General features: G+C 40.7%; 1 long non-coding RNA gene across 1 annotated transcript; it reads right to left on the reverse strand.

Moving 5' to 3' along the window:
- Positions 1–21377: 21377 nt before the first annotated feature.
- On the reverse strand, positions 21378–36577 carry LOC102780508 (uncharacterized). Its single transcript, XR_436922.3, has 4 exons — positions 36404–36577; positions 31368–31644; positions 26303–26554; positions 21378–23135 (listed from the first exon to the last, which is right to left on the reverse strand). It is a non-coding gene; the product is annotated as an uncharacterized LOC102780508 (long non-coding RNA).
- Between the last annotated feature and the right edge of the window lie 20315 nt (positions 36578–56892).

The raw sequence follows: 56892 nt of genomic DNA on the forward strand, positions 1-56892 counted from the left end.
CTAAAGAAAATGTAATTGCTACAAAATTACATTTTCTATCACTGTAATTGGGAAACATTATTAACCTATAAGGCAAATTAAAGCACACGCTGAATGTATCAGTGAAAACACATTTTTCAGCCAAAGTATCCACGTTAAATTACACCATTATGTAACCTTTTTATGGTTATGCAAATGCACTGGAAACACTTAGTTTATTTTAGTGAGAGGTTGTGGTTGCGTCTAATAGAGGAAAAAACTCCACTTTTATTTACATTTAATCAAAATCTTTTTAATATCTCAACTAAATTACATGTTGCCTAAACCAAACAAGAAAGTAAAGTGAATCCTGTCTTTGAGAGCTGAATAAACGTTACACTGAAAACTAGTTAAGAACTTTAGCCCTGAGCTTTTTTAGGTGTCTCCTGGTTGAGCTGTTTGAGTCCAGTACGACTAGAATACAGAGAGTAGTAACTGTCCCGAAAATGAACACCAAGTGAGTGGCTGTGCTCGGGGTCATGTCTTCTAACTCGGCATTTTCTGAAACAAAATGTCTCCAGATGTGGACAATAGTTTTACTTTATCATAATGATGTGTCCACTGAAAACAGTTATACAATAGTTTTTAAGAGGTTGCATTTTTTCAGCTTTTGAAATATTAGTCTAGTCAATTTTTTTTTAATGAACAAAAATTAAGCTAGTAGTACTACTTCAGATGTTTGTATGTCCACAGCAATATTCAATTCAATTCAATTTTATTTATATAGCGCTAAATCACAACAACAGTCGCTTCAAGGTGCTTTATATTGTAAGGTAGAGACCCTACAATAATACAGTCTAAATGTCTTTGAGGCGATAAAGCTTGGAAGAACAGAGCTGAGCCAAAAGCCTGTAGCTGAAATGTAGGCAAAGTCCCTACAAAAGTTTCAGGAAAAGTTTCCAGTTGTCCAAACTGATGGAGTATTAGATCAAGTTGTGATTTTTAGTCTTTAAAACTGTGATAGGGTCCACATAACTTCAATAAAGACACATCTGTCCTCTTTACTATGCAGTCTATCTGGAGGTCACAGTATTGCTGCTTGGTTTGAGAGAATAATGGTAACAGCATGTGAGTAAATCTACAGCTACCACTAAAGCTTTTCTTTTTCCGAGTCATTCTGTATTTGAAAGACCACTGTACTGCTGCTTATTACCTATTCCTCTTATGATATAATTATTCTCACCTAAATAAATTCAATAAACAAAGTTTAAATGAATAACTTGGCTTTGACGACCGAGTGAAGTTAGTGTGTTTTTCCCACCTCCACTATAAACTGCGGCTGGTATTTTCGCCGATTTTAAATACGTAGCTGTGATTCACGCTCGTTTGTCACTTGCTTAACTTGGTGTAGAGCTGTCTGTTACTTCACATAGATTCCTCAAAGGTGTCGTTTATAATCAGGCCAGCATAATATTCGAGAGTCCCCCACGTTCTGTGCACTGCTGTTCTTCTCCAACAGCCTTGGAATGATGCAGAGTTGTTTGTGAGTGCATTATCATGAGAAAGCACCTCCGTCTCACTGCACTTATTTGACCTCTGACCTCCCCTTTGTGCCTCCCAGACAGCAAATTGCTGCGGTGGTAGTGGCGGGTCCCTCAGTGCTCGACAGCCCCTCTGGTCCTCGCGCCGGGGAAGAAGAGTGGGTGGGTGTCTTTCAATCAAGTTGTTTAATGCCAAAGTCAATTCCCATACACCCCCTTCTCTCCAAAAACACACACCGTCACACACGCTCCCACACTCTTAACCAGACAGGCTGGAGGACTCCGTCTCAGCAGCCTTTCTTTGCCACCCTGCTCCTGTCTGCACCCCCTTTTCTTGTCTGAGTTTTAATGAAGACAGGGGGACCCATGGAAGGAACATGATTAGGGAAACCCTGAGTTGCAAGGCTGTTGCATGTGTATATCTTTGTGTATGTGTGTGTGCATGCGTCCATGTGTCTAGCTTTGTAGGCCTAATCCCACAGAGTTGCAACGGGATGAGAAACATATGCAGCATATTATGAGTGCGTCACAATCACGGCAGCATCAATGGTGTCCTCTGTTTTAACATCAAAGCCCAGGAATGTCTTTGTATGCGCTGCTGTTTCCATATGGTAATCGCCACGGCTGCTTTTAACACTAAAGCAGTTTTGATTGCAATGATGTTGTTTTCAAATTTTTGTAGCACCATTGAAATGTGTTTTTTTGTGTGTGTTTTTTTTTTTCAAAAATGCATACCTAATTATCATCCAGACAAGGTGGTGAGGATGTTTTAGAGCAGCAAAGATTAATATTTGATCAACTGTGGATTTTTTTTACCTCAGTTGCAGAGGTTGCTTTTTTTGAAGTCAGTTTTTTTTTGTTACGCTACATCAATTAGGATTGTACATTACTTATTTAATTTATCCTAAATCCACATTCAGACATCCTTCATTGAACTGGTATTTTATGGCAGCCTTTATTCCGCATTTTAACTGTTCATTTACAACAATCTTTTGACATTATTTCTTCATTTAAATGCAGTAATTTATTCTAGACATCCAGGTCCCAGCTATTGAATACATGTGAGTGTCATAGGGTCATGTAGCTTTAAAGAGCTGCTAACCATGAAAGAACTTCATTAGTCTGATGTTCAATGGAAAATGTTAATATTCCCTTCTGGTCTCAATGTTGTTTCAGAGTCTTTCACACTGCTGAGAATAAATTTTAAAAAAGAGGCTGATTATCTAAAAATGTATAAAAAATGTAAAAAAAAAAAAAATATCACATAGATAAATCCGCTACTAGAGCCCCAAAATATCACCTTCAACAAATCAAAGGGTTTATCCCAATCAAATATATGAGGTTAGTGATCTCACACAAGGGCTGACCTTTAGAAATGGAGCCAAGCATGTGTCAAAGAATTAAACATGAGAAAGATTAAACAGCTAAATATTTTCAAGTTAAGTTTAAGGATGGAGAGCTCATCCTTAACTTGTTGATCTTGTTTGTTTGCGCTTCCCTTTGGTTGTTACCAAGGAAAAGAAGAAGCCCGGTGCCAGTAGGAAGGATTTACAAGTAGATATATGATCAAAGCTGTGAAACAAATCAAAAAAATGTGATCTGTTTCTAAACTTCACCAAGCAGATTTGATAGCGAGACGTGAAAAGTCAGTGTAGTCCAACAGAAATCCATAATCATCAGTTTTAGATTCCACATTAATGAATGTGTTTGTGGATCCTGTGGCTTATGCCAGTGTGGGCCCACTTATCTGCTAACCTGGAGTTTTGTTGGTTCTTATACATCGCCATTTTGCCATGTAGTGGGGCCCTTCACCTTGAAAAGTGATGCTGTAAGGATATCCGGTCGTATACCATGAGAGAACTAAGTATCACTATATATGACAAGTATGTGATTTAGACTTTGTTTTGTCTCTCACGTTTACCACCCATCCATATATGGTTACACTCGACCCGAAAGAATGTATTTCATTTTCTTTCTTTCTTTTTGTTTTTTTCTTTCCATTATGAATTAAATTATTACGGCTACCATTTCACAAGAATAATACATACATAGTTTAGATAGACTGCTGTATTCCATCTGGTTGAATCTAGTGGATCTGTTGGTCCTTCGTCACCTATTGGTTATGCTTTTAAGTAAGGTGATATTTATTAAATCAATATTTAAAACTGAGCATCCTCCTAACAAAATAAATTAGGAGTGAGAAAGAAAGAGCAAATGTCTACACACTTTATAGAGTGCAAGTTTATGTAATTGCTGTCAAAATCCCTTACTTCATACATCATAATGCAAGCACAAGTTTTTGTCGTATCCACTTGTAAGAGAACTTAAAAGTTATTTTCTGAAAAAGGTCTGAAACTAGCAAGTGGAAGTGGGAAACAAGAAGAAAAGGCTTTGTTTTCCGTTTTAGAAAGAACAGGAAGACATGGTTCTTTAAGGGCTGCTGGAGTCTGTTGTTTGGGGATTCAGTAGATTCAGTGGAGGCCAGGTGTGCTCTGTGTCTCACTAATCATCAACACTTAGTCCTGATTGCTCATTGTCCACAGCAAGACTAGAGCTGGCTGTAGGAGGCCATCAAAAGGCTATGTCCTCTGCCGCCTTCTTTTCCCAGGGGGACAGTCAGACACACATGTAGAGGTCAACTCAGGAGCTTCAACTTTCCTCCTTTCCTCTTCCTGCCCCCACATCTCTAACCTGGGAGGGTTGATTCACAGCAGCCAAATTCCTTGCAAACATTAGCCCTCTGAGGTCAGTAAGTATTTCTAACAGCCTTGACCTGTCCCAGTAATTTAAGGATGTTTCATAGAGGAACAACAGACAGAGCACACCCTCAGGTGCCTTTTTCTTTTCTGTGCCTCATCCCTGATATGTTCAGGTGGTAATGGTGGGGTTGAGAGTAAAATGGTTGCCATGACTCCCAGAGCAAAATGTCACTTAAGACCTTTATATGTGTGCCGATTTGAAGGAGAGAAGCAGAGTAATGACTTAAAATAGCTCAAGCAACCTTGTAGATTTGACCTTGGGTTTTGGTGATGGTCCTATGTTTTGGGCTTTTAGTGCATTCCTTTATGCAGAGCAGCTCACAATGCTTGAGACAACACTGCATAACTCCAAGGTTATGTTTCTTTGTCTACATCCAACATTTCTCACTGTTTTCAAGACACAATCATACATACATGTGTACATTTGGAATTCCGACTAGTGGAAGGTGATTCCACTAGTCGGAAAGTTGGTGGTTTAATCAAGCAGATTTTCAGTGTCTTTTCTCTCTCTATCCCTCTTCTCATCTATTCTTCTTCTTCTTCCCAACCTCTCTTTCTTTCTCTTTCCTGTCCCCCAGTCCTGGTGGTTTGATCTTTGGCTTCTCCGGTTATTTGTGCCTTCGGGCAGGACACTAAAACCTCCAAAAATGCCAGCATGCTCCTGAGCTAGGTAAGGTGATGAAGACCAGAGGGAACACAGCATTTCCAGGAGCTGGACCACAGTGTGACTGCACTTGGCTTTATAGCTTTACAGGTGGATTGGGTCCATTTTTGTCAAGTAAATTCTAATCTGTATTGTAGTTTCAGTTTTGATTTAGGTAAAATTAAATACATCGACTGACTGTAAATACGTGGATAACCTGTCTCACAGCTTTCCTAGCTAACTACTGTAGCTTTATTCATTTGTTTGATTTTACTTGCTGATCTCTTTATTCAGTTATACTTAGATTAGCAATAGATTTTGATAAATTGAGCTCTTTATATTTTTAAAAACGTTTTCGTGATGTTAAATTTCTTTTCCTGAGCTAGTTTGGCTATTCATATCGTAGCTGCTGTAACTCAGTAATTTCCTTAACCTTTAAAATACATTTTAACTTATTTTATCTTATGAGTCATTTTCCATTTTCTGTTCCGTTGCTGATTTTTTACATTTTTATTTTTAAACTTGCTTTTTACGTTTACTCACTGTTTAGATTTAATAATAGTAATTACTGAAATGTTTCTGTAACGTGAGGGTAGGTTTTCTGATAAGCAGCTTGTCCAAATCATCTTGCATGGCAACAAGAGTGCTGACAATTTAGGTACTCTATTATATAAAAAAAAAGGATGGATCACAAGAGTGTGTTATCTAAGAGTAGGAGCAAACTTAAACTGACTGCCTGAACTGGCTTGCAAGCTTGACATCTTTTTGAACATGAAAATGAACGAAGATGCCAACAAACCTTCTCTGGCTGTCCTGGTTTGTGAGCTGGGGAGACCCACCTTAACTGTAGAGGTAGCATGTATCATACTCATATTTACATGATGGGTATCATAATGATGTACCAGAAAAATTTAATCTCACACACAGTCCAACTAAAAAAAAACAAAAAAACAAACAAACAAACATGGGTTTGTATCCCATCTAGAAGTGCTGGTTTTGATTTTTATCTATTTTTCATTTTCCTTTTCAGTCACTGTTTGGTAATGTTTAGGAAACCGTGTCATGGTTTTGGGTTGGAATAGCTCATTTCACAGTTTTAAAGTAATAAACTTTTTCATCAGTTACAATTTTCACAGTAATTAAAAAGTTGTTAATGCAAATATCCAGTAAGCCAATCACATAAGAACAAACCAGTGCATTTAGACACATCAGCATCAGGAAGAAAGATGATTTAAGTGACTTTGAAGGTGGTTGTAGGAACCAGATGGGGTCGTCTGAGTATTTCAAAAGCTGCTGATATGCTGAGATTTTCTCACATAAACATTTCAAGGGCTGTCTAGTCTGATGAGACTTGATTTCTGCTGTGGTATTCAGCAGAACTTAAGTCTCCATCCTGCCTTGTACCAGTGGCCGACATTGTTGGGGATGTTTTCTTGGCATTTTAAAAGCCTGCCTTAGTATTGTCTATGACCACATCCATCCCTATATGTCCACAATGTACCCATCTTCTGATACCCAGCTGTGTGATGTGCCACATCACAATACTCCAATCATCTTGAACTGGTTTTTAAACAGGACAATGAGTTCACTATACTCAAATGGCCACAAATGTGACCAGAACTCAATCCAAAAAGTGTTTCTGGGATGTAGTGGAACAGGAGATTTGCATCATGGACATGACTCCAACAAATCTGCAACAACTGTGTGGTGCTGTCATGTCAATATGGACCAGAATTTCCGAGTAGTGTTCCCAGCACCTTGTTGAATCAATGCTGGGAAGAATTCAGGCAGTTGTGAAGACAAAAGGGGGTCCAACCCGATACTAGCAAGGTTTACCTAAGTCCTATTTGGATTCAGATTGGCCAAATACATGACACCACAATTAATATATTGCTGTTGATGCATGGGCATCTATCCGAAACCACAATATTTCCCATTTAATATGGCCTTACAGGGGTATGGCATAATATAAAGACACTTTGTAGTAAGTCAGAGGTCAGAGCCGTGTATTTTTTTTTTTTTAACACATCAAACTCACATGACATCAGGAGGCAACAGTTTTGTATAAACAGCCAAAACTTCTACCATTTCATTAAAATGAAAATCACAGACTGTAGAGCACTTTGTACTTTATGCTTTGTATAGAACAATGCGTTTGACATCCTATTCACTTATGTTTTGATAGAGGAAAGCTGCACTATGGGCTCACAGTCATTCTTTTTCTTCAGTTTTATCTTATCACTAGGCAACCGCATGCAACGATTTCAGCTGAATGGGCTGTGTGAGTGCTTACTTTGTGGACACTTCCAAACTGCATAAACAGCATGACTCTGAGAACAAAACTGCTAAGTCTGTCAGCAATGAGCTGCATTTAAAGAAGTGGATGAGTTTAAATTGCATAAAACATGCCTCTTTTCAGCCATTATTTTCCTATCCTAATGTTCTGATATAGTCTGTGAACACTTTCGGGACACAGTGTCTGTTGGCTCATTTTGGTCTTTCTGACATTTCCCTTTCCTAATATAAGTTTTTAAGGATCTTGTAAAGTTGAACCACAAACCAAAGCCTTTTGTTTAAAACTAATATAGCATAGCAGAAAATCTGGATACTGTGCACAAGAGTGCAGCATCACGATGGACCCGTTTGATATTTAGTAATACTTTTTAGAAAATGTTTCACTGTCATATTCAAAAAGGATTTTAAAATGCCATTATTCAAATTTCAGCTTGCCTTCTGTGCGTTTCAATCTAAAGTCCACTCTCATAGTTTACACTGCTAAGAAGAGGCAATGGTTAGCTAGTAAAATAATGCATAACCCTCTGCGCTGGTATAAAAGCTAATGCAGAAAAAATGGTTTAGTAGTAGGATTGCAGTTAATATTATAGTTGTATTTTTTGCCCTGCAATTTGGAAGATCAACAATCCTTTGCCTCTCTTCATCGTGGTGTTATTTTGTGCAATTTCTGTGGTTTACACTCGAGGTTTTAAGGGTATTCTTCATGTTGCCAAAGTAAAAAAACAAACAAAAACAAATAATAGCTGTAGCTTAATTTCAAGCTCCATGGAAACAATATACAGTTTTTGGTGTATATGGAAATACATTGGCATTTATGAAGCATTTATTCTATTCTGGTCTTGTTGTACCCTCAGATTGTTTCACAATTTTAACAGCCTTAGAGTTTATTCCATAAGCTTTATCCATTTTGTGCCCATGTCCACTTGTGAATGGCCATTTAACCTAACACGGATGTCTATGGACTGTGGAAGGAACCGACATGACGACAATGACGACACGCAAACGCAACACAGACTGTTTATTTATTTATTTGGTTATTTGTTTGTTTGTTTATTCCTTATGTGCACAACTCTATTGTGGGACATTGGCATCTGTCAACAACCAAATTGAAAATTACACATTCTTAAACTGCTTGCTGATTTTATTTCCCCTACACTCATACTACATACTCAAAAGCTGTTTATAATAAGTATGTATGGAAATAGGACAGCTTTTGTCTGTGTACTCAAAAGAATCTTAATTAGAATACAATTTTTTGTAGACACAAAGCATAATGGCACACAGACACACACATGCACATGCACACATCTACACATAGGCACGCAAGCACATAGTAGATGCTGGAGTGCAGCATGTTCAAGCATTTTTTTTGTAATCAATACGAAATGCCTCTTTAATGTAAAGCACAGCAATATGTGTTTAAAGTAAAATTAATATATATAGTATGCTTGTGGATTTTTCAGACATCTGTATGTAACAATTTTGTAAATACCTGGAGATCTAGTTGAAATTTGGATTTAAACTTTGGAAGCATAATTTACACTGAAAAGAAAAAAAAAATCACAGTGAAATGAAACTAGATTGGAATGAAAGATTTCAAGGTTTTGCTTAAAACTTGATCCAGATCCAAATATTCTGTTTTAAGCTTATAAACATGACAAGTGGAGACAAGATGTGATGGAAATAGAGGGCATTTGTGAAAGGAACTGAATACAGCTCACCAGCATTATTTTCCCTCTTTTCTTCCCATATGCTCTTCTTTCCACTCTCTCTGTTCCCTATTTTCTCTCTCACACACAGACACACACACACGTATGGGCTGAGCTGTGGTCTAATCCAATCAGAGCTCCTCAATGAAAGAGGGAGGAGGCATGCATGTGGATTAAGGTGTACAACAACAATCTTTATGGGATCAAATAAAGTGACACTGTCACTCTCAGACTCAGGAACTTAATCTACTCCCAATGTAGCTTCAGACTAATTCATATATATATATATATATATATATATATTAGGGGTGCAACAATACTCGTATCGATATTGAACCGTTTGATACAGTGCTTTCGGTTCGGTACGCATATGTATGAACAATACAAAATTTTTAATTTATTTTATCAACTTTTCTTCTGACAATGCTGTCTGTGTTGAGCGCTCAGTGGATCTGCGCTCGAAAGTGCAGCCTAGGCAGAGTAGTCGAACGCAGATTCACTGAGCGCAGGGCAAGCTAGCCAGACAGAAGTTAAGCTCTCCTTGCAACATGGCAAAATGAACCTCTCCCACCCTCATTCAGATCTGGCGTTTGGAACTATTTTGGTTTTCATGTGACGTATGACCCTGAAGGTAAGCGTGTCATGGACAAAAGTAAAACAGTATGTTGGATGTGCCAAGCAATGCTCAATTACATGGGTGGGAACTAGTGTGTTAGCGCAGTTAGCTCGTTAACGTGTTGACGCTGTCCAGCCCCACCCACTGGGCGATCTGTGGTAGCTCGTTAACGGGGATTTGCCGTGTTGTGGCGTTAACGTCATTTCAACAAGATTAACGCTACCAGCACTAGTGGGAACACAACGAATATGACTGCACATTTATGCAGACATCATCCTAGTGCAAAGACAAGTGGAAGCACACAAAAACAACAAGCACGCATGCTACAAACTTTATTTAAGTCATTTAAACAGCCGTTAGCACACGATTCTCCTTATGGGGACTTGATATGTTTAATATGCTGCTGAGAATATAGCCCAGAAGAAGCGTATAGTATAGCTTTTATTTTGGAAAGAGCCATTTCTCTGTAATAAACTCTCTTTTCCAAAGATGAGTGATTTCTCGATCAGATAGATTTATTTTTTAATTACTTTGTTGTTTCAGCAAAATTAAATTTAAAAACTGTACTTTTGAGTTAAAATATATATTTATAATTTTAATAAATGACAAATTAAAAAGGCATGAACATTTTTTTTGTATCGAAAAAATATCGAACTGTGACACCAAAGTATCGAACCGAACTGTGGATTTTGTGTATCGTTGCACCCCTAATATATATATATATATATATATATATATATATATATATATATATATAGCGAGAGAGTCTGTGACATAAACATTACCTCTATATTATCCTTTTTTAATGGGTTAAATTGTGCAGACCATGCTCATTTACATTATGTTTAGGAGGAAAGGGGGAAAAAAAGTAAAATTTATTTTTAATTCATAATTTTCTACATAAAGCAAAGTAAAACTGCTTTAAATAATATCTCCACATAAAAGCTTAATATGATCTGTTACCACAAATGAACATTTTAATGATGTATTCTTCTTAGTTGGAAACTTTTCAGTTTTTATAGATAGATAGATAGATAGATAGATTAAATGGAGAAGGCAAGCTGATTTGTTGCATCCCAGTGGGACTAAATGTGAAAACGGCCTCTACGCATAGGTCAGCAGTCCTCTGTCGTAGTCGGAATGCTGCGGAGTCCTGTGGCTTTTCATTCCAACCCTCTAATTAGGGGCTGGTTCACACCAGGGCCAGCAGGTGAATGCAATTAACTGCAATTAGCTGGTGAAACCGAAAACAACGGTACTGTGGCTGCAGAGTACTGGTGTCTGAAGACTGAATGACACTGATAGTAATAACACTGAAGACAATAAGGGACACTTGTATAGACTTCACATTCCAGTGTTAACACAGCTCGAGTGATGCAAGCTGCAGCTTCATTGCATTGTGGTTCATTTCTGGTGTTTGGTTGTACGTATAAAAATGACTCAGTGTCTCTTGTGCAGTACGTTCCACCATCTTTGACTAAACCTCAGAATTAAAGGATGGCTCTTGAAACAACTTCTGTTTGATTGTGAGGGAGTGACGTCACGTTCTTGACATTTACAGCTGACAGATTAGTGAAACCTCAGCTGTACGCACACGGCGCATTTTGCTTCTACAGTAATCACAGCAAGAGAACAATCAGAATGGAAATGCCTTCTGTTTTAAAAATATATGACAACCTGTTCTGTGTATAAAAATGGATGCAAAAGTGTAATAACGGTCCTCAGAAAACTACTTCCATAAAGTCAGTTGATGTAATTATCTGCTTCATTTGTTTCTTTTTTGACTTGTTACCATAAAAATGACCGTTGTCTGCTTGTGAAACCAAGTCTCAGTGGCCATGACTCTTACTAGCAGAGCAACTGATGAGAAGTGTTAGTGGCCCAGTGATGTCATAAAAAGTAACATAAAAGAAGCAAAATTATTCATCCCACCCGTGACCCTCAGAAACCAGGACATTTGAAGCCGTTACAGAAACACATTAATGGTAATGGATTTAAAACAAATTGCTAAGCAGTCATATGGGTGTTTCATCTGGACACCCACTTAACTTAACGTGTAGGTGTGATGTCACCTTGTTTGTAGTAAATCCTTTTAATAACCTTAATTCAGAAAAATAAAGGGAAGGTAAATGGATGCATGAATGCAAAATAGATCAACCCAAGCAGTACGCACTCTAGTTTTAAAATATGCATGAAATGTGCAATATAAATGACGGCAGATTAGCAGTTTTGTCACCTTTTGTGGTTACGGACTTTAAGTCATCCACACGTTTAGAGCCACACACCTGCAGTATAGATAGAATGCATTCAGCGCATGTAATGTTTGCATATGTATAATGTGCATAACAATGCCCACATATAACAAAACAGAATCGCTCTCCATAAATTACAGAAAGCGCTTAATAGAAAGCAACAATCAATTACACTCTATTACCACCTTTAAATCACCACTGATTGTGCGTTTCCTGTCATTCAGTTATTTCCCATGTGTTTGCGGTTTTTTTTTTTTTATTTGATTTTTTTCTTGAATGCATTCTTGTATTTTGAGAAAGACGGCGAGACAGAGAGAGAAGGATCCAACATGTCTTGGCTTGACGATGTGGTTTTGTGGTCTGCTTTGCCATCAGGCCACTAAAGTGGATGTGTAGTAACACCAGGCATAATGCTAATCCTGCACTTCTCACATCTCCATAAATTAATTTGTGTGTGTGTGTGTGTGTGTCAGTGTATGTGTGTGTGTGCGTGCAGGCGTGTGCATGTGTTTCCCTCAAACATTTTGTGTGTTTTTGCATGTGTAGCTGCATTTGCTGCTCTCCACGCTCTCCTTCTCTCTTCACGTTCTCAACACAGTGCCAACATTCACACACACACACATACACACACAGCCAGTTGCCATGGCAACCAGGCGCTAGCATGAAAGCTGTGAGGAGAGGTGGAGCATGGCACCAGCCTGACAAGCAACTGCCACTGTTTGTGTGTGTGTGTGTTTGTGTGTGTGCGTGTACGTGTGTGCATGTGAAGGTGATGCAGTAATGTGTGTTTTTGTGCATATTCCTGTGTTGACCCATAATGAGACAGGGGAGGAGGGGGATGGCGACATTAACAGCCTGAAAGAGTAAATAACAAAAGATGCTGTGTCCATTAACCATCGTCTGCTTTCCAGTTACACTTCGCTGTTTAAATTCAATAATTAGATGTCACTTTATGGCTGGCTTTTATTGGGCGTTTACTTCCATTGGGATATTTAGTTTCTTGCATTGAGTCACACTGAATTTAAAACAGCTGCATGTTCCTGAGAATGAATTGTGACAGCAGTGATGTCAAAGGTCAAAGGGTTTTTGGCTCGAGAGTGAGGATATGATATATTTTTTATAAAATATTCATTGTGCTTTTGAATCATACTTTTAAACCCAAATGGCCTGTTTTTGCCCATGTTCCTTTCAACATTGTCCATACAGTAGGTACAGCAGCTACATGATATCCTCAATGTTATGATCAGTATGTTAGATTACTGACTTGGCTGTGCAGACCTCTCAAAAGAGTGACATCAGAAAGTCTCAGAAGATGAACCAGGTTTTCCATCCCTCTTCAGTTTGTTGTTCTTAGCTTCATGAACTTGAACCTATATGTCAACAGTGTCCTTGAGCAACACACTGAATCTGCAACTGCTTCAGAGCGCCTTTAATGGCACCTCTCTTTTATCGGTGCGTATATGTGTTTGAGGTTAATGAAAGGCATTTCAAAGCACTTGGGTATAGACGTGCTTGCTACATAAAAATACTGAAATGCCAAAAAATCCAAATGACAATATTTCATGCAGAATTTGTTATTCCCAAAACACTGAATTGCATTTAGCTGTGAAATGCCAGGGTTTCTGCTCCCTTTTTTTAATGTCTGCTTCTGGAGATAGTGAAAAATTGAGATATTGATTTAACTCTTTACTCAAGTAAAAATGAAAAAGTACAGGATTGGAAATCGACTGAAAGTACACGTGTAAGAAAACTGTTTTTTATCTATGAGTGCATTTCTCTTATAAAATAAATAACTTCAAAAAATGCTTCTCACTACTATCCCTGTCTGACACTGGTAATTCAGAAAGGCTAAATCTGCATTTTAGATATTAATCTCTTCACTGCACGGAGCTTGGGGAGTTTGACCATCACACTGATTGGTCAGAGGTCGGCTTGTGGACATGTTGTGGTTTGTCTAGTCCATTTCAGGGTAACAAAAGCAGGCAATGACACCAATTTCCACCCCATTGACCTTCCATTGTGGGGAGGTTTGAGAGGTGACAAGGAGGTCAGTGGTGATGCTATGTTTTATGGGTTGATGGTGGTCTGCCTGACCTCAGCCTGATCATAGAAAAGAAAACAAACATATGCTCTTTTTAAATTGACTCTAAATCACAAGGGACAACTTGTGAGGTTCCAGTTCATTAAATGGATTTGGACTTCCACTGTGGTTAAGATTATTTAGAGATGATGTAATGTCACAGCCTTCCCAGACCATAATGTTGAGATAGAAAAACCCACATTTCTCCAAATCAGAACAGGACATTTTATTTGTTCCTATCCCCAAATGTGATTCTAACAGATTGGTTAGATAGCTTGGTTAAAGCTATTTAAAATAAAACATAAAACAACACTCTTATCAAAGACAGAATTTGACAATAGAAAGCTCATCTCTCTGTCATTGACAGACAATGATCAACTAATGCACATATTCCTCAGTATAAACCTTTTCCTCTCTGCACGTTCCCAGGCAATAATGATAAAAAAATAAACTAGTAAATTAAAAAAATCTTTTTTATAATCCTGTTTAAGATTGTCTGCACTTGAAACAGTGTGCCAGTATTTTTGCAGGACCTGTTGGCTAATTTAAACCTGCTAAAAAGTAGTTTACAAAGAGAAAGTCAAACATTTGCACAACATCCTTCTTTTCTACCCGGGACACCTTGAAAGTTTTGTATTTTTCAGTCATCAAATCACTACCAAAAGGATGTCAACCACCTGTTGAATGTACAACATGGTGTGCACAGAGCTGCTGGGCACTTATTCAGCACTTGAATAAGGGAATCATTGAATCTTTTCTTTTTCTAACATATAACCAACTTTCCTTTTGCTCTGAGAAACTATGTTCCTGTTTCTTTTTCACCTGTGTCACCAGCCAGACCAGTGCTTTCCTAGGTACCTTAACTCAAAAAGTATGTGGCGACAAATAACATATTTCAAGGTTGTAGCAGATTACATCTCCTTCTTCCATGCTGAATTGTTTTGGCATCCTAATGTAGCCTTTGACATGTGAGAGAAGCAGAAATAATCGATATAATTGACTTTAAAAATCTCATTATGCCATTGTTCTGCATATTTGGCAGAATCTTATTTTAAGTGTTCGCATATTCTGGATGTAAAACCCCAAAAGAAACAGATAGATATAACTCACGTTTTCTCCAAAATACTTAATGTAACCAAGTAATGATGTTTAATTCAGTAAAAGTCTCATAGAATGGAAGTTATTTTGAAAATGGTGAAAAAATGTCTGTTTGGTAATGCAGTAATTCTGAACCTGCTGAACAGTCACAGTGTCAGTGATGTAAATGGTGTTTTACCCCCAGTGTCTTCAAATATCCCCCCCAGAGTTTGACTTTTAAAAAGTATCATAGGAAATTCCGTCTTTTACAACTAGGAGCTCATTAAGGCGAGATGAGAAACTTCACACATTCAGAGGAACAAAGAAATCTTTAATGTGTAAAAGCATCTTTAAAACAAACAGGAAAAAAAAACATTAAAAAAATATTGATTAAAAGCGCTCTCATTTCTGTTTAAACTGCTGATGAAGGCCACAGTAAAACAACCTTGGAATTTAGTTTTGTTGTTGTTAAATAATGTACAAAAATCACAAAAGGGCAGTTGGAAAAAAAAAAGCTAAATAACATTTCAGGATATTCATCTTCCTTTTCTTAGCAGGGAAATAACCAGTCAATACTCATTACTTTATGTGTGTTATATTTTTAAATGATCCTTGCGGTGTCCCCTAAAATTGATAACGTTTTAGTCAGTCAGCTCATATATGACGAAATTTACAGCAAGTTTCAAGATTGTTCACGGGTTATTCAGCCCACATTATTCCACATTTGTGTGCAGATTTTAATTTATTTCAAAGCTGTCAGACTAAACTCAGGAGAAAATATGTAAATATAGAATATTTCATTTCTTTGAATAATTCACCATAGTTTCGAGAAAAGCCTGGCGCAGCATTATACACCGTATATTATATACTGTGAAAATAAGGGAATTAAGTTAATTTTAACTAACTTAGTTGCTCAGTGAGAAATAAACTGCATGTCTGAGGGTTCAAATATACTTTATAGTTAATTTACCAATACAAGTTTCCAACATTCATCACTCGTGGGTCTTTTCTCAGCCTGAGCCGTTTCAAGATTAGATCACTGAAAAGACGCAGTTCCTCCAACGTCCAGACAGATTCATCTCTAAACAATCTGAATAAAACACATTTCATGCAAGTCACTGAACATTTCCTGTCCTTCATCCACAATGCCACCCACAGCCCACAAACACGGAGGCCCTCACAAGTTTAAAATCTCACGCATTACCATGGGAGCCAGCCAGATAAACCTCCACCCTCACTGCTTTTACCTTATTGCCTCTATGTGGCCCTGATATGGCAACAGAGGGACAATGGCCAGCTTGTGTGCAGCTTCAGATTTAATGCTGGGGAGTAAATGGTGATGTGGGGGTGCAGTTGTTGTTCCAAACAGAAGTGTAAGTATACTCAGAGGGTGTGGTGCAACTGTTAAAAAGCAGACACTGACAGTCGCCTTGAACTTGAACCCCATCCCCCCGAGGTCCCCTTGACCTTAGCTCTTTTCCCGTGCTCCTCTCTGCCCTCAGCGGTGGTGGTGGCCTTTGTTGAGCTGTCGGCATTAACTCTTCGCGCCTCTCTCTCACAACCTACTCCTCCCCACCCAACGCTCCGTCCTCCATCTTCCCCGGGGGCCAAGCCTCTTCTTCCTCTTCGTCTTCTTCTGTAACCACTTCCCCCTGTATTTCTGATTTTGTGTGTACCCATCTGCTCTGTGCAAACTCCCCACACTCCAGTGGGGAATTTTGTTTTCCCAGAATGCTAATCTGACCCCCAGGGTGGGGGGGGGGGGGGGGTTCATTCCCACATTCTGGATCTGGGATTTATTCTTTTGTTTTTCAGGAGAGAAGCACTGCAGGATTTGTCCTATCACAGGGCAAAGGATAACTACTGTAGGTATAAAAGCTGAAGTCTGTTACAGCATTATGAGCAAGATTTGTGATTAAAGCCATCAAAGAACTGATGATTTTCAGGAATTCTCCAATCTTTAATCTTCTGAACCCTGACCAGCATTTTAACTTTCACCCAACTGCTTCAATAAATGTGTACCGGATCCCCAAATGTGTCATTTAATTTTTACAAGACTATAAAACCACATTTAGCTTCCGTCTCCCTAGTTGCCCCTGTTTATAGGATTTTGCCTCCAAGCTACTCACGTTCCCAGGAGCTCTGCTCTGATTGTGTCTTGCACCATTATCATTGTTTTCATTTTTTTTGTCATTTTTAAGAGATTTGTCTCCAAAATTAGGACCTGTCACTGATCAAAAATGAAGCAGCTTTCAAAGGAGTTTCACTGCATTTTTGATTTTGTCAAAACACCTCCATGGTATGAACAACAACTCGGATGCTAGCGGGGGCAAGAAGACGGAAGGAGAGGAGGAGAGGAGCAGAGTGATTTAATCTGCTAATTTTTCTCAGGTCTTTTGGCTTTTGACAGGCAAGTGTAATGGTCCTTCAAGTAATGGAATCAGCCACTCAAGCAATACACACACACACTTGCTCACAGACGCATGCACACACATTCACTAGCTAAAAGCATGCCTGTTTTGCATATGAATGACATCACCGTAAAGTTTTCTGGGGAGGTTTTTGGCGGTTGGGGAGGACAGAGGGGGACGTGGTGGAGAGCAGCCCTATGAAAGGAAAAACATTAGTCAAATCACTTCCCGCTTCAGTCACCCGCCCCGGCCAAACTACTTGACATTCCACAACAGGGCTCGCTCGCCTTCAAGAAGAAGCATCCTCAGTGATCCGGACGTCTAACTCATCAGGCCTAAGCTGCAAGTTTTACTAGCCTCTCCTGCTTGAGTATTTCTCCTTCATTTTATACATAAATAAGCTCCAAGTGATGGCTTTGGGGTGTGAGAGGATTTTAAGCTTAATGTTTTAACTGCTACCTGTGCAGATGACAAAACTTCAATTTGAAATGTCATCCTGCAAAGGTAAAAACCTTGTCACTCTCACTTTTTTTTACCTTTTAAGTTAGGCTGAAACACTGAAGGTCCTCGTTTACTGCACACAATTCTATTATCTTTCCAAACTCCATTAGCCAAACTGAAAAATGCAGGGATGTCAAGCTGCAAGCTAGATTATGGTACTGAGTTGCCATCCTGAGAAATACAAAAACACGTCTATACTGGTGTCGTTTTACCTCCCTTCTCTTATGTAGTCAAACATGATGTCACAATTTTTCATGTCAGTGAAACGTGAAGACTAATGGCGGATGTCTAAGTTTAAACAGAAGTGAATTTGGGTTAAATGTGAACGTTTTATACGAGTGTGTGCTATGTAATCTCGGCTTCAAAAAATGAAGGTTATTTTGTGAAGCGCAACAACATAGCTAACATCCAGTCATTTAAATATGATTTCAACGTAACTAGTGAAAGTCCAGTATTCACTGTTTTGCTTAGGTTCGCTAAATAGTACTACCCTAACTTATTTAACTTAAGTAAACTTTACTTAGTGTTTTTGAGGCAACGGGTTTGTGTAATTTTTTTCATGTTCTGGGAACTAATCGGATTTTACAGTGTATTAGCAAATGATACTAAAAAAAATTAAAGTAGAAACATTCAGAATGGAGCATAATCGATAAATTATACAGCATTTAATGGAGCAGTACTTATTCGTTAATTATGCTCATTCATAGCACCTTATGGTGGTTTAACTATTTTTGTATGCTGTTACTAATCATCAAATGTTTGCATGTTTTTTTTTTTATGTTGCATCATAATATTCAAAGTAAGCAGTATCAAGATTTTCGGCTCGAAAGTAATACATCATTTCCCTTTTGAAATGTATAGGAGCAGAAGCATGAAAGATGCTTTTCCAGAAAAGGAAAAATCATTAAGTCAGTGTTACTGGAGTTCCCATGAGTCTCCTTATTTGGCAGCTCGAACCCCCTAGTTGTCAGATTTCCAGATTTCTTCACTACTAGGAACAAAAGCATTGCCAAGCACACAAGAGGAACATCGTGATACATGGTTTTCCAATCATATGTTCTCTATTTAGAAAAGCAGTTATTCAGACTATTTTTCAAATGAAGAAATACTCGTTCCAGTCTGACTTACAGACCCGCTGTCCATTCCGTCTGCCCTTCATGATGGTAATGTATTTATAGCAAAAATAAATCATCTGATAATCAAAGTGGAACAATCATGTTTAATAACATTTAAAAATTTATCTGAATGGCATAAGCCACTTTTTACCCATGCGAACACTGTGTGTGTGTGTGTGTGTGTGTGTGTGTGTGTGTGTGTGTGTGTGTGTGCAAGGCGCTAAAATTTGATCCTCTAGCTGCCACTCGTCAGATTGCTTATCAAGAAATCCTTCAATAATCTCCACACCGAAGAGACCAACTCTCTGCTCACACACACACACGTCCGCATCTTTATTCTTTATTTATTATAAATAAAACATCACACTCGACAACATATCCTTCAGAGCTTCTGATGTCATTTTGTCTTTGCCCCATGAACAGAATGACCAGCTGCCACACTGCGAAGCAGCTCACAAAGGTGGACAGATCTGGACGGACGCCCACTTTTCTTTGGCTCCAGCTACGACAGCATCCAAAGACACACACATCCTCTGTCCTTGCAACCAGTTGCAAACATGTTTTCCCCCCAAAATCACACAGAATAGCCTCCTAGGGTTGCATTCCTGCATACCAATGCGATTCTGAGCAACTTGTGAAAGTTCATCACAAAGCATCACACCAGTTCCAAGACCTTGGACGTGCACCAAAACCCGCCATTTCCCACTTTTGGACCCCCTCTTGCCACCAGGCTCCTTGTGTTCTCGTCAGTCAAATTGTTCTGCGGACCCCTTTGCAGTTTTTCTTTAAATCTGCTCCAAGTCATGTTAATGTCATTGAGACGCCATCTTGGAATCAATTTCTTCAGTCTCATGATTGGCCGTTGCGAGCAGCCATTTTGTGCTATATGTCAAAAGGAAGCCACACCCCATCGCTATAAACACAGCTCCCTAAACACAAGACTTACTGTCATTTAGGATGCCAACTGCACAAAGCAAAATGCGGGGTCAACTTTTTCGTTTTTTACTCAGCGGCCTGACAAACCTTTAATTCTGAGCAGCTAGAACTTTGACTGTGATCCAACATGGCTGCAAACGACAGCCCGGGTTGTACGCCGTCACTCCAGCTTGCTCTAGTATGCTTAACATTGACACTCAGTTCATTAAAGCCTATAGTGCTTGGCTAATGCAGCTTGCCTCTTGGCAGAATGACAAAAACTGTGAATCAGATTATGAGGGCCATAACACAGCCAAGAAACACAGAGGGCGAGTGGAGTTGTCACAGAGGACCATGCTAGCTCTTTGGATGTTAACGCCTGGGACATAATGTAATTGCCGCCTGCCCTGGTTAATAAGGGCATTGTAATATTTGCATGGAGCTGCTGTTTATGTGTACTATGGCTCATTTGAACGTGCAGCGCAGCTGTAAACAAGAGGAGAGTAGCTCGTAAAGCCTCGGCTGCTACAAAGCGAGAATGCAGACACCCATGGGGGTGCATCGGAGCTGCGTTAAAAACCTCTTTCATTGAATTACACGAGACTTCATAAAAGAGAGGGAATGAATGAAAAGAGCTGCCAAATCAACCTGTACTGTAAAGGGTTACATTTCATTTGTTTTACAGTGGGATTACCCTTTTTTACATGACAATGCTAATGAATTGTGAGGGGCCCATATGTCGGTGTGGGCGCGTTCGCCATATGTGGTGTCAGACAGCAAATCACGCAGGGGAAGTGTTTTGTGCAGCACACAGCAGCTCGCAAAGCGACAGCGCTGCACACAGATTATCACAATCCAGGGTGAGGGTGCTATGGGTTCTTTGTTTTCCCCAAACTTGGAATAACAGCAGGTTAAATGACATGTGGCTGGCTTATTATTCATCATCATTCATTCACAACAAACATCGAGGTTAAGATTTTTATTGGTTACTAGAGAGAGCGCCTTTGTCCTGATTAATTTTACACCAAAAGAGGACAGAACTGTTCTGTTTCTCTCCAGTGTAGGTTGCGTATGAACACCCACATCCCTGATGGTGTTTAGAAAATTGTTTGATCTCGGGGGAATTGTTATAATCTTTTCATTTGGCAGTGACAATGTGCTGAAACTGAACTGCGGTAGATTTCTCTGTAGATGTGACTAAAGCAGCAAAATCATTAAGGAAAAGCACATTTAGGTTTTGTTTGTTTTTATAGGTTTTCCATTTTTAATTTTAGAAAACTGTAACCTCTTCTGTCTCTCATTTTAAGGACAGTTATTTACATTTATATTTCTTTCTTTCAGTGAATTACATCACTGCTGACCAGGCTCAGCCACGGCTCAAGGACACTTCAGCACTATATGCGGCTGATTAATGTACTTTTCCATTTATCACTAGACGATCCTGCCAGCCAGCGATATGCAACCAAAACCGATCAAAAGCATGCACAAGACATGTTTCATTGTTTTCAGTGTAAACCTTTATTACTATTTCAACAGTTTTCCATACAAAGGCACATGTGGTGAACACTCATTCACAAAGATGAGATTACATAATACAAACATTGTTGCTTATATAAACAGTATGCTATTCAAAGCTAAATAGATATATTTGATCTACAAGGAAAAGGGAGATTTAGTGCAACTGATTTAATTATTTTAGACCACAATTCATGGTTTTCAAGCCTCTGGACTGATTTCAGAAGAGTGACTTTTTTTGCTAGAGATTAAAAACATAATTTCAAGCTTATCCAGGCAGATAAGTAATTGTCTTGAGCACTGGGATGTGCATGATTATCAAAAGAATACATTTTCTAAATTAGGCCAAGATAGTCTCCCTTGAATCAATTGCAAAAGCGCTGCATAGACATAGATTGTCTAAAGTAATATTTAAAAGATTTGCATAGATTATCAATCGTAATAAAAAATTTGCCACTTCCCGAAAATTAATATAGAATGAATTAGGCCCTGATAGTACTTGCCTTATTGCATTTGGGTGCATGTGTGTGTGCGGGCGTGTGTGTCGCTGTGTGTTAATGTCAAGAACAGGAAATTAAGGCAGTGTTTGAAGCCAATGTATTTGTCATGTCTCACCCAAAGATGTATCATTACACTAAAGCAGGTAACTATTATGTGCCAAACTGCTGTGCCTCAGTGACTGCTATAGGGAGCAGCTTTTAATAGTGTGGCATGTTCTGTATACACGCAGAGCTACTTCCTGCTGATCAAACACACTCCAACCATCAGGAATATTAAATGCTTGAGTCCACATTTACTCAGACTCTGGCTCATGGCTGCACAGTCGAAAGCTGCAAATATGAGATTCAATCCATCCACTGATGAAACTGCTGCTGTATCCTGTCATCTGTCACACACTCACACACACATCCTGACTGTAATTTCTGTTTCACTATATTAATAACTGGAACGTCAGCACCTCATAAACCATTTCTCTTGATGATGTCTGAAGGAATTTCTGTAAACTGATGGCTCAAAAAATAATCCAAAATAAATATGAAAAGGTTTTTTTCCCCCTAAACAATAAAGAAAGGAAAAAAAAGAGAACAGTTGCATAGAGTATAAAGACGACAGCTCACTCCTTCGCCATTGTGTCAGCTGACACACGGAGCTGTCCAATCGCAGTGCAGTATTATTCACTGCTGCCGTGGGTCTCACATTCACATGTCTTTTGAGTCCTAGCAACTATAACAAAAGAGAAAATGAGCAAAATATGGGCTACAAATCATCAAATACAACCTACATTAAGTGGAGCCTATGATAGCTGAAGACAGATTATATTCCTTCATGTCTAAACAATATTTTTTTTTACAATCAAATATAGGATAATAATTACAAAATTCAGTGCCACATCTACAAATAAAAGAATTAAGAGTCACAATTATCAAGCAGTTCCTCCAGCCTTCGGGCTGCTTATTTTCCACCGAGTCCCACAGGTTTCCATGATTGGAGTCCACGATGATGCTCAGTTAAAACACCAAAAGTCATTCACAAGCAGTCCAGGCTGAGTGTTGGTTCGAGCGATGCATCAAGAAGACATACACAGCGTTCCAGAGTTATGGCAGGAATCACTGCTGGCTCGCATGCAGACAGCATCGCCGTCCTCCTTGTTTACTCCAGCTAAAAGGCAGCGAATGAAGGAGGAGTCCCACCGTCCTCCTTTTGTGTGCTCTGTCCATTCTGGATCCCCCTGCACCAATCACATTTATCTAAAATAAAAAAATAAAAAAGAATGAGTCAAAACACACCTTGAGGCCAATCATGTGAATGTCAAAACAATTATTTGAGACAATGGACTGTGAAGTCCAATTTATGTATCAAAAGAAGGCTTGTTCTCAGTGCTCTTTAAACATGAAAAAAATACTTATTAGGTTTTTTTTCCTTGTGTGTCCTAAATCTGGCCGAGTTAAGTACAGCTTCGTGTACCAGCCAAGGGGATTGAGACTTGAAGTTGAAAGGCCTTAACAGGAGCCTGGTACGCTACAAGCTGCTAATACAAAGAGGAAGCATGTGACACACCCTAAGCTAGGCTAAGTTGGACTTCAGAAGACCATCAAACCCCCTTTTCTGTTACATTTTCGAGCAGCTCAGACAAGCAACTTAAAATATTATAGCAGGTCACCAAGTTCAGAATTAGCCAATAATGCGTCCATCTAGCTTAGATCTAGCTTAAATCAACAACCACTGCGCTAATTACCATTGTCTGAGCTATTAACAAGCATCACGTTAGCCTTGGCATTTAGCATTACGGTGTGAGGGTGCTCTATGCCAGTGAGGAAAGAGTGGGGGCTGCAGGGAGTGGCTAACAGTAGAGGTTGGCGACATAAAAGGCAGTTTCGGGTATTGGTGTCGCTTTGAGTTATTGGCATCATGGTCTTGTTTTGTTGAGAGGACTACAGTGAATAAGCTTGTTAATGGTAAATTTACAGCCCCAGCATGTGGCCTAATAAAACCAGGGGATAGAGAGGATGATGAGAATGATTGCCATTGCCATTTTGTGTGTGTGTGTGTTCAGGAGGGTGTGTGCGATGGCGATGAGGAGGGGGGTGTAGTTAGAGAAAAGGGAGAGAGAAAAGTGGAAGGCGCCGGTAATTAAGAGTCTAAAAGAGTGTGAGAGAGGCGCACACTGCTCAAAGCAAACTTTGAGCCTAGATTCCTCACTTTTTATTTATGCATCCCGACTTGAACCCCCCTCCTCCATCTTCACTCTCTCCCCCTCGCTCTTTACTTGTCTCCCCTTGCTGAATGAATAGCTATCGCAGTGCTACAGTGTCCCACACTGTCTAGCAACACCCTCCTGCATCCTCCAACCTTTTTTCAACAGCACCCCCCTCCAGTATGGTCCTGAATAGGGAGCCGAATTGAGCAAACAGTCAGGCTGTCAGCTCAATAGGAGGTCTGGCCGTGAACTTGAAGTCCTTCCCAGGCCCCGAGCCTTACATTCGGGTAGGAGGGGTGGAGATGGTTGGGGAGACAAGAGACGGTGGGGTAGGGGGGGATTGGTGGAGATGGGGGTTTGCAGCCAGACTTTTGGGGGCCCCCTACGTGCCAGTGTTGGGGGGACCCCTGCCACCGAGGTTCCCAAGCCTGGTGCTCTTGCAGGAGCAATGGGGGCAGGGTGCCCCAGCTGCCTGCTAACCCTCCCCTCCCCCTGTAGCACTCAGTCTGGGCAGGAGGGGTGCTGACGGTGGGGTTTGTGCAGGCGGGACAGTGTCTGCTCCCCTGCCAAAGCTCCTCTAGACCCTCACACACACTCGCACAAAGACGCACACATGAATACACCGATCCAGACACAAGCCGTGCCCACCCCCTCTCCTCTATCAGCTCGCAGGCCTCCCAGGCTTCTCATCATCTCATTAGCCAACGCCAGCCACTCCACTGTCTACTGTTTGCATTGTTTTGGGCTCTGCATAATTTACACAGTAAATTGAGAATGGCCTCGGCCCCCTTTGCTCAATCTACCACCTGTTTATAGAGGCCTGGCAGTGATTAGTGCACTTTGCGTTTGACACAGTTACCACAAGACTTCTCAGGAAAGCCAAGCGACTCCTTCGCTTAAGGCGGCATCGTCAAATATTCAAATTAATTAAGCTTAGTTTGACCTAATTGGGGAACTGGAATCATTAATAGTGTATTCTGTCTAAATACAGAAAATTAGTGATTTAATTTAAAGAACACATATATAAAATTTAACATTTTTGGCCAAATTATTTAAAAGAAAACAAAGTTTGATGTTAAGATGTTTCCTGTCTTTGCCAAGTCTCCTTCTCTGTTTTTACCTCAACTTGGGGGTAGTGGCAGTTTCTCTGTTAGCCCCAGACATCCTACTATAAGTTACCATTAGCACAGACCCACACGCCACAGACACAAACAAAGGGAGGTTTCTGTGTTAAGATGACAAAAGTAAGCACTGTTTACCAGCCATCTTACTTAATCAAGCCCAGCTAACGCTAATTGGTGTTTTGGTTTAAGCGGTTTTCAACGTTGGGAGCTCCCCGGTTGAAAAAAATGACGCACCACAACGAGCTCATGCAAGGAGAACAATACTCAACTTGTCTGAGCACCGACTGCCCTCCAATACTCACCACTCACTTAGAGAGAGACTTTTCAGTACTAAATCTGCCTATCATGCTCTTACAACTTTACCATCTTGTCTTTATTTTTTCCTCTCTGCCTCTCTCTGCCTCTCTCCTGCTTTGTTTTGGGCTTTTTATGTGCTGCAGTGTCCCTGTAAAAGACTATGAATCATCACTTCCACTCAACCGATGTTGCCCACCTTGACATTTCTTTTGACCTCATTTAAAGAGCTGAAGGGAGATTTTTAGAATTATTTTAAAAAGCCATACCTCTGTCACAGATTACTGTCAAAATCATTAAATATTATATCACAGTTTTTTTAGGTTCAGTGACTAAAATTTTCTTACTAAGCTGCTCAACTTATGGAGTAATCAGCTGTGCTTGTCTGTTGTCCAGAAGGCACGGCTTGCATCGTAGCTCCAAAATGGCAGGCGCCGCCATGTCGGGGCAGGCATGTGAGGATGGCATCAGAATTCCCAAACGGGAAAGAAAAACTGGCGCTTCGAGGACAGATGCCCACTGAACGCCTCCTGAGAGAGGCATTGAGAGCGGAGTGATTTAATGTGTACGCACATACAAAACACGCTCCACCCACATCAACCCTCCCCTCCTTCCCATCAGCGCATCTCATGAGTCGTGCAATTAACAAACGTATCAGAGGCAATTAAAACGGAGGGTACATCACGCCGGAGAAGGCGCGAGGGCACGGAGAGATGGAGATATTGCGATATGACGGAGAGTCAGGGAGGTGCCAATAGAAAAATGAAGCATGGCGGGCGCAGTGGGTTTGGTGTGTTACCTGCACTGACTGGTCTTCCCACTTCCATTTCATGCCAGCGTTGCTCTAAGATGGTGGCGCGGGCTGCGTTTCGCTGTACAGGAAAAAGGGGCAGTCTGCTGAGGATGGAGTGGATGAGGAAGGGAAGAGGAGGAGGGAAGAGGCAATGCAGTGGAGGGCGAGGAGAGAGGGAGGGCAGAATCAACAACAACCCCTCCTCCTTCTCTGTTTTTCAGTCTTCTTTTGCCAGCTTTCCTTCAGTAATGTGGTAGCCTGCACAGAAAACATAGATGGAGAAATCAGAGGGTAAAATTGAACATTTAAACTATGTAGCTTATCCACAAAAGCACACATGTACAGTTCACAAAAATATACAAACACACGAATGCACACGCGCGCACACACACACCTTTTCATGTCTGTTCTCATGGTACAGTCTGCCCCTGAGCATGCAAATGACTTTCATTATGTAAATGCATGCAAATCAGATCCAACCATCTGAGAATCAAGGGTGGGAAAGAAAAAAAAAACTAGACACAGAGATTGAATAAAAGAAAGAAAGAGAAAAAGCGACAAGAGAAAAATCCTTTTGAGTGGCAGGAGGCGGTAAGTTAGGTAAACGCTCTGCTGAAAACAACGCCAGACCAATTGGGCAAACACGATTACCTTCTTTTATTGTGTCTATGACCTAATTTTTTCATTCAATTTACTGCATCCTTGTTTTTTACAGAATGCAAGTTTTTTTTTCCAGGTATTTGATGTTAAAGGCTTTTCCTGCATAAACAATATATCACCTAAAATTCAAGAGCACAATTAATGTTTTAAATCCACCATTCCACCGCATACTTTGCATCTGACACCTGCAGTTAAGCATGGAAATAATGGAAATAATGTAGCATTTCAGCATCGATAGAATTATAAACAGAAGTTGAGTACTTTACATACTCACCAGTTGAGCTAACTTGGATTTCATGTAGCAAATCTACTTTTCCTTAAGCCTTTAAGGCTGACTTAAAGTCTACACTCTAAATTTAAATAGTGTCTCTGCAGCATTTCTCTATGTTTCTATGTGCATCCGTGCAAAATAATAAGCACGACTAGCTTAAAGCAAGCCATTAGGTGGCTAAATGTCATTAGCACTAACGCAGAACAACCACTGTGGATTTCAGATGAAAGGGGGAATTGTTAATTGTTGAAATCAGCGTCTGTCTCTGCCACAATCCTTCCCTCAATTACCCACACCTGCACATGCAAACCTGGGAGTCTAAAACAAAAGTAGCACAGTGCAGCCAGCTTGCTAAGTTCAATATTCCCAAGCAGGTGGACTCTGTATCTTGCATAGTTCTTGAACCCTATTCAAAGTAATCAACAAAGAAAGCTGACTAATCGGTGAACGGACCATGCTGTCTGATTTTACTAATACTCTGAGCCAAGCAGAAAGGATCCTCCATTAGCCAGAGAGGAGGGAGCCAGCTTTTGTCTCTGGGTGTCAGTAGGGGAAGGCCACGTCTGAAATTGGAATAAGGTGGTAAAACCAGGGGTGACTTGGAGTGTGAGAGAGTTGGGGTGGGTAAGCAGGGAGGGGAAGGACTACAGGGGTGGGGTATTGCTGAATGGTGGCAAACCTCTCCTAATTGGCACTTGACATTTTTTTGCCATTGGCACTAGAGTGGGCCAGCTTTCAAGCCCTCTCTGGGTCCTTGTTGGAAAAGTGCCTTATGCAAATATGGCGAATGGGCTCTATTGTGAAGCCTCTGATATTAACAGCTCACGCAACAATGAAATTGTGTGCTTACTCTGGACTCGTAGGTGTGTGAGAGAGAGCTAGACAATGGGAGCGGGAGCAGCTTCAGTCTGAACAGACCCTCCATCGGATGCTTTGCCAAGTCATTTCACCAGAATGGGCTTTTCTGAGGACCGAGGCTCTCAGTAAAAGCTTTATTAATGACTGAAACAAACAAATGCATGCACTGTTTTGCTCTGGCTCTGAGAGTGTCTCTATTTGTACTGATGCTGAATGGCTTGATTTATTATGGTTGAAAATACTGAAGGTATGTACAGAAAAGGCTTCATTCTCTTTAAATGATAGTTCCCCTCCTAAAACATCAATGTCTCAGTTCTAAATGTGAAAATGTATTCATGCTTCTGTGCAGTGCCGCACTCCCTCTGATACTTCTTTCTTCTCCGTGTGCCCGCATTGTTTACCCTTAACTCGCTCCCTTGGGTGAGCACTGCTTGAGTTCTAAAGATATCTGCAGAATCCCTTCGGAGAAAACTTGGCATGGGAGAAATGTAGCAAAACTAAGCTTTGTTTTCAAATGCAGTGAAAATGATAAGAGGCCTGTGCTGGACAGCTCAACTAAAACTTCTAAGTCAACAAGGTCTGAGGTGCTCTTGTCTTCTGACAACGCAACACAAACTTAATTTTTACATCCATGCAACTAAAAACCAACAAGGAGACAAACAGAGCAAGTGGGTAAGACAACGACAGTCACCCCCCGTGTGGTCCGAGCTCAGTCAAAGTACACCTGTTACTGCTAAGTTGCCAAACTTAATCTCCTTTGTCTGAGGAGGCCCATTGACTTTTGCAACTGCCCAAGATACATTCATTTCTATGCGTGCATAAGGGGGTGGAGGGAATGCCAGTGTTGTAGAAAATAACAGGGTCTGTCCTTACACTCTGGCCCAACAGTGAAGCCATTTTCCAAGCCCTGTTGGTGTGTTCCGTCAAGAGAAAGAGAGGCAGAGAAAAGGGGCCAAGAATCACTGGGTTATTCAGAAAGCTGTCTGGCTGCTCGGACCCGGCAGGCCTGAAAGGGAGGCAAAGGGGTGCATTGTCCCTCAGTGACAAGTGGACTAGCTCTATTGACTGTAAAGTCTACTTATGGGGGGGCAAGTAGGACCCGACCACAATGGCTGTTTTTCTATTTGACACTTGGAGTCTAAATCTGCTTGCCCAGTGCATGAAAGCTAAGACAAACCCACCACCCTCCTCCTTCTCTTTCCTCTCCCTGGCTGCTTTCCTTTACGTGCTTTCTCCTCGCGCCCTCTTTCTATTTCCAACACTGCCATGGGACAGAGAAAAAGAGAGAGCAAAGGCCCTAAGGTGTTTTTGAGGAACTCTCCTATCTTTATGCTGTTTTCAGGCAAGCATAAGCTAATGCAGTTTCTGCACTAAGTTCCCTAGTGTGAAGTGTTAGTGATATAACTGTGCCACACACCGAGCCAGAACAAAGCATTTGTACCATGACATGCGTCTCCCAGGGCACTGCTTAGGGTATAAACACAATCTGTCCAAGACTTCAGTTCCCATTTAGACCCAACAGTGTAACTGACACAAAAAAGATGCAAAGGGAGAAAACTATTCTCCACAATGCACAAAATATTTCTGCCTTACACCTGTTATATGCTAATTTCATAAATACAAACCACACCTGTGTACATATACAGGAGTCTGGATATTGGGCACATACAATCATTAATCTATCAGTTGCAATATGTGATAAAAAGCCCTACATACAACACTGTAAAACTAAAGAAATAAAGGGGAAAAGGACATGTAGGGACGTAGCAACACAACAGAGAGAGAACCAGGTACTACTTTGCCATCCAAGAAGGTGACATCTCTGGCTGTCACTTCCTGTCAGGGCCCTCGTTCCTCTCTCTTACTAGCAGAGCCCAAAGCTCAAGTGTCACACTCAGCACCTGCAATGCAGCAGGCAGGCACAACCGCAGGGCTCGAAGAGATTGACATTGCGAGGTAAGGTTGCCTCACAAGCTTTTAGTAATTTCACTTCAGTCCTGCACAACTGTTTAGAATTTGTACCCTGTCAAGCTAAATATATCCAAACCCGAGGGTGATGTTTTAGCTGCACCACAATGAGATAGCACGCCACATGTGGAATTCGCTATGTACCACCAGAGCTTTGAGACCTAGGATACAATTCTTAGTGGCCTTTCTCAGCAGGAGTAACCCTCCAGCTTTGATGGGCAGAACAGAAATCACACCTTCAATCAGCCATCAGAGGCCTTGAGGTTGAAGATCTGATTGACCAATTACTCCTCACCATGAGTCCAGGCAAAGAACCTAAAGGCTGAGATTGTTCTCCTTCGCTCACTCGTGGATCTTGTCACTAGGGGTACTTTCTGCTTGATTGCCCCTGGACCACTCCCCCTCTGAACCCAACACGTACACACAGCAGCATTCAGTGAGATCCCATCGGGACTTTCCACATGGTAGCACCTCATGCAATGGAGGCTTTGCCACGGCCCATTCACAACCAAGCCAACTGTCACGTCAAATCAAACAACGGCCAGGACCCCAAATTAAACATCTTTTCATGCAAAAGGAAAAAGGGAGTAGGTGGAACGAAGAAGAAAAAAAATCAACAACAGCTAACTTAACAAAACTGGCCTCAAACAAATTCTTGTCTGTGCGCTTAGCTGCCAGTGGGGCGTTGGGAGACCAGATTAACTCGGAGGGACCATTCTTAACTCACACAATCCTATCCAAGTTGGAACATATGTATAATTCATAGCACCGTATGCAGCTCAAAGGCCCACATTCTTTTCATATTGCATGGTCTCTTAATGCCAAAAATGCAAGCAGTAAGACTGAATTACATGGAGACAAATAAATAGAGCGTTGTCCAAACTAGCCAGCAAACTGGCAAGTCCTTTAGTCACTTGGTGTTGGCTAATCAGAGACCAGTTGCTTTGGTGAATCAGTGTGGGGTTGTTGTTTTTTTTTTTTTAGCAAGCTTGTCACTCCTAACCATGTGATACTAAGTCTAAACCCATGCATGCAGCCCCACACAGAAGGATCATGGGGCTTATTAGATTAAAAGTGATCCTGTTGTACCAACCTTACTGTTATGGATCACTGCCACTGGCTACAGAGAGCTAAAGGAAATATGTGTGGCAATGTCCCATTTATTTGTACATGACTAACAACGGTACCCAGCATTACGAGCTGCTGATGGATCAAAAAAGGGGCCTCAGACTTGAGTTTAACAAAAGGCACACACATGTATTCACACACATTCCATCACCAACAGATAGAACACAAGAAAAACATGCAGCCTACCTTTTGTTGCATCGCATTCCCGTCTTCTTTAAAATGTAGTCCATTTTCTTCTCTCATGCTACAATTCTTCTGGCAAAGTTTGCATTTTCTTGTAGGGAGGCGCATGGGGTCTTGATGCCTTTTCAGGAGTGTAATGGGATTCTTGTTACTTTCGGTTATCTAGCTTTATGAAGAATGTACATCACTCATACAGCTAGATAACCAAAGATAACAACCAACCCCTAAGGCTACCCATCCTCTCAATCTGCAGGCGAAGTAACATGGGCCAAGTTCTGACCTATAAGCAGAGGAGAAGGTTGTTAATTAAAACCTATTATATCATTATATGTCTCCACTGCTTTTTATAAAATGATTTTAAGAATTACAAACTAACTTGAGACGGAGCTAAAAATCATGTCAAAAGTCTGATTTTAGGGAGAGAAAAATCAAAGAGCAGTTCATAGCATTTCTATTGTGGCTTACGGCCTTTTTTCTTCGCTCATCCTACAGCAGCCCTTAAATGTCCTGACCCTTTATTTTATGATGTCATCATGTGGCTCCCTCACTCCGCCTCAAACAACCTCGACCAATTGGAAACTTCCCTTTGTCCGCCAAAAGCTTTGATTGGCCTGTGAGTAACGCCTGTATGTTAAAAACCCAACAAGTCAAACAATCAGCAAGAGGCATCAATTTAAAAAAAGGTTGCTGAGCAAGTCCAAACCAACTAAGGCGACAACCTTCCTTTCTCCAGCCCAGCGCCCATCCCTACAGCGCACCCGCCTCACCCGCTGACTAGCTCCATAGGAGGGTGATGGCTTCAAACACCGCCCCCTGCCATGACCCAAATGCATTTTTAAATTAAAAGAAGATCCCGGCTGTTTGACTACAAAAGGAACTGGTTTGTCTTCATTTAAATTATCTGATGCCAAAGCAGTCAGCCAATGATGGTGGTTGGCGCCAAAGCATAGATCCGGGGGGCGGGGGGGTTATTTTATATATATATATATATATATATGTAGAGAAAAATTCTCCTACATATCATGAAAGAACGAGTGCTAAACATATCCTTTAGTATCCAAATGTGTCCATAGAGACCATGCAAAAACAAAACTAAACACACACAAAACAAATCTTATCCTACATGGCTACGGACTATGCTATAACACTCACAGACACACACACTCCCTTTCACACATGCTGTGGTGGCACATGGCACGAGGCCCCATCTAATTAAGGCTGCTCTGTGTGCCCAGATCCCTGTTGTGGCAGGCTCCTCCCCCACAAACGCCACCACCAAGTAAAGCTTTACTGACTGAAGGAAGATGGAGAGATATTGAGAGAGAATGAGAGACTGACTGAATATCCTCAGTCTTCATCGCACACCCAAACCTGCGAACACACAACCTGACTGGCATTACCAGAGATGGCTAGATCTCCGTTAGCAAATAACAAATCACCCCGCCATTGTTCTCCCTCTTGGTTACAATTTACAGAAGGTCTTCTTTTTCTTCTTCGAATGCCTGAAAATATTTTGATTTCAAAGTATTTTGTTTCCATTTAGACGGCTGTCAGCATTACACTGTTCTTCATCAATGTCCTTTGTTTCAATCCACAAGGACAAAGCAAAGACCTTTAAAAGCAGAAACATGCCTCAGCTCCTAGATTGCTGCTTCAGTGGAGAACATACACACACCTAAATGTACCACATTTAGGTGTGTGTGTGCTTTCAGATGTTCAGTAGATAACTGCAGAAAATATCAAACTACACACTGTGACTTAGAAATAAATACACACAGATACATGTGATCTCTCTCTCACACATACACAAAAAATGCAATACTATTAATAGCTAATTTGATGTATTTTAGCTATAGACTACATTAAGTGAATCAGAATATTTAAAAACTAAATGTTAAGATATAACTTCCACTTATTATTAAGTAGTCTTTTGCAAAACTATTAGACTTCAGTAGGGTATTCTTTTAATGCAATCATATTTTACAATAATTAAGGCTACAACAATAACCTAATATTTTTTTTATTTCTATCTAGAAAACTAGAAGTGTTTTGCAGCATCAATTTAAAATAAAGTAAGTAATTTTGTTTTCAATTTTAGTGTTTAGTAGGGTTTTTTTTAACTCATTAGTAATTCATGGTAATTATTCTGGATGCAGCTGGTGCAATATTAACATTTAAATAAATATTTTTTTCATGATTTTCAAGCTGAAAAAGGAAAAAAAATCATGATTTTAATATGTTCAGACTGCATTGAATTATTTCAGTTATTTTTGCTTTTTCAGTCATAGTCCCCTAAGTGCTGCATTTCATATAATTCTGTTAATCTCATACAATTGCATCATGTTGACTGCTGCCTTATTGTCCCCACAGTGTTCAGCTTTCATGATGTTATTATTAACACCATGTGTTCACAAAATGAAGTTTGTAAAAAAATATATATATTTGTTCTTTAAAAGTTTAAATGAGCCAAAACCCCTGGTTTTAAGTCTTCATTTGGACCCCTTTCTCCAAAATTTCAAAGCATAAATGGAGCTCCAGCTTCTTGATCTCCATTATTTAAACAAACCTCATCAGGCCCTGCTATTGGCCAAAGATGAGCATGACGTCAACAAATCCTGTGCCTCTAATTGGGAAAAAAAATATGCAAAGGTGCAGAGCAGATTAGCAAGAAATGGATTCATATTGCAAAGTGTCATTGGTTCTCATCTGATTAAACCCGCGCGATAAGTCCCATTAAAACGTTTCATTTAATCGCGACTGAGCGCTGCGTTTTGGAGGCAACAAAGGCAATTGTGCAGGAGGGCAAAAGTATTTTACTCACATTTTAAGCCACGTTAAAGGATGAATACAGAAATAAACAGAGTGTAAGTCACACTGTGGTGAGGCAGGCCCACTGTGCCTGATGAGCATACGCACAGTTTTTGCAGTGATAGGGCAACTCGCCTTAAAATGACGCTTTGCAGAAATTACGCAATTAATAGTAATTTCCGCAACCTATGACAAAATACTGTGACGTTTAAAATAAGAGCCCAGATTTTGACATGCAGCTTCGAGTGTCTTCATCTTATTCTTTGTTAGATTTTAAACTTGCGTCTGCACTTCATATATTTATTATTATTATTATTATTATTATTATTATTATTATTATTATTATTATAGATAAATACACTTGTAATTTTTTTTGAAAAGCAATTACGTCAAAATAAAACATATTATTCCACCAAACTTTGAAAAAATAACCACGGAAGCCTGAGGGTGATATGAGTGACAGTGAGAGCTGGTTATCCATATTACCTACAGTAAATCACGTGTTGTGAGGCCGCTGAATGTCTCTCCAGCGGTTCCTGGAAAAAAGAGACGATGATTTTACTCTTCAAAATGACTACAAAGCCTAACTGCCCAATTTTGGTTATTGTAGACTTTGTTTAACCAGCAAAGATCGTCAGAAAATTCTATTTTGTCACGACAAGGACGAAATATTTTTTAAAACAAAAACTCCGATAGTAGGTGAAGTAAGGTGGGTACCGAGTGATACTTCAGCAGTAGTACTTTTAATACTTTGTCATCTGTATTTAATAATGTACAACCTGCCACTTTTACAGTGGTGTTGCAAATATCTCTAAAATACACGGTGCATATGAAGTTCATTTAAAGCCCTGTACAGAAATCCTCCCTTTATTTGTTCCACCCCACAGTTGCCCATTGTGTGTGTGTGTGTGTGTGTGTGTGTGTGTGTGTGTGTGTGTGTGTGTGTGTGTGTGTGTGTGTGTGTGTTGCTAGATAAATACTCTAAAGTTGCGTGGCCAATATATTTTGGCTTAAACTGGAAAATGAATCTGAATTTTGTGCAAAGGTTGCGCAAAATCGTTGTTTTCTAAATTCTCCCCTCCTCCCTAAGCCTGCATACAAATTAATACCCTCATGTTCATCATGTGAAATATTTCATAATCTCCTTTTTTTCTTTTTGCTTCAAACCCCCTGAAAGCTCAACGGCCTCAGTTTTTCTCCCCTAATGTGTCCGGGGGCGCACACGTGTTCTCTGTACAGGCCTCTCGGCGCACACGTGTGGACTGGATATTTGGCCTTGTGATCCCTTTATCCGCCAACCATGGGTGTGAACACGATCACTTTGTCTTATTACGCATGCATTGCAGGTCTGTGTGCTAGTAATCCTCATATCTGAGCCACATGGTAGCAAAGAGTCCTGCAAGGGCTTAATTTGGGGGGAAAAAAGACACAAAAGGATTTAATTTTTTCCCCACATCCTGATCGTGTCAAATTTTGTTGGGTTTTCGTGCCATATGTTGCCTGTCTCTGCAGCTCCCGCTTCTGCAGCAAACAGAGCTTGAGAAGTGACCCTGCTAAGTGCCTGGAGGTGTGTATGAGAAATGAAATCAAGGCTGGAAGCGCCTTTTGGCCTGTGTGGCTCTCTGTGAATCGCTTTGTATGCACACAATGCGTCATAAAGGCTGGGTCTGAAAAAAGAGTACTTTTTCTTTAAAACAGAGACAAACCACTTCAAATTAGAAGTTGCTCTTTCACACACGTATTCCACAGTGCAGGTTTGTTTCCACATGTTTTAGCTGTTACTTTCCACCTGTGCACTACTCCATATTCTACTAAGTGAATCAACCCATAATTTTTCTTTCTGAAGCTTTCAATATCGATTTGTATTTTTTAAGCACACTGAATTAAGAGACAAAATGTCATGAACACTGAGTTGCCACTTGGTTTTCCTCTCAACAGCTGCCATTGTGAGTGAAACATCACCTCCTACTTTACCCTCATCAGAGCATCAAAACAGAAACAAAAATAACGGTAAATTCAGAGCCCAGGACCTGCTGCTCAAACACACAGCGCCCATATTCGCCTGCTGCTGACACATCCAGCCTGTGTGCATCCTGCTCCGTTATGCGTGCAGATCGGCGGCGTGCACGGCGCGGATGCGAACGGTCTTTCCTCCGTGATTTTCGCCCCTAATCCCCAACCGCTTTCGCCTTCCCCCCTTTGGAGAAAACACAGATTATATTGATACTCACGCCGTCGCCTGGGAGTCTTCGCGGCGTCCGCTCTCCAAAACCGAGAAGCGTGCGGCTCGGGAGATGGAGACCAACTGAGTTGCCGGAGGCTGGACCGCACGGTCTTCATGGCTGCGGCTGGCCGTGACGTCTGCCTTGCTCCATCCATTCAGCTTCCCTCGGACGGGTTTTCCCCCTGTTTTATTATCATCCCCATTATTTCTCTCGGAGGTGGATCTCGCCTCCCCCCTTCCTCCCCGCGCTGTCCCCGGTACTCGCCATTCCTCTCGTCAGATGCAATATGAACTCAAAACATGCCTGCTCTAAAAACATATAGGCTACCACCACCAAGGCCCTCCCCTTTATGACACGATGCAGGTCTGCTTTTTTGTCTCCACCCTCTAAAAAAATGAAAGCATAAGTGGTCTTGAATAAGGATGCAAACTCAAGTTCTGTTCTCATGGATAAAAAAAAAAATCCTCGAAACTAATAATCTGAGTTAGTGTAGAATGGCTTTATTCGACGTCATATTTGAGACTACAGATACCAAAATCTTGGCAACACTCCTTATATTGCATGACATTTGGTCATCATATTAATAATCAGTTTTCTAATTGATTATAAACTGGTATCATCAGCTCAATCAAATATTCAGCATCGTCTCTGCTGTCTCTATTTCAAGTCTATTTGGGAGTTTCACATATCAAGGGTGTCGTTGTGAGCGTCGTTTTGGACCATGTGGGATTATAAAAAGTTTCGTGTAATCTTGTCTGGCTACTAGTATTCATTTGACACAAAGCCCCCGGCGGAGACTGCGGCCTCCGCTCATGCCTGGATCAAGTGCGCACATCCACTATTCTCATTGTCTACGTCTTTGATACAGAGGAGTCCAGGAATGTGACCAGGGGGTGAAGACCGTGCAAATCAGCTTTTACTGTCACCGCCGAGCCCAGAGCCCGCAGACAAGAGCCAAGAAAGGGGGTCTGGGTCACTTGATTATCATAATAATTAGATCGCGGGGATAAAAATCTCCTTTGAATAAATTACTGGTTCAATAGGAGGCGCGACTGCCAAAGAGACAACTTTGTCAGGCCCGGGTTTGTTGTCAGGGGGTTCTCCCTGCCTACCAATGTCCCGGGCTCCCCCTTTCTTTCTCTCCAAATTTTGGACGCTTTCCTGGAGATCAAACTCTAAATACGGCTACTGTTTCTCTCCTCCCCTCCTCTCGCCCTCGCCGATGCCTGGTTACCGAGTTCGGGCAGGCAGGCAGGCTAGTCTCGAGCTCTCGAAAGCAAGAGTGGTTGGTGGTGGCTAATAGGCTAAGGACCGGGCACAATAGGTTGGGTGCACAATCCAGCCGCCCGCCCTCCTCCTAGCCCCCATCACTTCTCCTCCTCCCCTCCATCAACCCTCTTATTCCATCGGCTGCATGGGAACCCGGACACCGAGGTGCACCAGGGGCCGCTCAGCATTGTGGTGGCACATCCCAAGTTCATTAGCACCCATCAGGCCATTCCTGCAAGGCATAGCAGTTAACCCAGCCTCCCACCACCACCACAATCTCCTCCCTCCCCCCCCCAACCAGTTTACTCTGCAAAGACTTTCTGAATTTTTCTGCTGGTTAACCAGTCTTGTATTGCAGATTAATTAATATGACTGAAAAATAATCACAATTTTAAGCTGCAAGTTTGGTGACAATAGAGTAACAACAGAGTAGTTTTTATGACTGTATTTATAACTTTTTATGACTACAGCTGCAGCCATAAGGCAACTAAAATATAACTAAAAGATTTAATATAATATGTTCCTTATTGGAATATAATCACAATAATGCCATGACCACCAACGGAATCACATCCTCTGCTTTATTAAGAAATTAGAAATGGCATAATGTTAAGATGTGTCTCTACAAGTTAAAGTTCTGTATTCCCTACTACCAGTAAGACTGCCACAACACACAAAGCTGTTGCATGAATTTGTGCTTGTTAATGCCAGTCAGCATTTTCTTTCAGTGTTTTACTGAGGTAGGGTTTGGTTTTTACCTGGTACCAGAATCATTCACCGGATCAGCTCAACTCTTTATGCGATTCATTTAATAGATCTGCGTCTCTTACAGAAGCAACATGAGTGTGACTGGCAACTCTGCACCCGAAATACACCACAACGTCAAATGACAGGAAAAGAAGCCGTAATTAAAACATGTAGGAACCGTCAATGTTCTGCTCAATGCTTCCTACCCCCAATGCAAATATGACACCATTTGGAAGGATGTGTAAAATCCTGCCAGCAATCTTAACAGAAAACTGCAAAATATAATGAACTCTGAAAAAAATAATTTGTCTCTTATAGTCATAACCAACAAAACCAGCGTGTGCACAAACATCTTTTTACATGCTCCTAGGTTTCTAATAAAAGGCATTATTGTTATATGGCATCTTCTCCTGCACCCATCTATTGTTATATGCTTAATACTCATATATATATATACACGTGTGTGTGTGTGTGTGTGTGTGTGTGTTCTAATTTATTTATTTTCTGTACTATAATCTAAAAAGATCACTATGTTGCATTCCCACCTGTCAGGTGTAGCCTATTGCTCTGCATTTGACTGACAAGTGTTTTTGTTTTTTTGTCCATCCTTTACGAGGTCTCCTAAAGGCTCCTCTAGTAGCAGGTATATTCAACTTCAGAAAAGAGAAACAGATTTTGTGCTTGTTTTTATGTTTAAAAGCATTAACAAGATTAGACAATATTACTAATAACTGCCATCTGAGAGCATCGTCCTGTCATGCGTTTGTCTTTTTCTTTGTTTACATTTGGATCCGACATTGTGTGTTTAAACCAGCAGCAGGATGTGTTTACAGCCCACACACATTCTTCACTGAGCTAAAAAGCCTCCGTGAGCCAGTTTAGCTGCTGACCAGCATGTAAAAGACTATCATGAATGAAAACCATGGGCCAAAAAACAAAGAGAGAAAGAAAGAAAAAAATTGGACTCAGGGAACAGCGCAGGGATACAAAGTAGTATTTGGGAAATGATCCAGAATTTGAAAAGAAACTGTTTTTGCTGGCTTTTTTGTCTTTTTATGCTCTTTGTGTAAAGGCTTCATGTATTTAAAGATCATATTGTATAGATAAACATCTTAGAAATGACATACACGCCACAAATGAAGCATTTTGTCTTTTTCAGAAGTGCATTGTTTGGGTAATTTATCATCAAGGATAATACACAATGTGCAGGATTCGGTCCCTTCAGTGTAAAACGCACAACATTACACTAAATACAAATACAGATTAATTTTAAGAACACAGCATTTTTTAAAGGTAGCACTCTATCCAGACCCCCACTCTCATCTTTCACATGAAACGTGAAAAGACTTTACACTTCCTCCATGTTAGTATAGTTTAGGATTTTAACACTTTAATCCATTTGTCCAGTCTGTTCAGAACCAGTGATCATGTTGAGCTCTTAATTGCCCCTGTTTTTTCCATGTATTTCAGCACCAGGTAGATATTAAATATCGTGAATAAAAATCTCGATTAAATCACGCGACAGCATATTTTTCTCCAAGACTTTGCAGGAGATGCAAGCAAACATAAACCAGTTCATCTGAAATCAGAGGGGGTTCGGATGCATTCATACGGCCGCATGTCATTTTGTCTGTGTTGCATTTGTTTCATTTATCATATCTTTTTATTCACGGTTTGACATGGAACAAATGACTCTTTAGAACAATGAAAAGCTGGACGAGACGCGTGAATGTTTGATTATAGTGAAATGACTAGAGATCGCAGAGGCTTTCCACGACAATCCAAACAAAGAAACATTACTCACTACAGACTCACAGCCTCAGACTCTGTCGTTTATGAGTTTTATCTTAGAATATGTTGTCCTACACAGAGTTAGAAGGGATCTCCTGCATTTTGGGCTTCAGCTATCTACATGATTGTGTCCAAATCATAATGGAAAAAAAAATCATTTTCCAAATCTTGCTACCTGTTGGGCAGTTGCACAGGCACTGCAGAAGCTCATGTTGTCATCCCAGTGCTCTGATTGACCATCTCCCAGTGCAACATCCCAGTATTCCCAGTACATCAGTGTCCCAGTGTCAGAGACGTGCTCTGCAACTCAAAGCTTTGGATCTTTTGTCCCTCAAAATCTGCCCATATTGTTGCAGCTCTGTGGGGGCCAAACAGCCTTCTTGTGCCAAACCAGACAGGACCCCCCCCACCCCACCCCACCCCAACACACCCAAACCAACACCATCACTTGCACTCACACACATATATACACCAGCGTCTTTCTGAATAGTTCATTTAACTGGGAGCAGTAGTGGAAAATGAAAAACTAAAGGTGTCTCGTGGTGAACAGAGACAAAAGGCAACGTATTCCATTACATAAATACTAACATCTCTACCGCAGGACATTAAATTCCGCAGATCTGGGTCATAAATATTTCTGTCAAAGGTCAAACCTTTAATTTTTCCCATGAGAGCGAGCGCTGGCTTTTCTTCTCACAATTAAACTTTAGTCAGCTTTTTAATTGTCTTTGATTCTTTGATTAAAAAAAAAATCTACAATCCTCAAAATAATTATTCACGTGCTGCCATTTTGCATTTCCACTTTGCTTGCATGCATTGCGTGAGAGGAGCTACAGGCTTGGACGGGCGTCACTGAGTTGCGGCTGCAGATCACCCCACTCACCTCGAAGTTAGAGCCTCCTTTGGCATCCTTTGCACCTTTTTTTTTCTTTATTAAAAAAAGCACCCGGGTAGCAGAGCTTCACTGCGGCGCGGAGCAGGAAAAGAAACTGTCTTTTGTCGGTGCCTCAGATAAACGCGGCCTGTTTAAAAAAAAAAAGTGTCCCACTCTTTCTAAATGTTACATAAAGCTCCAGCAGGATCCCCGTCAGATGAGCGTCTGGAAACAAGAGAATGGATCGTTTTTGTTTTTTAGAAATGAAGACAAAAAAAGGGGCATCCTGCAAAGCATGCAGCAACAAAAAAACATGGCGGATTGAAAAATCTCCCACGCCAGAGTCATTACGCCTGCAATTAGAAAGTCATTTGCATAAATGCTAATGAGTCAGAAATTCATGTCGGCACTGGAGAGAAACGAGGGGATTTTTTTTTTCATGTGGCCTTTGAAGAGGGAGAAGGATTTTCACACGGATGCTGGAGGCCCGAGGAGGCTTTTATTTTCCCAAATGATTAATTTTTAGGTTGAAAGTGGCCGCCGTCAGATTTTTAAAGCGTGCTGTTTGAATTAATGATTTGCAGGCGTTAAGATTCAGTCAACACCGTTTTGGTTTTGCATTGTGCTCCAACAGACACTGCTGCCTTCTCGAGGCTTCATATGCCTGCTGATAAGACGAAAATTTATTCTGGAAGTGACAGCTCTCAAGTCAAGTTTAACACCACAAATCATCACCAATTAATAGTTTCTCATCTCTAGACTCATCTTTTAGTTCTGTGAAGATTTTTTTTTTTTTTGTTTCTCTTTTTTCTTTAATATATGCAAATCTGCATCATCTGCATGTAATTTGCATAACAGTTTATGGCGTTGAGTGTTTTAAATCGGGTGTCCATTGTTTCATGAAATGATGTTTTTACAAGCAAAATTGACAAATGGTGTAATATTTACCATCGTACATTTCCAGATGCAATAACTTGAATAAATTAGAATAATAACGTACATATATATAAAGCTCCTGTTTAGTCAATCCTGTATTAGGAATATATAGGCCACTACTCACATCTCATTAAAAACATAACTTTGTCATTTTCAGTCCATTTAACAGTGCTTACAAAGAGCCATGGTTCACTGTTTCTTTTACCATCCTAAAGGAAACGCTGGTTTTATTTAGTTAACTTTTTCTCAGCTCTTTCTGGTGACCAATCCCTTCTGCAAGGTTTATCAGATGAAACAAATGGTTTTATTAAAGGCAACTAAGTCATTTACTAATGCCTCGTGTGTCTGTTATAGATCAATATAAGGTCAGTAATAGTTGGTTGCTATCAGACAGGCTGAAAGTGAATTATGAAGTCTTCTGACTCCCTAAAAATGCACAAATTTCGTGTTATATTTTTTCCCCCAACGTATAACATGCAAAATACTTGTTTCATGTCCTTTTCCCCCCTTTTTTTGCACTAAGCGATTTGTCATGACATTGTTTTCCTGATTAATCAAAATCCTAAAAAGGCAGCTGTCCTGCTGGAGGAAATTGTCCCTGTTAGGGAGCTTAATGTGTGTTTTTTCTTTCTTTTGTTATTCCTTTATTATTATTAACAGATAATAACCAGTGTAAAAAAATGAATATTCATTAACATCAATAAACCCAATAGTTGGATCTTAGAAAATATTGACGACGAACTCGAAACTCGAAATCTGTAGTAGAGTTTCGGATGTCACTGAATAAAGTGACAATAAAGTGAAGTATGGAGTGTCTTCATGCCTCGTCTCTTTTTGTAAAAGCACATGTCTGTCTGTTCTCCTGAGCAGACGGTGAGTGGTGAAACTTGTTGAAGGCTCCAGGTGCAGCTGCTGAAGCTTGGTGGGACTTCTACCTCCAGCAGCAGCAGCAGCAGCCCCGCGGGCGTGTTTGCACGCGTGTTTCAGCGGGTCACGGCTGCAGGAGAACGTTTTACTTCCTTCGCTTTAATTTTTTAAAAATCAGTTCCTGGGAGTTTTGCCACTGACGATGAGATGATGCTTAATTGGAAATTAATAGGCTTGAAGCTTTCGCAGTTCGGGCATGCGCAGTAAAGTTGTGAATCCACAATCACGTGCACGACGAAGGAAAAAACGAGGTTGGCGGGTTATGTGTGGAGGAATGAGTCGTGTGTGTGTGTGTGTGTGTGTGTGTGTGTGTGTGTGTGTGTGTGTGTGTGTGTGTGTGTGTGCAACACAGATTATTTAGATAATGAAATAATTTATTGTCTAAGAATGTTGTATAAGAGCATTTATGAAACACTGCATTTTGGGATACTCTGCACCCTGCACCTTTCTTTCTTTTTTTCTTCTTTCATACATTTCAAGAACAATGACTCAAGTGCAAAATAATGACAATACATCAAAATGCATTTAAAAGCATCGTTTTTCTATAAGCGTTCCTTTAAGATTACTCATTACTGACTGGAGACCCACATCACCAGAGTGGATGGGCTCGACCTTTATTAATCATAATAATGACAAATGAGCAAGAAATATTATTTAGAAATGATGCAGTGACAGAGAGGGGGAGGTTTTTGTTGACTGCGCTGGCTGTAAAGATATCCGTCATTTCACTAACCTAAAATACACCCTTAAATAAAATGACTATTTTGGAACAATTAAGGCGCTTTAGTCTGCTTTCAAGAACACTGAAAGTGACTGCCTGAATCTTATAGTGGCTTTCTAACTTTACTTGTTTCTATATTTAAGGATTGATGACGAATGATTAAAAAAGAGAAACAGCCTCCACTCCTTTCACTTTGCAAGAAGAGAAATTAGATCTTGAAGCTTCTCTTAACTCTTTTTAAAATATATTTTTTAAGTAAAACACAAAGAGGGAACATAAAAACAAAGTTGTCAGCCCACAGCAAATCTTAATATCACATCTCTGTTCTCGGGTGTCGCTTTATTTAAGCCCCTGTTTAGGCCTTTTTGCTTCCTCTGTGCTCGCAAAGTGCGAGAAGACTGATCCACTAAAAGCGGAGATTTAAGGGAACATTAATTCACTCAGATTGTGGTGAGTATAAGTAGATTTATTTTGTTAAGGTTTGTCGTAATTAAATGAAATGTTAACGTTTATTCACAGCAGTTTCCAGGTCAGGAGAGCTAGACCTGATACCTAGAAACATTCTATGGGAGGTGTTCAGAGAGTGATCTATAAAGCCACCAGATTAAGAACATAAATGGTTGAATAATAAATAAAATCAACAGAACAATGAAACGCGGGCCTAATTTTCCAAAAACAAAAAAAAAATGTTCTGCTGCTGAGCTGTTTTGATTGGCTGCCACCTCACTGCAAGAAAGAAATATAAAACAAGCCAATCGGTGATGACCTGAACTGATCACACCAATTCACTTGGTTATAGTGAATAATAAGCATGACCTGTGAAAAGCTAATGCACACTCTGCTTTCATTTTCACACGTTGACTCAAACGGGCTCGCAAAAACAAACCCAGTGATACCTGATAAATACACCTGCCAGATACACCTGAGATTAATAAAGGAAATATGCAGCTCAGATTTTCTGCTGTGTGTGTGTGTGTTCGTTTCCCAGAGTTTGAAAGAAAATCCTGAACACTAATCATCTCACTGTATGAAATAAGTCACACATTTAATGACAGCAGAATGGGCTTTCGGTAAATGTACGATTGTCCGCATATTTTCTGCAGCAAAAGACTGACTGGGATGTCGGTACACCTCCTATGAAGAAATGTAAATACTGCAGCTCCACAGGGAGACGCAAAAAGGAGCCAAGTTTACAGATCTGTGTAAAACAAATAACTTGATTCTTTTCTTCTGACATTTTTAATATTTTTTCCCGATTTAGTGCGTCACTGTGGTCATTTCGGGACGTCATATGTGACAGAAGAAGAAAAGTAATTGGTACAAATAATTTAAGTAAAAATAAAAAAAAAAACGAAAGAAGACAAAAGTCCAGTTTTTAAAGAGTTCGTAAAGATCTGGGCTTAAAATATTGAAATAACGATTTTTTTTCTTATACGATGAGCCCAAAAGTGTGACTTTTTCCTTCCTCTTCTTTAAAATATGACTTAACTTGTTTACATATCAGATTCGATATCTGTTTGTTCTGCAGATGTTTAAATTTTTGAATGCGAAGTATTCGGAGATAAATCGGATGTCACTGAAATCAAGAGTTAAAAGTATATAAACGTTAACAACCAGAGGAAAGAAATGTCTTTGGCGGATTACTGGTCGAGGAGGGAAAATGAATGACTCTCTCTCTCTCTGACACACACACACACACACACACACACACACACACACACACACACACACACACACACACACACACACAATTAGACACACGCGCGCGCACGAATGCATGGCGCATTTGCATGTTGTATCCCACGGTGGAAATTACAATAGCGAGCAATTAATATGCGCATAAATTAAAAGTGAGAGGGGTTTCTGAATTCCAGGAACAGGCGGTCATCCAAAGAGGAGGAGAGAGGAGAAAAAAGAGGCTCTGTTCACACGGGACAGCAGCAGCAGGAGGAGGAGGAGGAGGAGGGAAAAAAGGAGGAGAGGCAGGATTGAGGAAGAGGAGGAAATAGATGATGGATGGAGTGGAGGAAAAGAGGAAAGCGGTGAAGAAGGAGAGGTGGGGAAGATGGCAGGATGACGTGCCAAAGAGAAATGAATAGGAGGAAGAAGGGAATGAAGGAGGAAACGATGCAAGGAAGTGAAGCGCATTAAAGGGAGAAGATGTACAGAGGGGGGCAGAATATAGGAAATATGAAAATGATTCCTTTATGATGTGTTTCGTTTGACAAGAGGCATCAAATGTGTGTATTCTGAATGTATTATTTGAAAACAGTTAGACAAGTTTTTCCACTTATTGTTATTATTATTATTTTAGTGACTAAAACGATTAATGGTTAAGTGGAAGTGGTGCTGAAAAGTGGTGAAAAGATTTTTTTTTTTAAGACACTAACAGTAACATTAGAAACAAGGTATTGTGTATCAATATGTAGTCTGAATAATCCTTTATCAATAATCAATTTGGAAGACTATAAACCACCAGTATGCACTCTCATCCTCTGCACCAGTCTGTCATCATGTTTTTACATCATTTGCTTTTAACAGGAAGCCCAGTAATTACACACACAGCAGATTACTGGTCATACTCCAAGCCCCCAGCAGCATACACCACACTCCAGCAGATTTGAAGTGCATACTGTATACAAAAAGGCAAACCAGATGGAATTTATGAAAGTTTTCATTTTAGCTGTCTTTATTTTCGTCCAATGCAATGTTACAGATCACCATCCCACACACCAACGAAACCACAACCAAATATCAACCAAAAATCAGATCATAATGATGAATAAAAGCCACGTCCCTACAGCCTTCCCCAAATATTAAACACAACCATATAGCCTTGATGTGTTTATGAATTGGTCTGCAGGGCATTTTAAAATGTTTTGGACCCAACAGATATCACAGGAGGGGATGCATTGGATAGTGTGAGATGGAGGCAGATGATTCAGCCCTAAAGGAGCACGGCCAAAAGAAAAAGAAGAAGAAAAAGACACTGATTAACTTCAGGGGAAGATGTGTGTAAGGGTAAAAAGTGTGGTACATTTACTGTGTCTGACATCCACACTTGATGGAACTGAATCTCTTCCATCTATGAGAAGTGTAAATGTTTGCAGTGAAAACGCTCTACAATCAAAAGAAAATGTTTGTTTAAAGCGATTTGTAGTTTGCAGCCAGTGTGAAGCCTTTACGTTTTAGATAGTTTATTTGGAAAAACCTTTTTGTCACCTGACAATGAAGATCTTTCAAATTCTTCATGAATTTGTGAATTTCATAGAGAACCGATTTAACACCTGAGGTCCCGTGGTCCTCAAGGATCCGATTAACTGTTTGGGAAGTTGGTGAACCTCTTCATCATTTTCTCTTCATCAAAGGACCCCTTTGAGTAAGGCTTTGTTTGGGAACTCCTTGGGAGCAAACACTGCCTAAGAAAACCCTTAAAGATACTTCAAAGTACCCTGAGGGACCCTCTAAAATAAATAGAGTTCATTAAAGAACAAAGCGGATGGAGGAGTCCATACACGTACTTAGTTTCTGGAACAATCTGTTGATTATCCTAAAAAAAAATAAAGATTATCCTTGATGATCTGTTACTATTTTAGGACATGTTTTTCTAAACAGGATGTATTTAAAACCTGCAAATGTTTGGCACCAACCAACCACAAATCAACTTTAAAACAAGCAGTGAGAAGGCAGGGAGGTAGACACAACAGCAGACATTTGTTGCATTGCAAAAATAATTAGAAACGTGCAGAATAAATAAATACACAAAGGGAAGGCTGAGATGGCTCCTATCACCTTTTTGCCATACATGATACTGAAGCATATAGAAGACAAGGCGGGCGCTTGAGAAACAGTTAACAGCAGGTGTAAACTGCCCCCTATTGGTGCTTTTTTCAGTTCAGTCCATTCTAAGACTAATGTCTCCCTCTAGTGGATGTATGGCTTTACTACAACACATCGTTATTTCATTAATGACCTGCTGAGAAAAAGTAATAAATGCACATGTAATTTCCTTATGATTTATATCTGTAGCGCTATCTCTACTAATGCTAACAATATTATCTATATACTCCGATTGCAACTACTAATACTGGTGTCACCAGAGCTCCAGTATGAGTAGGGGATCTGCTTTCCTTTCAGCTTGTAGTCTGAAACCACATGCTCATGCCACGATGAAAAGATTCTGCGCACCAACAAAATTAGATTCATAGTATTTTTATGTAATTTTATATAATACATAGTTAGGTTGTCAATTTCTTGGATTAAGACACATTTTTTGTAGTTTTGCCTCTGTCTGGATTTTAAATCAATCAATGTGTGATTGAAGTGCAGCCTTTCAGCTTTAATTAAATAGCTTTTACAAATATAAATGTAATCTAATACAATCTCAGAAACTCATGGTCAGGTGAGGTCTGTGCACCTTATTTAATGACAAAATTGAGCAGGTATCGTATAAGAAGTTGATTCAAAGTGTTGAATTTGTACTCTACAGCTTTGCATTGTAATTTCAAATATGAAGAAAGCCCGATTAGACTTATTAGATTAGAATGATGGGAAGAAAAATATAGAGAGGGGAAAAACAGCTCATGATCTGAAGCATACCACATCATGAGCAAAACATGGTGGGGGCAATGTTATGGACTGGATGGTGTGATGGCTGGTAGAAGTACAGGATAAATTATGGCACATATAGGGCTATACTCTCTGCTGAAATTCAGCCAAATGCTGCAAAGCAAAGAAAGGGGATATTCGTCAATATCCAACAAAGCAGCTTTTAAGTTTGGTAAATATTAAACTGCATGCAGAAAGAAAACAAACAAACAAACAGGTAAAAACTAAAGGTAGCTGCAGTAAAGGCCTGTCAGAGCATCTCAAGGGAGGAAATATAGTATTTGGTGATGGTTTCTAAACTTCAGTAATTCAATGACTACCACTGATTATCATCCGAGCATAAAAACAACCATTGTATTTAAAATGATGGCAGTTTTCTTAGTTAATTTTGACTCTTTGTAAATGGAAGGCTATAAAAAGGACTGTTATTCTTAAACAGTTAACACTGAATTTTCTAAAAAAAAAACTTGAGTTGAAACCAAAAGTATGTCCTTCAAATGCATCTGTATTACTACATTTAACATCCATTGTAGGGTAAACAGAGATTAAACTACAATTTGTTCTTTGGGGGTCTTTTTTTCCAACACACCACACACCTAAAAGTAATTATCTGTCACGATCAGCGATTTGGTTTTAGTTTATGTTTAAGTCCTTTAGGTTTTCTAAGTTCATTCTATCATGCCTAGGTTGTCATTATAGTTCTTTGTTTGTTAGTTTCCCTTTGTGTTTTCTACCCCTGTATTAAGTTTCCCTGTGTGTTTCATGTCTGCATGTCATTTGTTGTCAAGTTCATGTTGTCATGTCTGTCTCATTGTGTTTCCTGTTTTATTTTGAAGAGGTCATGTGTTCCTGTGTTCGTCATGCATGTCATTATGTTCATTTGTGTCAGCTGTTTTTCCCCATGTGTTTCCACTTCCCCTGATCACCTCCTGTGTGCTTTTAGTCTGTGTGTGTTCATTCATGCCTTGTCTGAGCGTCTGCTATCCTACCTTGCCTCCATGCCAGGTCTCTATGTCTATGGTCATGTTCCAGGGTTTTGTTATGTTTAGCTCACCCAGTTTAGGTTATGATTTAGTTTTTCTTTGCTAAAATCAGCCTTCAATAAACGGCTCGTTTTCAGTTAATATTAAGTCTTGTTATTTTGCGTGTACGCACTTGGGTCCAACCTCTCTACTCCCTATAGTCTGCCTCTGCCAGACTGACAGTACGCTCGGACCACGATGGACCCAGCGACACCAAGCCCCTCGGATGGGCGCCAAGAGAGGTTAATTCTGTGGAGGAGTTATGCGGCGCGTGGTGGGAGCTCTTGGAAAAAGAGGCCCGGGAGAAAAAAGTTTATCAGCTGCAGGGATGTTTTGAGGCATTTCCCTGGTTGTGGGAGGTGGTACACCCTCTGATAGCAGCTGTAACAGCACCTGGCTCCACAACCACTGCTTCTAGAAAAAACCGGCATTCACGTCATCAACGTACCTCACAAAGGTTTGAAGTGAGTGACTATATTTTGGCTCCTCGTGTTTTTTCTTATTGTTTTTGTCTGTCCCGTTTGGCTCTTTTGCCATCAGAATTATTGTCTAAAGGCGAGGAAAGATGCCCAACGGATTTACTTTACCAAATTGACCATCCCAGACTTGCCGTAATGGTCTATTTGATTCACCTTTTATTGTTTATTTTATTTATTTATTTTATTTTCACTTGCTAGATACGGGACAGACTTTAATAAGGAAAAGAAAAGGGAGAAAGGAAGAGGGGGGGGGGAAAAAACAGCGGAGAAGAGGGACGGGGATAAAGGGCAAAAAAAACCAAAAACCAACTAAATAAGCAGACAAAAAAAATACATATATCAATCACCTGGATCACCTGTTGAGAAAGAAAACAAGCAGAAGAAAATGAGAGCAATACAATAAACAACATCACGATGATATATAGAATAGAATAATCCTTTAATTGTCCCACAAGGGGAAATTTGGTTGTAACAGCAGCCAGAAAGACAAATATACAAACAAACAGTACACAGGACACGGAACAGAAACATACGCAATTTTTCTTACATATTTACATTGAGGACAATGGTTACTATAAACAGAGAGTACTGTACAGTTATTAAATTAAATAAAAATAATTACAGGTAAGAGGCAAACCAGGTTGTAGTGCGAATTGGTTAATTAACTAACTTATTGCAGTTACAGCATTGATGTAAACATCTATGTTTGTTGGGAGCAGTTCTGATTGTACAGTCTGACAGCTGCAGGGAGGGAGGACCTGCGGAAACGCTCCTTCATGCATCGAGGATGCAGCAGTCTGTCACTGAAGGAGCTCTGCAGTTCAGCAACATCTAATATAACAATAAATACTAAATATTAAACATTATTGTGCAGCACGTAATATCGACAGCAGACATGTGCTTTGAGGTAGGAGCCAAAAAGGGTGTAGTTTGTGTGTGTGAGCACCCGTGTGTACACCTGTGAGCATGGACATGCTTGTTTTTAAAAGGTTCCTTCATGTAATGATCTGCTAGAGGATGTGGGGGGGCCACAGCCCCGTCCACCAGGGCATGAAGCAGGTATGGAGGAGATCAAAACTCCAGACATTCAGAGGCCCTCAGGACACAAGAGACCAAGGAAGACCAACAGAGGGGCAGCTGCGCCACTATCCCAGAAGGAGCTGAGGAGAGTCCCAGATGAGGGGTCACTCAGCAGCCGCGGAGCACAAGCCAGGGGGGGTTGCAGTGACGTGCCCGTGAGCTCCGCCAGCAGCCAGGTGTGCCAGAGTGACCGAGCTCCAGGCCGAGGGCACCCCACCCCCGAAGTGGCCCGAGCGAGCCCCAGGCTCCAGGCCCCAATAAGCAGCCACCAAGGAGTGAGCCGGTGTGTACCTGGATGCCCATCCCCGGACACAAAGAACCACCAACGCACCGATGTCTGAGGGCATCTGCCACTGGCAGGGGAAGTGGTGGGGGGAGATAGCCCTCCATACCTTAGAGGGCCTGAGATGTCCCCAGAGAGGTGGCGTCTGGTACCCAACCTGACATATAGACACAGACATACAGGCACACACAGATACAAACATCCATTCCCACCCTCATGCTCTCATGTGCAATTACTCAACACTCAACCAACGTGGAGATAGACATAGAGAGACACTGTACACACAATCACACTCCCCAAACGTACTCTAAGAACCGGGTCTAGGTACCCTTGCCCCTGGAGGGGGAAACTGCACCCAGACCCAGGTGGTGTTACCCTTTTCCCTGCGGTGGGGAGAAGCAGACCGCCCCAACTCCGCAGCAGCAGGGAGGCCACACTCCATCCTCATGTTTTTTTCTAAGGAGAATATTAAAACTAACACTGCCTTACCAGTTAATGGACCCGGCTATAAAAATACTGTTTATGATTTTGAAATGACTAAGACTGAGAATTTTTCGGCCAAGTCTTTCACGGACCATCTTATCCCTTTGCAAAATGATCTAGCTTCTCTGTGCATTGATCATGCCACGAACTATGCATCCAGGAAGCCAAATTATAAGACTGTTTGCCCTGGAAATGCTAGCCATGAGGCTCAGCTAAGCCGCTGTGGGACTGAAATCCAGGCCAGGTTGGAGCCAGGGGCTGAGTTGGAGTTTGTGCAGCCTTTTCCAGTGTCTGCTGGAGGGCCCGAGGAGCCCGTCCGGCCACCTTCTGCTTCTCCACCTACAGCTCCCGCACCTCAACCTGAAGACGACACCTCGCCTGGCCCTGCCGCGCCTCGGCCTGAGGACGACGCCTCGGCCTGAGGACGACGCCTCGGCCTGAGGACGACGCCTCGGCCTCGCCTTCGCCTGGTCCTGCTTCAGCCTCGCCTTCGCCTGGTCCTGCCTCACCTGGTCTCGTCTCACCTGCCAAGCCACGTCCAGCGCTCCCCACGTCCGCCACCAAGTCACGTCCAGCGCTCCCTGGTCCTGTCTCACTGGCCAAGCCACGTCCACCGCTCCCTACATCCGCTGCCAAACCACGTCCACGTCCAGCATGGCTGTTTCCGGGGCCTGTCAAAACAGCCTGTCCACAGAGACCCACCACACCACCTGAGGGGTCGCATCCACATCCACACTACCGTCGACTGCCCGACAGGTCTCGTCCACATCGCCGCCGGCCGCCTGCCAAGCCGCCCAAGTGTGGCCAGCTATACCTGCTTCGCCGCTGCCACCTTGTCTCTGCCAGACTGTGACAGTATCTAATCCATCAATCTTATAAGATGCCTCTTGGCGTGAGGTGTTTAAAGGACACACTGGAGAGATTGTATTGCTCAGCTGGCTTGGGAACACCTTTTTCCTCTCGCATCAAGGTGCCAAAACGTTACAATGAGTTATTTTGATGCATTTGATTTGTTTCATCACAGCTTATAATTTTGTGTTCTTGTGTTTTCAAACCTAATACTCAGGCTTGAGACAATATGGCAGTTGTGGTTATTTGCACAGGTGTGACAGCTGTGTTGCTACAGAGGCAGAAGCTGAATATGTACAGAGCCAACATTTTTATGTGATGTTGCTGGATACGCATCACTTTCATGTTTGGGAGTCCTGGAAGAGTCTAACTACTTAGACCTAACAACACACACACAACCAGTCAACAGTTTGGATACACCTCATTTAAAGTTTTTCTGTATTTTCATGATTATTTATATTGTAGATTCTCACTGAAGGGATCAAAACTATGAATGAACACTTATGGAATTGTGTAGTTTAAAAAAAAAAAGTGTGAAATAACTAAAAACATGTTTTTTAGATTCTTCAAAATAGCTGCCCTTTGCTTTGATTACTGCTTTGCACACTCTTGGCTTTCTCTTGATGAGCTTCATGAGGTCGTCACCTGAATTGGTTTTTCAACAGTCTTGAAGGAGTTCCCAGAGATGCTGAGCACTTGTTGGCCCTTTTGCCTTCATTCTGCGGTCCATCCCATCCTGAACCATCTCAACTGGGTTTTGTGGTGACTGTGGAGGCCAGCCCATCTGGAGCAGCACTCCATCACTCTCCTTCTTGGTCAAATAGCCCTTACACAGCCTGGAGGTATGTTTGGGGTCATTGTCCTGTTGAAAAATAAATGATGGTCCAACTAAACCAGATGGGATGGCATGTTGCTGCAGGATGCTGTGGTAGCCATGCTGGTCCAGCGTGCCTTCAGTTTTGAACAAACCCCCAACAGTGTCACCAGCAAAGCATCCCCACCCCATCACACCTCCCGCTCCAAGCTTCACGGTGGGAACCATGCATGTAGAGGGCATCCATGCACGTTTTCTGCAATGCACAAAGACAGCGGGTGGAACCAATGATCTCAAATTTGGACTCATCAGGCCAAAGCACAAATTTTCACTGGTCTAATGTCCATTCCTTGTGTTTCTTGGCCCAAACAAATCTCTTCTGCTTGTTGCTTTTCCTTAGTAGTGGTTTCTTAGCAGCTATTTGACCAAAAAAGCCTGATTTGCGCAGTCTCCTCTGAACAGTTGATGTAGAAATGTGTCTACTACTGGAAAGCTGTGTGGCATTTATCTGGGCTGTATTCTGAGGTTGTTAACTTTTGGTTTCTGAGGCTGGTGACTCGGATGAATATATCCTCAGCAGCAGAGGTGACTCATGGTCTTCCTTTTCTGGGGCAGTCTCTCATGTGAGCCAGTTTCTTCATAGCGCTTGATGGTTTTTGTGACTGCACTTGGGGACACATTCAAAGTCTGAGCAATTTTACTGACTGACCTTCAGTTCTTAAATGACAAATGAACCCTGACAAGGCACACCTGTGAAGTGAAAACCATTCCAGCTGATCATGAAGCTCATTGAGAGAAGACCCAAAGGTTTGTAGCACAGTCAACAAAGCAAAGAGTGGCTACTTTCAAGAATATAAAACAAATTTAGAGTTATTTATCAATTTTTTTTCTTTGCTTCATAATTCCATATATCGTGCTTCATATATTTCATGTCTTCAGTATTCTACAATGTAGAAAGTAGCAAAAATAAAGAAAAAACATTAAAAGAAGATGTACAAACTTTTGACTTGTAGTGTATATATATATATTATACACAAGTCTGTTGGAAACTTTCCTCACCATAAGGACGAACGCTACACATGTCAGTCATTTATAATAAGGGGGACGAAAAAAAACAATGCACCCATAAGTGTAGATTTCTGCTTGACCCCATCTCGATCTCTGAGTGGTCTCAGATCTAAATTAGTTGTTCCTTGCTGTTTGCACTGGCATTAGCTGACTGCAGAAAACTGTAACATTCATCTCCAACCTGTACACCCCGGTTCCTGATGTCCCTCCCTGTTAATCTGCTGTGTGACTCTTCACTCCTGATTGCCACACTTTAGCCCTAATTGAAGGGTGCAAGCTGAAGAGGTGTGGGGGCGTTTGTTGGCTCTGTTGCCATGGACACTGAGCGTTGCTAGGCAGCCAGAGGGATGCTGTGGAAGCGGAGTGCAGCAGAGCAGTGGGTCACTGTGGAGAGAGGGATGTGCACCCACACACACCCCTCACACACAGACCAACACACAACAGAAGGGGGAGACTAATAGGGAGAGAGGATGGAGAGGGATGAGATAAATTGGATGAAGAGTACCTTATACTAATTGATTGGCTGCTGTGAGCACCAATGATTATTTAATACTGCAATTTAAAGCTGCACTCTATAAAATATGGTAAAATTTAATCAAAGTAGAGACAGAAAATAGGACTTCACTTTAAAAAGTGCCTCATCTTCACTGGCAGAGATGCTGGAGACATCTTTTGCAAGGAATACACTAAGCACATATGATGCTACATATAACCTGTCAGGCCAGATTAGTCTAATATTTTCTGTATAGAGGAGCTAGGAAGTTTTACACAGTGTATCGAACAGATACAGTGAGATTCCTGTCCAGAAAAAGACAAAATTTGATTCGATTTCCTTTTCATTATGATCCCCAAACTTTATGATCCTGTGCTTAATGATGTGCACCACACCCAGCACACACAGCTGAACGGGGAGACTAATAGGGAGAGCAGATATAGAAGAAATATGAAGGGATGAAATAAACTAGATGACAAGTCCCTTATACTAACTGATTGGGTGTAAGCAGTGCCAGTGGTTATTTAACTTCAACCTAAAGCTGCAACCTGCAAAATAGCCTAAACTTTGAATCAAAGCAGAGACAGAAAATAAGACTTCACTTTAAAAAAAACAGTATCATTGTCTCAGTTATTGATAATAGAGTTAAGATAAATGAGACAGGAAGAAGAGACAGGAAAAAGCTGTGCATTGTGTTTTAAGCATATATACATGTCCACCATGTCAGACTGTGTAAATTCAAAACCAAAGCTGCATTAATAAATATAGTTCTTATTCACTTATTGGAGGACATAAATCCTATATTCTCTCTGATTTGATCTATGGTTCTGCTTCCACACACTACTTGGAAAAAATATCTCCTCTTTTCATTTAATTTAGCTACTCTAGCGCTTTTCTTCAGCGGTTAGTCTGTGACCGTGTCTGTTTGCAATGTCGACAGGCGGTTTCTGAGCTTGGCTGCTGAAAGGAGATGTCTGAGTCACACGGAAAATGTGCTGTGAAAACAAAAGTATATAATTTGTATGAGCTACACAAGTCCCCAAAACATTTCCTGATAATTAGGGGCTGACATTTAGGTGCTAGACCAAACATTAGGCACAGAGGTTTAAATGATTTGCCCCACAGTCTTTCAGCAAATCAGAACATCTTGTAGTTGATTTTTCCAGGCAGAAAGACAAACAAATTATTAACAGACAAAAATTCACATCTCGTGGTAAAAAGGTCAGAACGTGTTTCTTGAAAAGTAGCTTGTTACGAGTATGTGAAGCAAGATTGGAGAGACTAAAATCTTTGATGATGTCCATGCATGTAGAGGACAACAACATCGGAACTTTGTGCTGAGAGTAAAAATGTTATTTCTAAAGATACTATATCAGTATATTTCTGTTTGTTTTCCCACTGCAGAACTGAGCAAACAAGTCTGCAAAACTGCTAAATAAAACCCAACATGAGGAATTTCAACAACAACAAAAAAACACACACACAACACCAAAGGATTTGAAAATCACTCTGAGCAGGCAATGTGAATCTGAAGAACAAATCTACTGTGAAAAAGAGGAAATCTGGCTGGATTTTCACAGGCATAGCGAGCTTGGTGGTTCAAAAAAGACCCAACGAGAAAAGCAAAATCTCCGAAAATCATCATCTGGCAAGCAAGTAAAAAGGCACAGAGTAGAGAGACAAGTAAACAAGGAGGGGAGAAGATTAGGGCAGACAGATAAGAGAGAGATCAGGAGAGGAAAGGGAAAAAAAACACGAGAAGTGAGACTGACAAAAGATAAAGAACGATAAGGAGTGACAGAGAGAGCAAAGAAGATAAGAGTGAAAAAGAGAAAAGATGGATGTTGAAAGTAGGGAGTCAGACTGGAAGCAGGTTAAAGAAATAAGACAAGCCTTAAATTGTATTATTTTTAATCTCAGTTCAGATTTGCTAGGCTTTTTGGTTTGTAGTGACAGGAGCAAAGTTGCAAATAATAAACAGAAACTCAGCAATATCTACATAGAGGGCACAAAGTTTCAAAGTTGACAAAATTCCTCATTAATCTTTTTAG

This window comes from Neolamprologus brichardi, chromosome 11 (assembly GCF_056152115.1).
Source record: "Neolamprologus brichardi isolate AB-2024 chromosome 11, ASM5615211v1, whole genome shotgun sequence".
NCBI classification, from domain to species: domain Eukaryota; kingdom Metazoa; phylum Chordata; class Actinopteri; order Cichliformes; family Cichlidae; genus Neolamprologus; species Neolamprologus brichardi.